The sequence below is a fragment of the Amblyomma americanum genome, chromosome 3, assembly GCF_052857255.1.
Source record: "Amblyomma americanum isolate KBUSLIRL-KWMA chromosome 3, ASM5285725v1, whole genome shotgun sequence".
In the NCBI taxonomy this organism is placed as follows: Eukaryota; Metazoa; Arthropoda; class Arachnida; order Ixodida; family Ixodidae; genus Amblyomma; species Amblyomma americanum.
This window is the reverse complement of record NC_135499.1, coordinates 89132100-89204188: the sequence shown is the minus strand read 5'-3', so window position 1 is coordinate 89204188 and position 72089 is coordinate 89132100. Positions and strand designations below refer to the sequence as shown.

At 47.2% G+C, this 72089-nt stretch overlaps 1 protein-coding gene across 1 annotated transcript; it reads right to left on the bottom strand.

Annotated features, from left to right (window-relative positions):
• Positions 1-31592: 31592 nt before the first annotated feature.
• On the bottom strand, positions 31593-32489 carry LOC144123886 (uncharacterized). The gene has a single exon (XM_077656606.1). It carries the CDS (start codon positions 32277-32279, stop codon positions 31593-31595), a length of 687 nt encoding a protein of 228 aa, XP_077512732.1. The 5' UTR covers positions 32280-32489.
• Between the last annotated feature and the right edge of the window lie 39600 nt (positions 32490-72089).

The window sequence follows — 72089 nt, the reverse complement described above, 5'->3', positions numbered from 1 at the left end:
GTCTCCCTCACTGGTTCCTCCTCTCTATTCACGCCTTTTTAGCGCATCGAACCTTCAGCGTGCGTGTCCACAGAAAGCCCTTTGGTAACCACTTGCAATAGAGTAGTGCCGCAGGGCTCCGTTCTCGCCCCCCCCCCCATTATTTAATGTGGCTTTAATTCCTCTTGTTTGAGCCCTAGAGTTCACACCTTCTATCCGCGTGCTTGTGTATGCCGATGATATAACCTTGTGGTGCTGTCATTCAGATGCGTCTATTCATCAGTCGGTCCTTCAACACGTGCTGGATGTATTGACATCTCGCCTCCCACCTCTGGGTCTAACACTCTCTCCTACTAAATCATGTTTCATTCGAATTGGAAATAAAGCCGCCTTACGGAAAGCTCCCCCTTTAAATTTTACGGTACATAATTCTCTGATTCCTCAGGTAGAAACTGTTCGTATTCTTGGCCTTCTCCTCCATACATCTGGGACTGGCACCCCGTGGCTGACAGCCACCCGTAAATCGGCTCACGCTACTCTAGGTCTGATTCGTCGCATAGCTATGCGCTCTGGTGGCGCACGTGCTCATACGGCCTGCCAGCTTGTGCGCTCTATCCTTCAGCCACGGATAGTATATCAGGCTCAATTTCAACGTCTCACCCGCAGACAGTGGGACTCCCTTGAAGCTATCAATCGTGAGGCTATGCGCGTCATAACATATCTGCCTCGTTTAACACCCATACCTGTGCTATAGGAGTTCGCCCAACTTAATACACTAAGTGAAATCATCGACCAACGGGCGGCAAATAGAGCTCGCAAACAGTCTCTCAAACTTCATCGTTTAAAGACACTTCCACCGTGGTCCTATTGCCAGCTCACTGACAATCGCCCCACTGTTTCCCCGTCGGTATCAGCAGCGTATCTGCCTGAAGGGTGCATATTATGCACGGATGCATCACATTCTGCAGAGAGGGGAATTACTGCTGTGTATAGTCCATCTCATCCGCATCTCAACTCTCGCGCGACGTATACTGCGGATACGTGCACTCCCCTGGCATTGGAAGTTGAAGCCATTTATAATGCCATTGCTTCCCTTCCGCTCGTTCCAACATTCAATACAATTCATATTTACACCGACTCCCGCGCCGCCCTTAAACAGCTTAAGGCTGTTCGACGAACGTTCCAGATTTCACAATCAATTCATGTGCTCTGCGTAAAGTATCCATGTCCTGTGCGCATACACTGGATTCGCGGCCATGCCCAGGATCCACATAACATTCAAGCGGATGCTAGGACTCATCTTCATACATTAGACGCTCTGCCACCTTCCCCTCTTCCCCCTGATCCGTTCCTGTCCCATGTTTCCGATTCCGAAGTTCTGCGCCAGCGAACACGCGCTCTATTCCTGCGTGTTCGCACCCTGTCCCCCGTAGTCTTACTCGGCAGGAGGAGGTATCCGTGCGCCGGATTCGGGCAGGGGCGGCTCTGACACCATCTGTCCGTCATCGGTGGCGTGCCAAAGATCTGCCAGCACCTGACAGGTGCCTTCACTGTAGCGCTGCACAGGACATTTGTGATGTGCGGCACTTGTTGTGGACGTGCCCAGCGACGGCTGCTATCAGAAAACGGCTCCTCAGCGAGGTGGGCCTGCGGTGGAGCCGCGAAAGTGACTACGTGAAGTGGACTATGGACAACCTTTTCATTAGAAACCTGCGCGACTACCTCAGCGCAACGGTTCTTCACTCCTTTTTTTTAACTTTCAATCACGTGATTTCTTCCACCCCCCCCCCCCCTCTTCCTTTTTCAACTTATGCCTCATGGCACACTTTTCGAGCAAAAAAAAAAGATCGGAGCCCCACTATTATTCGGTGTCCCAGATTCAATCGAGGACCTGAGATTATGCACAGACCCGGGGTTATTCGAAGCACCTGTATCAGAGAGGAACGACCGGCTTCTCTTGAGACTCATCTAAGTCATAGCCAGCTTTGTCAGTCAGCATGTTATACTGTATTACAAGTACTCTACGTTTAGACGCGTTTCTAGAATACAATGCAAACTTGAGCTTGTTAGTAGATATCTAATTCAAGTTTATTCGGTAATACCATGATAGGGTTGTACTGACACGATACTGCGCAGCTCCAGTCTTAAGACTCGGACAGACTGTGCGCCTACACACATAACAACGAAGTGTATTTGCATGGCGGAGACATGACATCAAGTTCCCAAAGAAACTCATGCTTCTGATCCCTGGCTAGAGAGCGCTCCATTGGGAATGTTTATGATACACAAACGATAATAAACGTATGTGGCGGCAGCGTGTGCTACAAACGCGACCAGTACACTTGGCGCGCGAATAAACCGAGTGCAGCACTGCCTAGCCGAGAAAAGGAAACACGAATGTGCACATAATGTGTTTCCTTCAAGAAATGCATGCAAGCATCAAATTCTACATGCATGCTGGGGACATGCACAGGCACATTTCTTCTGTGGTAGCCACATGCGCAGAGAACCATTTTCAGCACACTGTGCAGGCTATTCTGGCCATGGAAAGCACCTATGCAATTAGGTAACGTGCTTATTTCATTAATCAAATTATTGCACAGGAACTTCACGCGCGTGCTGCCGCCATGGTTTCCAAGTATCGCTTTTGTCTTTGGGCAGTGGCAACACTGAGACGTTGTTTGCGCATGCCATTTCAAAAATTTCTAAAAATTTGCGGTCTAGAATAGTAAAAAAAAATTCTTGAGAAACACGCTGTCACCTGCGGCAGATGTCGTGTGTAAATATTGTCCTCCTTATCTAAATAACTATATATTTTTACCAATTCTTGAAATTAGCCTAATCTGGCGGTTAGCGCGAATATGGAGTTGAAAAACACGGACAAGACTATGCCGCATCTGTGCTGACATTGAAGAAAATGTCATGGTTTTGAAACCCTTCAGCACACACAAAAAACGCACTTTTTCCCGCTTAAGATAAACTAAGTACATGGAGCACGATCGAAGTTCGGGGCGAGCGCAATGTCCACTGATAATGCCTAGCAGTGCCCACATCATCAAATTCAAATTGCCCGTAATGTTATACCACTTCACGAACATTCTCATGCTTCGGCACTAGCTGCCGTATGTCGAACGGCATCTGCAGAAACCAGTACTTTCCGAAGGGAGTGCTCATGATGCAAATACGCGAACTTTCTTCATCAAGGGAGATTTGCCGAAACCCTGACGCCCAATCGAGGGTGAAAGATATCTCCTTCCAGCCGCGGTAGAAAGTCTTCCAAAGAAGGTATATGGTAGTGTTCTTTTATAGCCGCCTTGTTTAAATCTGAAGGGTCGTAGCAAATGCGCACCTTTCCATTTTTCTTCACTACAACCATACACCAAGGGCACCTCTCTGTCACTTTTGTAACGACGCCGTCGTGTTCTATCTCATCTAATTTTGCTTTCACGGGCTCTTGCTGGGCAACAGCGATTCTTCTTGCTGATTTTACGGTGGCACATGATTCGGGCTTCAGCTGTAGGTCATAGGTGACACCCATAAGTTGTCCTAGGCCTTGAAAGAGTCTTAAAATTTTTTATGAAATCCTGAGAGTCTTCTGCGTCTGCCGCATTTGTGTGCTTTATGGGGCCCAATCGCTCTGCTGCATCTCCGCTAAACGTAACTGGCACATCTTGAAGAGCAACGAAGAACGTAGATTCTGTACTTTGCGTCTTGTTAGAGACGAGAAGGTTTATATCCGAGCGATTTTGCTCTGGCGCTGCTGGTACCTTTCGGAAGACCGTTTGTGACATGGCGCAACAGTTGGATCCGGTGTCCATCTCACATTTCACAGTGACGCCGGCGACATTTACCGTTGCTGACCAGTGCTCGTCGCTAGAGACTGCCTGAACTTCCAACGTTTGACGAGAATATTCGTTGTCGGCGATTTCTACTTGCCGTATGCGCCGTCCTTCTGGATGCGCTTTCGAGCGGGACGTGCAGCACACACTTGCAAAATGATTTCGGCTGTTACATTTGTTGCAATACCTCCCTAAACGGGACACCTTCTGGTTTTGTGCTGCTGCAAGCCACATTTTAAGCATGTGGTCGCCTTTGCTTTCGCCGCATCTATGCTTCTTTCTGACGCAAAAGACGGGGCGGTTGCTGCTTGGATTTGCTCGAACTTCTCTTTACACTGTCTTTTAGCATGACCAATTTGCACTGTTTTGGCATAGGATGGATTATCAGAGTTGAGTCTTTGCTGCAGCTCATTGCCTTTTATACCAAGAATTATTCGGCTTCGTAGAAGCCGAATCCTTAAGTTCTCCAAATTAGCATGGCCTCGCGAGACTCCTGAGCTCCGTGAGCCAATCGTTGAATGACTCGCCATCCCGCTGGTTCCTGGAACCAAACCGGAATTCGTTGAACGAGAGGTTTGTAACCTGTTTTCAATAGTCTTCAAACTTCAGGATTAAGCACTTGAAATCTTTTTTCTGCTCTTCTTTTTGAAACTTAAATGCACGGAATGCACGCCTTGCCTCTTCGCCGATAGCCATTAAAACAAAATAGCGTCCTGAACATCTTGGGGTTGTTCCTTAAGCTTCATCGCAGTTGCAAAAATTTTGAACTCGCATTTCCAGATAGTCCAGTTGTGGAAAGCGTCGCCTGTCGTGTCGAAATACTTTGGCGGAGGTAGCAGGGTCGAACTCGTCGTTGTGGCGGTGATCTGTAAGACCAGCTGACTCAAACCTCAGGGACACTCGCCGGTTCATTAACGTGACGACTTGGTTCACAGGCTAAAGCTGCCTGCACGGCAGAAATGAACTGCCGTTCCCACTTCTGACATCATGTGAACGGGACGAGCAGCAGGGAAGAAAAGACGTCTTATTCTGCAACGCAGTTGTGTGTAAGGACACGTGCGATAAGCAGTCAGGGCAGGATGCATGCGCAGTTCTTCGTTTTAGAAGCGCGGCATTTTGCTCTCTCACAATCACTAAATACAACACCGCTTTTTTATTTCAGAGAGACGTAGCAAAAATGTGCATGTGACGGCGCATGGTAGCAGCAGTTCGAAATTGCGAGGTCAGTGAGAGCACAGAATTGCAGGAGCATCCCGACATGAGCTGCTCGCCAAGAGCAGGTGCCCAGTGCTGTCCCTCATGGCAGACTGGCGTGGAAACAGCACGTCATCTAGTTTATGACGCAAATTGCTTGGTTCAGGCTGCAACACCAAAGCCTAGCTGTGGCGTTCAACGAGCCAGTATCGGTGCTAGTTAGACGAGGAGACCCTGAGGCGGACAAGCCATGTTGAAGTGGCGCCACAGCCAAGGTGTTGCCAGACAACTAAAATCTAGACGTATTGATATGAGCTATGTGCCAGGCATGGGTATCTAAAGCGACCACTAGATTGCAGCCGAAACGGTAAAACAATGCATGTGGCCTGCAGCATAACTGCATTGGTTCAGGCAGCAACGCCAGCTATAGCAGCGGTATGCCTCGAGCCTAAGAACTAATGTTTTGACAAGGTTGCAGAAGAGTATTGCCAGCTGAATCAAGATTAACTAGTCGTGACAAAGAGCAAATGACACCAATGGAAATGCTTGATACTTGGGCCACAAACTTAGTGCACAACTGCGTAACAATCAGCTGGTACCGTTGGTTATCATGAGCTTCCAGAGCTGACCAGAACATGCAAGACGAGGCCCAATTCCGCGCTCGAATGCTAAATCTATCATGGCATCACGCGGGTTCAGTGCCCTGCAAGCCTCCCGAAGCTCTGAGGCAGAAAGACGACTGGGCGAACTGAGCGTCAGCTTTGAGTGACACTTACTTCAGAAGCCCTTTTTTGACCAAGGAGGGAACCGCTAAACCTTAAGCCAAACAACCAATGCCCACTCCACACCTGGCTGGCTACCTCGGATGGCGATGCGCTTCATTTGTAATCTAGCCAGCTTTTGAAGCGACTGCAGAAGTTGGCATGCAAAAAATGAAAGGATCAAACACATGAGCGAGCATGTGGGAGTAGGGGAACCCCGACATCTAAGTGTTCCGACTCTGATTATGAAACGGCTGAGCATGATCCAAATTAGAGAGCGCACAAATGCGTGTTATTCACGTTAAATGATTTTCATCCATGTAACTCACTTTTGTCACTGTAAGTGTGCATGCGATACAGCTTGTTTGTCACTGGATTCAAAGGGAATTGTATTATCAAAACTGCTTACGAATCCATGGTATTGGTCATTTCCTTTTGCCAGTGAGGCGATTCCACATTTCGCGAGCTGAAGTGTTGTTCCGCAGCAGCGCAGCTCTATCACAATGTCCAGTATTTCAGCTTGTCCACCTGGTGGAAAGTATTGCCATCAGTGTTAAAAGAGCTTTGCCTTTTCATTATATGCTTATCTTGTCTATGTTTGAGCTGTTGGCTAGAGTAATGCTTACTGTTATAAAATCACAGAAAAGCGCTATGCATTTGCTGTGTCCCTTTTATTTCCTCTTACGAGGTGTTTCAGTCAATGTGAGAAAAGCTGGAATCTGAGCACACAGCATTCCTTGGTTGGGATGTGTTACGCTACAGTTGGATTTAGAAGCACGAGCCGTCCCTCTGAAGGCATCTTACAGATGGCTGTACCAAAACATTAAAGTAAACACAGTAATTGCGTTGAGGGGCCTCTGGAATGATCCAGTACCGCATATAAAGCATGTACAGTGCGCGCTCTCATGAGCACTGTTCCTGAGGGCCTCTTCATTGTGAGCGCATTTGGAGTCAAATCCCTTGGCGATGGCTACTGAGTACAGCATGCAGGGAATACGTGCGTTTGCGTATGGCTGAAAAACAAGTGAATGGGCCGTTTGTGCTACTTGGCTTGAGGCAGTGCTTGGACGCTGGTGGACCAGAGGCACCACCCACATGCGGACATTTCATATCTTAACTCCCGACTGGTGGATGTGGCGCCTGCATTTTTCTTGCAGTTCTATGTTTTTGTAATCTGTAATTTCTTCGGAAAATGCACTAAAGTCACTGACTAGCTAAAACATAAATTCCCAACAATTAGAGCATGCATGCGTGCATGCGGAAGCTCAGGGCATTGGCTGGCAACGGCCAGTTGAAGTTAAGGTACTGAAATCAACTCAAGTGGCTGGCGCCTTGAGTCCGCTAACAACCGAGTACTGCTTAAACCAAACAGTGCAAACAGCTTATCGTCTTGCTTTAAAGCCAGGTGCCAACACTCGCACGTGTTCCCAGCATGCTGTCACCAGCAGCCGTCTCCTATGGCTTCCATTTCAAACGCGCTCACAATGAAGGCGCCCTTGGGAACAATGCAACTGCGCAACTCAAAAGGCCAGAAAATGTCATCCCCCTATAGTGTGCACCAGCGCGTGACGCACATCCTCCGTCCAAAGAGCCGTAACCCTACAGGCATCGCTCGCTGCCGTTACTGTTCTTAGTACGACAGCTTGAAAATCAATCTGCATGAAGCATTTAGCCGGGCAACGCCGGCTTTTTAGCCTACTCTAAATGAACTGTGCATCCAGTTTTGATTTTATGTGGGAACGTATGCTGGATTTTCTTGATACAAAAACTGATTCTTCTTGATTTCTTTAATATCTAAAATCCTGAAATTCCTGAAAAAAACTCACATTTTTTTATTTTCATTACGTGATAAGTGATATATCATGGTCATGCTCGTGTATTTGAAGCTTTGATTCGCACTAGCCATCTGATTCTTTTGGTTAAAATGATAAACATTGGACTTCACTTACTTAATACCTATTTATTATTTATTTTACAGTAAGGGACGCCCACCGTGGCTAGCAGCCTCTTCCTCAAAACATTTTATTCACAATTCGAACTCGCTGTTTTGCAGATCATTTTAAAGTTTTTTGTGAAACACTGATGCATATTGTATCCAGGCAAACACAAACGGCCGTGAAACACCTTTTAAAAAGAATACATAAACTCGCTCATTGACTACGTTCTCTCGTCATGAACACTTGAGCTAAGAAATAAAAATCTACGCACAGCAGAGAACCCAGAACCCAGAGAACTCTTTCAGGCGTTACATAGCTAACACCGTGGCCTCAGCCAGTCAGCACCGTCGCTGCAGTGGGCCAGGAAGCTCTGCCACCCGGGGAATTCCTGCACGCGTCGGCGGTGGGCTCTGGAGAGAAGCGCCGACCTTCGAGCATGCAAAAAGTGACCAAAGGAGAGGGAAAGGCGCGAAGATGCTGAAATTCAACTTTGATTACTCAACACTCCGCTTCTGCAAGATGCATAAAAAAATATTTCATATACTACACTAGCGAAGCGGCGTCCGTTAACATCTCAGAATGCGGCACCTTTATAAAAAGCCTCGTCTTTAATAAATGTATGAAATAATAATAAAATGAAGGGCACACTTAAGCTCCGCTTTAAGGGTATCACGCGATAGCGTACTGGGTTCATTCCCATATATGGGTCATTCTCTACTTTACATTCATTGATCCGAGGGAGTTGTCATACCACTCCTGGCGCAGTGGTGCAGCGGTTAAGCAATGCCCAACTTCCCTGTGATGGCGTGTGCTCCCAGCGGTGGGCCTTGTGCTGCCCAGGTTGCTGTAACCGAGCGACCAATGATTAACTGTAACTTGCCACGGTTGGCAGGTTGCAGCTGCTAGATCATGTGACGGAAATGGCCAGCCTGCCTTCCAGGTTGCTCTTTGGGCACCACCGGATAGAGTCACCATCGCAATATTTCGCTCGCAACGCCTACGCCAGATTTTCTGTGCAACTGGGCGTTTAAGTTGTCGCCTTATAAAGTGAAGGATTATTTAATTTCAGAAGGCAATGAATTTTCAATACCTCTGTTACACGGAGAGTTTCAATGCCCATTGAGTCAATGGAGATCGAACTCAACAAGGAATGGTAAGGGCCACAAAGTGCTAAAGGAGAGGATTGATTGATTGTAGGTTTGCGAATGGCAAATCTCAATGTGCCTTAGAGCAGCCTTGCACGACTGAGCGTTGAAAAGTACATTGTATAGAAGATGATTGGAGTTCGCTCAGCGGCAATGTTAATGCTGCGTGTCTACGCTCTACCATCAATTTTTCGGACTCTGTAGAGACCGCGAAGTAGTCTGAAAAATCGGGCAGTCCGAAAAATCGAATTTCGCCGAAAATAAAGAAAGGCTGTCACCGTCTGAGAGACGTTGAAGTAACGAGAGTTAGCTGTTTGGTTCACTAGAATTAATATCAATGAGATTAAAGGAAGGTTTCGGCCGCCCGGCGTTCTCGGAAGTATCCGAGTATGTCTGATCGCCTGTACTTCTTGCCCAGATCTTCTTCGCCCACTGCGTAAGATGTCGATCCTTTGGAATCATCAATCTCCTTCTTCAAACACTCTGAGAGGAGCTCCCGAGTGAGACTGCTCATTGCGGATGGATGGGCCATAAGAGCCTCCCCTATGAAACAGGATGGATTGCCACTATGCTCCGCTACGCGTGCACGCACGCCGCCTAGCGGAGCGATCGACGCCTAGCGCTATCTATCAGAGAAATTACGATGCACTTCTACTCGTTGTCGAGTTACATCCCCTCAAGATACGTACCAAACGGAATTTGCTTCATTTGGGGAGTCCAGGTGGGCCTAGAATTCCGCTGGCGATGCGATATGGTAACGATTCGATTGGTATTTGCATGTATACAATGCATACCTTTTATTTTATTGTGGTTTTATTTCCATTCCACAACCCATATGGTTTTAGTTGCCTACCAAATTCGCTACACAACTCTCCCGGATGGGTGCCCCTTTTTGTCAGAGTATTTATTGCGGAACGAATGTATACATATCAAGCGTTTCCGTAACGGAACCGCCATTTTACTGGCCGCTATCTTATATTTGAAGAACTGAAACTATGCCACCATTTCGTCCTCTGACGTCATACTCACATAAATCCAACTCAATCCACCACACTGGACCGTGATATCATCTTTGGCACGCGGAAGGTGGTTGTTTCTACATTGCTTTTGTAGATGGCGCTACAAGTCGCAATGCCAGATGTGCTGTGTTCTCGTTGCTGCCACAGATGGCGCTTTGACCACAGGGTGGTAGCATCGGTCCCACGAAATCTCGAAACCTGATGAGTAGTTGCTGCCAAAGATGGCGCTGTGATCTCATGGTGGTAGGAGACCCAACGAAATCTCGAAACGTGATGAGTAGTTGCTGCTACAGATGGCGCTGTGATCTCAGGTTGGTAGCAGACACCAAAGTATTTCGAAACGTGATAAGAGCTAACGTTCTTAAAATTACTCCCACTTCTTCCCAATGTGCCTGATGATGCGGGCAGTAGTTACGCACAGTCATGAAGCTCCACATTACTAAATCTCACCGCCAGTAGTCTGTGTACACGAGGCGCGGCGACAGCTTTCCCTAGTTCGGCGTAGGATGCCTGTACTACCTTCGTCGTCGCGGACTAACGCATTGGCTGCGACCAAGTCTAGACGTAAAATAGAACCCTCCGTGGCGCAACTGCACTGCACCCGCAGTACGAAGTGTCCAGAGTGTCTAGAACGAAAAGAAGGCGAACTTAGAGAAACGATAAGCACCAACAAACGGCTGAAGCAAGCGCTCGGTCGGTGTTGGCTACAATAATTAGGCATAGCACCTAGAGCCTGAATGTTCATCGTTACTGGCGATATGCACTCTGCGGTAATTTGTGTATAATGGCATAGAGCTTGCCTTTCAATTAATTGGACTTGTTTGCGGTTTTACGGTGGAAAAGTTATTGTTGCGTGTTTTGCGAGGGTACGCTGAAGTCGTTATGCAATGCACCACAATTTTATTCTGCGCTCACCGTCTGCGTGAAGCCGAACGCCTTCCACGTTCTTTGCTGCTACCTCTTCCCGTAGTCGGAACAAAATGCTCGGAATAAACGAGTGCCGCGAACTGTAACTAGTGCTCATGTTTGTGTGGTGGACGATATCTAAGAACAGTCCGAAGTCGAAACCGCGCGGGCGCCACGTGCCGATTCGCGGACATTAACAGCCCCGCCTGCAACGGTTCCGTTTCACCGCGGAGGGGTACCGCGAAAAATTTCGCCACAGTAAGCCCCACGACGGCGAGACCGGTAGGCAGTCCGCTACGAGACTGTTTAGTTTTTTTATCGTTGGGTGGAAATGAGTGGTCTTGACAAAACTTTCGAGAAGGTTCGCGACATGATTGTCACCGAAGAATTTCTGAACAACTGCCATGCGAGGCTTGCGATATTCATTCGTGAACGGGAATGTAAGACAGTCGACGAGATCACAGTAGCTGCGGATAATTTTATGGAGGCTCAGCGGCAAACTAATTTGCTCATTTTCAAGGAGAAGGTGGAACCCAACAGCCGGACGTCGAGGGACAGTTCTCCGGGATCCAAGACACAGGTGCGATGCTTTCTGTGCGATAAGGCGGGAGACAAAGCTTCGGACTGCAGGATTCGGCCGAAACAACCGTACTGCATGGTCTGCCGCAAGCAAGGGCACGATGCACAGTCTTGCCTGCGCAAGAACCCAGGAGACCACGAGGTGTCAGCCTGTTATATGCATCTTTCCAGGCCCTTGGTTAAAGTTTGGCCTGATGTCGCCAGTGTGGATGTGGGTTACCGGCCAGCTGGATTCAGTGTCAGCATGCCTGTGCAGGCAGGCGAGCTGTTTGGGCAGCCGGTTTCTGTTTTGCGTGATGCCAGCACTAACAGTATCGTGGTGCGGAGGGACCTGGTTCCCGAAGCAGCTCTTACGGGAGATAGAGCTACTCTACTCCTGGCGGATGGCAGTAGCTTGAAGGTCCTAGAGGCGGAAGTCCTCATCTCGTCGCCATATTTCACGGGCAAATCCATCGCTCGGTGCCTGGAGACCCCACTGTACGACGTCATCATTGGGAACGTGCCAGGCTCTAAGGAGCCATTTTCCATCAACGGGACGGGGCCGCCAAGACATCTAACTATCCCTGAGGGGACGGGAGAGACTGAAGACTCTGCCATGCTGGGAACGGCGAAGGTTGCTCCGGCGCACAGGGATGAATCCCTCAATGCGTGAGAGGTGTCCAGTCCCACCTTCCGAAAGAAACAAGAGGAGGACACCACACTGGATGTGTGTCGGAGCAAAATTGCAAAGACTTATCCAAGCAGGAACAACACCGCCTATACGTTTCATTTCGAGGGCGGAATTTTGTTCCGTTCGTTCCAGTGTTGTCCAGGAAAAACAATAGAGCAGTCTGTGGTACCACAAAATTTGCGTAATCAAGTCCTAGCACTAGCGCATGAAAGTGCTCTCTCCGGTCATCAGGGCATCCGCAAGACCACTGAAAGGGTGCTCGGTGAGTTTTATTGGCCAGGAGTGCAGGCGGATATCAAGAGGTTCGTAAGGTCTTGCGACGCATGCCAGCGGACACTACCCAAAGGGAAGGTAGGGAGAGCCCCCCTGGGTCGTCTACCGCTCATTGATACACCATTTGAGCGAGTGGCTGTAGACCTGATTGGACCGTTGCACCCCACTTCATCCAAGGGAAACCGCTATATACTTACGTTGGTGGACTTTGTAACACGATATCTCGACGCGATACCTCTACCTGCGATCGACTCGGCCACGGTGGCAGAGGGTTTTCTGGAAATATTCTCACGGATTGGTTTTCCATGGGAGGTCCTCTGTGATCGAGCATCGAGCTTTTCGTCTTCGTTAATGAGGGAAGTTAATGGAATACTTGCAATCAGGCATCTGTCTTCCACACCATACCACCCTATGTGTAATGGCTTGGTGGAGCGATTCAACGGGACGTCAAAGAGCATGCTCCGCAAGTTGTCTCAAGGACAGCCCAAAGCTTGGAACCGTTACCTCGCGCCTCTGCTCTTTGCGTACCGGGAGACACTGCAGGCTAGCCTGGGCTTTTCCCCGTTTAAATTAATTTACGGCCGACAAGTTCGAGTACCTCTGACGATTCTCAAGGAGCTCTGGACCGCGGGCCAGCTAAGCGAGTCAGCGAGCACCACATATGGCTACGTGCTGGACTTGAGAGCGAGGCTAGAAGAGACGTTGCGACTTGCGCATGACAACATGGTGGAGGCACAGAAGTCGCAAAAACTATATTATGACAGGCGCACTACCCGCCGGCACCTTCGCGTTGGAGATCGCGCGCTGGTTTTTTTGCCTACGTCACAAAATATATTGCTAATGCATATGAAAGGCCGCTTTATTGTGACCGGCAGGAAGAACGATTTTGATTACTGGCTTGAGGTCGGCCACGCGAAAAAACTTTTTCATATCAATATGCTAAAAAAGTATGAAGAGCGTTAGCCGGTGACGCTCTCCAAGCGTCGTCATTCGTCGTCGTGGAAGAGGTTGAGTTGGAGCAACCTATACCTACCTTCGCTGCGAAGCCGGGTGTCGGCATTGAAGCCATCGAAAGGTCTAATGCGTTAGACAGTTCCCAGGCGGCCCAGCTGGACTCGCTGCTGGCTTCGTACGGTGACATTCTCGGAGGTTCCAGGACGGACCAACCTTCTTCAATGCCGCTTGGACCTGACGACAAAGGAACCTATCAATACTCTTCAGTACCCGCTACCGTTTGCCATGAGGGATGTGGTGGAAAAGGAAGTTAGTGACATGTTGGCGCTGGGGGTCATTGAAGGCTCCCACTCACCATACAATTCACCTTTGGTCCTTGTGAAGAAGCCGGATAACACATACCGCGCTTGTGTTGACTTCCGGCGTATCAACAATGTGCTCGTCGCCGACGCCGAACCCATCCCTAAGACGGACATTATGTTCGCGGAGGTTGGCACTAAGAACTACTTTTCGAAGCTGGACCTCACAAAGGGTTACTGGCAGGTTCCTATCGACGAAACATCTCGACCTATTACTGCCTTTGCGACTCAGTGAGGACACTACCAATTCCGGTGTATGCCTTTTGGGATCAAGGCCGCGTCTGCCATCTTCACTCGCCTTATGATATCACTCCTAGTAGGCCTTCCAGATGTAGTTCATTATATAGATGACGTCCTAGTCGCAACCGCTACTTGGGAGCAAAACTTGCGCACCTTGACAGAGTTGTCTCGGCGCATTCAAGCGGCTGGTCTTACAGTCAAGCCTCAGAAATGCGAGATTGGTGCGACCCGCGCTATTTTTCTGGGGCATACATTGGGTGATGGAGCTATCCAGCCGGTAGATGCTATCGTGGCAAAACTGCAACTTGCCGCGAGACCTGAAACAAAAAAGCAAGTTCGGTCCTTCTTCGGTTTGGCTGGCTACTACCGCAGTCCCATTCCCCACTATGGTGATCTCGCTCAGCCTTTAGTCGAGTTAACGCGGAAGACGGAAGGCAACCGCATACGGTGGACGCCAGAACGAGAACAGGCCTTTGACAGGCTTAAACAAGCCCTGACATCCAAATCAATTGTTAAGGCGCCTGACCTCGCAAAGGATTTCATTCTCCGCACGGACGCTTCTGGTACCGGTCTCGGGGCGGTCCTTCTGCAGGAGTACGACGGCACCCTTCATCCCGTATCTTATGCGAGCCGACACCTCCTTCCCCGAGAAACGCGCTACTCAGCTATAGAGCGAGAGTGTCTTGCGCTAGTTTGGGCGGTAGACAAGTTTCACAGCTTCCTTTATGGACGCATGTTCACTATTCAAACGGACCATCAGCCCTTGGCATACTTGGCTCGGGCCAAGCATTTAAACAGCCAGGTGTTGCGTTGGAGCTTTGTACTAGAAGAGTACACTTTTCATATTGAACATATCAAAGGGTCCGCGAATGTTGGTGCTTACTATTTGAGCCGGGCATGAATGACAGGAGTGTTCTCATCCTGTAACTCTGGTACATAATGGTCAACGTATTGATGTTTTGTGAGTGTGTTCCGGGGCTTCCCCTGTTGTGTTCTATTGTGCACCCTTATGTTTGGTTGACTGCCGTGTGTTCAGTTTTTTCTAGTCCGAACTGAGGTTGTGAGAACCGTAGGGGCAGTTCATCGTGCGTCTGTGGGGTGATGTGATGTGATGCGTGCTCAACAGTGATCAGTGTCGTCTCGTCGCGTCTTCAACTTCTGTCTTGTGTGCCGCTGCCCCATGTTGTAATTTTTTCCTATAGAAAAAACTCTGAAAAGGGGGCTTTTGTCAGAAGCTAGCGCCACACTGCGGCGGACGAAGACGCTCAAGGGGAAGGGAAAAAAAGGAGACGTAGCGAAGAGCGCGTGGAAGAGAGAACGGTTGGAACGCGGTCGGCGACGGACGTGTGGAAGATCTGCTGGTTCCCCGAGTTTCCAGACTTGGGCCTTAGCCGCAGACGTCCGGGCTACCAGACCTGGACAGCCGTCGTCGAGGGCCAGGCCCACCAGACCTAGGCACCGCGGTTCCCTTCCTGTGCGGCAGCTTCAGAACACGGGCCGCTTGGTCTTCTCCGCTGCTTCCCGGATTACCAGACCTGGGGCCGCCTTTCTATCAACCACGGCATTACCGGATTACCGGACCTGGGGGCTGCCTTTCTCTCCACCACGGCATGCCCGGACTACCTGACCCTGTCGTCCACCAGAGCGTCGACCTGAGGGCTTGATTGCGCCAACGCCCCGCCACACCTCCTCGCCCGACGCACCACCTTCACAGGGCACACTCAGGACGATGAACGTTCCGCCGAACGTTGAGTGAACGCTTCCTCTCTGTCCTTCTACCTTTCCTTTGTCTGTCGCGAGTGTTCTCTTTGTCAGCTTTCCTAATTATGTGTTTTTACCTCCTTTTCTTTCAGTTTCTAACAATACAGTTTCCTTTTTTCCCACGTGCCGCCTAGGTTTATTTCTTCGACCTTTTACGCTGAGATAATGTGAACCTGCAGGCCTCTTTCCCATCACACATGGGCAGTAGTGTAGGGCTCTGGATTACTTTAGAAACTTTGGCTTGTTTATGCGTCCAGACATTAGACACTACAACGACACCTTTCGGGCTTTGCCTCCGTCTAAACGCGGCCGCCCTGGCCAGGATTGAACCTGGGCCCTCCGACTCTGTAACCGAATTCGTTAACCACTGAGCTACTGTCCAAATAACAGCTGAACAGTTAGGACACCAGGGCGCTAGGAGATACGGGCTCCATCCTTCCTGTGATAGCTGCGTTTCGATCGAAGCGAAACGAAATATGTCCGTATACTCGGACTTTGACACTCGGAGTTTGACACTTAAAGCAAACTGCGTTAGCATGCCATCAATAGCTCTTTTCGAAAAAGACATTTTTTTCGCTGCTGTCAAATATGATTATTTACATCATACTGAGGCCCAGCATTTAACCTTCCCATTTAAATTCATTCCTAAGGCTCTAAGCTTCCACCACAGATACAAATTTTTCTGAATTTATTTTTTAGCTATGATACCATCAGATTTTGGCCAAGTTAATTGTAATCTCACACATGCCTTCTTAATTTTTACCTGTTTTTAGCGCTTCATAAGTTTTTCTTTCAATTTTGTTATCACAACAGCCGTGTTAGGCGATACCATTTGTTGTCTCCGCTTTTGCCACTTATTCTCGTGCTTTTCTTTGCGTATTTTTACTGCAAATTTACCTTACAGAAATTTGGAGTAGCATTCTTTAGAATCTTATTAGACAAAAGTTATTAAAATGTATTAAGATTGAATTCAAAGACTTAAATGTCTTCATACTTTGTAGTAACAACCTATCAAACTCTTCCGACAACCTCTTCCGACAACCTCTTTGGCCATCGTTATCCAGAAGACTCAAGTATGTAGAAAGACTTTATACGTCCGATCATTCACTTCTCAACAGGTTTTATATAGTTCCTATCGACCACTTACCGACACTGTCTACCAACACCCATCAACTGTCTGCCGACAATTGGCCACCGTTATCCAAATCTCTCAAGTATGAAGAAGGCCTTTATAAACCTATAATGAACTTATCAACGGTTGCAAAGTACGTTTTAATGAAACTATTTTATTTGTATCAACATTGTTTTATCACTTCAAACACATTTGGGAACACTAAATAATACACTGTTTAAAATAAAACATAACCAAATTCCAAATTATTACATTCAAAGCGCACAATCCCTAATCTACAGAAGCGTTGCAAGACCTGCATGACACATGAAAATATTGGGCGGTTAGCAATAGAACAGAATATTGCCTTCGGCACAGGAGCGCTTGCCCCCTTAATTCCTTCTTTGCACCAGTGATGACAAACAGAAATTGAATTGTGTAGCGATTTTAAATGCTTGGGGCAAAGCCCTCATGCACCTGCAGGAGTAAATTTTATAGTCAGTAGCATGTCCAGAGAGAATTTACTTTCTCAAATGGATGCAACATCTCACCATATATCATTAGGCTTTTTGAATTAGAGAAGCGTTTTTGTCGGCATAGCACTGTCAGTGGTGTAGTACATAAGAACACAGATAAGGTGTCCTAGCTAGTTAACATTTCACTTTTTAACTGTTACTGTCAGGCTGCTTATTTATTGAGATGCGTGTACCCCACAGTATTATCCACATCCGTTTTTAGAATTGTAAAAATGCGGTTACTTTCGGCATTCTGAGCCAACAAATATTCCCTACTCTTGCGACAAAATACATGCGCTTTTGAGAAGCTCGCAGTCAAGCAATCTCTACACAGCATGCAACTGGTCGAAATAGGTAAAATTATTTGTGGCACATTGACGAGGGTAAACGCCTCTTAAAATTCTTAAAAGTCATATTAATGTTACATATGGGGCCTACAATCCCGTCCATCATTAGACACCCGAGAGTAATAGCAAAAAGTCCACTTTTCAATATTAGTCAACCAGACTGCTAGTTAGCATATCTTAGCCGTACCCTGGTGTATTAAGCCAATGACAATCCAATGCCGAAAAGTGCACTGTTGTAACTCAGAAAGCCTTTTTTTGTAGTCTTAGGTGCCATACCCTTTATATATAGTGTGTCCCAGCTAACTTGAGCTAAGGGTTAAAATATCTATTATTAGAGACAGGCAAGTGAAACCAGTTGCATATTGATGACAGCCATCTTGCTCAAGACACGCAATTTTTTGTTTAGCAAATATTTAAAAGTTTATTCCATTTGAACCATTTAAATAAAACATATTGACTTTAGACAACCAATTAGATTTGAAAAGTTGTCGAGCACGTTCAGAAAATCCCATACCATAATTTACGATAACGAAACCCTCAAGTGTGTCTTTTTTTTCCCCAGTCCAAAGAAAGCCCCCGAAATACAAAAATAAACCACGTGACTAACGCTTTCGCGCGCCACGATCATGTTGTTCTCAAGCGTGGCTTGAGCAACCGAAATCACCGGCAGCCATGACTCGACGACCCCGCACTACCAGCGGGCCTATATGTTGGCGGTGGCAAATTGCGCCGTCACGTGTGCCAACTGGCTGACGCGGAGGAGAAACTACCGCCAACATATCGGGTAGCCGCTACTGTGGGGACGTCGACTCAAGGCTCCAGGCGATTTCGCTTGCTCAAACAACGCTTGAGAGCAGCATGATCGTGGCACGGGAATACGTTAGTCATGTGGTTTATTTTTGTATTTCGCGGACTTTTTTTTGGAGCTGGAAAAAATGGCACACGTGAGGGTTTCCTTCTCGTAAATAATATAATTGGTTTTTGTGAAGCCGCTCCACAACTATTCAAATCCAATTTGTTGTCCAAATCAATATTTATCTATTTATAGAATTGATCTTTACTAAAACAATCATTAGTTGCGAAAAAAATAGCCTGAGGTGCGCAAGATCGTTGTCACCAATATGCCACTGGTTTCACTCGCCTGTCTGGAGTAATTTATTTTTAATCCTTAGTTTATGTTAGCTTCGACACCAGGTGTATGTGTACACACAGAGAGAAAAGGGAAAGCAAATGAAGGGCTCGTTACACACATTAAAGATGACAACAGGCAGGAAAGTCGTGGAGGATAAGGAATGACTTTTATTATCTGTGGTTCTCATCAGTGGCGGAATAATAAAATTAGAAGAAAAAGAACCACATGCCGCAACTGCGATAAAAACCAACTATTACTCCGGTGCTTTACCAACTGAGCTACAGTGACAAAGAGTATGGTGGAGCTGCCATAAAAAAAACGTAAACCAATGAGCTCCTGCCTGTACCACTAAAGTATCACAGGCTTAACCCAATCGTAATATAAATGAAAAGGCCCGAAGGCAATGCTGTGCTTTTGCCACCCGAAGGTGGGAAAATAAAAAAATGGGGTAATGCTACTAAGCGACCCACAGCCGGGGGAGCGGGCCCGGGGAGACTCCCCTGATCTCCCCTGGGACGTAGCGGAGGGGGTGGGACATAGGTTGTGGGAATGGGACTGAGGGAAGGGTTATGGGTAATGTTATGGGAATGGGGACAGCGGGATATTGACCCTCATTTTATCATCGCTCGACTCCTGTCTGGCCAGGACAGGGAGGGCGTCGATGTTCTCCAATGGTGCGGCTCCACTCACGGGATGCCCGACCACCCAACGACGCAAGCTCCGACTCGGAGACAGGGAATCCTAACCCGGGGCAGCTGCCTCGGGCTCCTCCACGACTTTCAGGGGTCCGGTTCGGACTTGCATTACGCTCCCAGCTACTAACCGTCGAGTGTTTTTCGCGGCTTTTCAGACTCCGGAAGTATGTGTGGTGGATCCCAGGGACCCACCTGTGCTTCCAACCAACCAACCATGCACTTATTTCCTCCCCTGGCTTGTGAGCTACAGTGACAGCTGTCAAATCTGTTTTCATAGGTATTTATCTTCACGTGTGACACCTAACCTTGAGAGTGTTCACCAGTCCTATATATATGTATTGCCACACTGCGCACGTTCTGCCAGCGCCGCCATGCGGCCGAGTGGCATGGCTTGGTTCGTGAGGCAGGGAGGAAGACAGCGTTTCCGCTCGGATGCAGGCACGAGCTGATGCCCTACTGCGTTCTCTGGCAGCCTTCTAAGTGGCTCTTCATGTTCGCTTTGGAAAGCAAATATCCTGGTTTCTGCTCTGCTGGGAACGATCGGCTAAGTATCGGGCTGCTTCTAGTTTTGTGGATTTAAGCACGCGGTAACGCAGTAAGCCCGGGCTATTCTACCCAGTTTCCCTGCCAGGGGAGCTTTTCCTGGTCGGCTTCTCTACCCGCTGATCTCCAGCCTTTGGAAGCTTTTTTTTGGGCAGCGGCGTCGGCAATATCCCTGTTGCGCTGGTGCCTGGATGGGGATGCAATCAAGATGACAAACCCTAGAGCTGTCCGGGCTGCTCTCCAGTCAGCCACTACGCATTATGAGTCAATCTCAGAGGTATGCCAGTTTGGACGCCGAGGGATTCTGTGTAGATCGCCAGACCTTGCCTGTATAAAAGATTTATTAAACGCTTGAGGTTGAGGTTGAGGTGTTGAATGCTACAGGTGGGGTTAGCCTTGCTTTGTCTGCAGGCAACTGCTCCACCGCAGCGTCACCTCGATATTAACAATGCCGCATCTACCTCGCTAAGCGCACAGTCTCTTATAATAGCACACATTCTCTCCCGCAGTCACCATCTATTCACACAATCAATCCACACAGTTCACATCACAGTCCACTCCAGAAGTCACCATCTATGCACATATTCAGTCACAGTAGAACATAGACAATTGTAGTGCCACACCTCATACACACATTCACTCACAGTATAAAGTAGTCCACTCCGGAAGACACCATGTACGCACACATTCAATCACAGTATGCCATAGTCCGTTCCTGCTGTCACCATTTAAAAACAAGATCAGTGTTCTGCAGAAATGTTAAAAGAAGGCGTGCAGCCTCCCTTCTGCATGTCTGGTTTCCACTCGGGTAGACAATGTCCTGCCCTGCGCAGTGACGGGTTCCCGTCTTCTTGAAGGAAGCGAACATCACATGCCTTTCCGCGTTGTACTCTGGGCAGTACATAATATAATGTTCGATATCCCCGCACACACCGCATAAAGAGCAGAGCGGTGACGATGCTATGCCGGTCTTATGCATCCATGCAGTAGTGCGAGCAGAGGCCGTGCGAATTCGATGTAGAAGGGTCGCCTGAGATCTTCTCAGTCCCTTGGTCACACATGGCTTTTGGGACGCACTCCACAGGGGACTGAAGTGATCGAGCACCGTTTTCCTGCAAAGACTTTTTCCATCCTGAGGTACTTTTTTGATGGAATCCTTGAGAGAGCTTTATGGGCGAGACTGTCTGCCACCTCATTACCGTTGACTCCTATGTGAGAGGGCACTCACTGGAAATGTAGAGTAAAGCCTCTGCTGTGCAGATTCTGCACCAAGCGCAGAGAGCTTAGAGACAAGGCGTCAGTAGGGAATCCGCGCTCTAACCTCTGAAGGGCAGATTTTGAGTCAGTTAGGATGACAACAAGTTGAGCCGGACAAGACCCTAACTTCCGTAAAGCCGCCTCAATAGCAACACTTTCAGCCGTTGTGGATGATACGACAGCAGTACAGCGTACGGACCACTTACAGTCCAAAGAAAGAATGTAAACAGCCGCTGCGCTAGCTTGTTTGACCTTGTCAACAGAACCATCCGTGAAAATTTGAAGATGGCAGGCATACTCTGTTTCTAAGTATTCCAGTACAAGCGAACGCGTTGCTGCCAAAAGAGAGCTGCGCTTTGCGCTCACATTGGGAATTGTGACCTTACAGTCGAGGGTCGGAAAAGACCAGCGGGTTTCAACCGTTTCCTTTGCCTTCGGACGTTAATGCCTAAAGGACTAAGAGTATTTAGTGCCAAGTAAGCCTTCGACTCATATCTCTTGCAGAGCCGCTGGAGAAGGTATCGCCCAGCTACCGTCTCTCCTAAGCGGTCAAGATGCATTAATAGTCTCTGAGAAGCGATAAGGCTAAGAGGTTTCGATAGGGACTCATGAAGAACTGCCTTATTCGAAGCCGCCTGGGGAACTCCAATGGCTCTTCTTTGACCCTTTCTTTGGACAACTTCGAGACGCTCAAGTTGCGATGCCGAGGGGGAAATTAAAGGTAATTGATACATTATCCGGCTGACCACCAGCGCTTCATGAAGTTTGACCATTGAAGAAGGATGGTTTCCCCATTGCTCACGTGCAATTCTACGGATCACATTGTGACGAGAAGATATAGATGAAACAATCGCGTCTACAGCTTTTCGCCACTGTAGACGGTAGTCAATAATGACGCCCAGGAAACACGTGTGGTTGGATTGACGGATGCAAGAGTGACCGAGGTCTATCTTCATCCGCGCTTGACGTCTTCCTACACCTGGAAACAGAATAAAGCCGGATTTGTCCACTGACAGAGACAACCCCACTCCTTGAAGGTAAGCTTGTGCCGAAAGTATAGCCTATAGAGCTATAAGGGCTAATCGCTTGTGTTGGTAGCCAGTAATCCAAATACACATGTCGTCAGCATAAAGCGACATACGCACTTGCCTGCAACTTTTTTCAACGAATCGGGTAGGCCAGCCATTACGGCGTTAAAGAGCGTGGGGGAAAGAACACTTCCTTGAGGCACACCTCGTAATAGAACCCTTTCGGTGCTTAACGTACTCCCTAACCGTACACGAACCGCGCGATCAATTATAAACTTGTAAATGAATTTTAACATATGGCCCTGTATGCCCATGCCTTGCAAACTGTTTAGAATTAAGCTCTCAAGCACGCTGTCGTAAGCTTTCGCCACATCAAGAAAAATGACTAAGGTGGAAAGGCCGAAAGCTCTCTGGTGTTTAATGTGACTGATCAAGTCTAAGACGCTATCTTGGGCACTAAGACCTCGGCGGAATCCTGTCATACATGATGGCAGTGCCTTGCTGTCCTCAAGCCACCGTGATAAGCGTTCATTTACCAGCTTCTTCATCAACTCAGCCCCACAGGAGGTCAATGACACTGGGCGATACTAGGCAAGGTCTGTCATGTCTTTTCCAGGCTTCAGTACCGGAACTACATGTGCCAACTTCCATGACGGAGGAACATCGCCAGTCTCCCAAACTCGATTGATGAAGTTGAGGAGCTCCTTTCTGAGTTGCAAGGGCAGATTATTCAGCATTTGATTGGTGATGCCGTCGGGACCTGGTGAACACCGGCGCTGCAGGCCACTGAGCGCAGTCTGAAGCTCACGAAGCGTGAACGGGACGTCCATGATAGACCTGGAAGAAGCAAGTGGTGAATATATGTCTATTCCAGAATCAACGCGTACGAGTCCGTCTGCAAATTCCTCTGCCAAGCACGCTATAAGTTTTTCCTTGCGTATTGCATGACCTTCAAAAGGCTTTGAAGGGCGAGGTTCTCCAGCAAGGCTGCCAATAACTCGCCATATTCTCGTTATCGGTGAGAACACAGTAAACTAGCAAAGAATGAGGGCCACTGCGAGCTGTACAGCTTGTTCGTGTGCCGTCTAAAAGCAGAATTCAGCCTATTGAAGGTCGTCTTCAGTTGCCTGTCGTCCTTCTTCCGCACGAGTTGGCGCTCCGCCCTTCTCGCTGCGCAAAGGTTCCTGAGTTTTAAATCCGGGGCCGGAGAATGATCAGATAACTTGACTGCCGTAGTTGCTGCTAGCTTACTAGAAATTATTTTGTCAACAACATCACAAGAAACACGTTCTAGGTGCTTTCTGTACTTGTCCCAGTTGACCACGTTGCTAATTTTAGGACCATGCATACTAAAGTCGGCAGCAAACACAAAAATCGGATAGTGATCACTTCCCATGCGGTCAGGCGCTGTTGACCAACTCACGCGGACGTAAGGTGAATGCAGTGTCAGGTCTATAGCTGTCGCTGAGGCTGGAGGCCGGAGAAAAGTGGGGCTTCCATCACTGGCAACACACAGGTCCAAACTGTCAATAACCTCTACAAGTTTGCGTCCACGGGAATCCGTGTTCCTGTCACCCCAAACGGCATGATGGGCATTTAAATCACCGCAGATGATTCTAGGTGCTGGGCAGCGGTCGCAGAGCTGCTGTAGAAACAAATCTAATGCTACCTTCTTCCACGGAGACACGTACACGAATGCAATAGAAAGGGTTCGAGAGCCGAGCTGTATTCTCACAGCCGCTACCTCAATGTCATCCGTGCAAAGATCGGCAACGCTTAGAGAAACATGTGGAATTTCTCTTATGTAGAGCGCTGTACTTCCTGCAGGAAATGATTTTATGCTGCAGTTTTTATAGGTGACAAATCCAGTCAAACATCTCCCGCTTGGCAGGCCAGCTTCTGACAGGGCCAATACTGGAACACAATTCTCTTTCAAGAATAGCTTGAGTTCCGCTAACCGACTTAAAATCCCAGCGCAGTTACACTGCAATATAAACGGCACTTTTCGGTGCATATCAGATCCACGAGGTTTAGCCCCATCTATTTTAGTTCGCAAGGAAGTTTGCTGCGAATGTGGAAATTAGGGACTCAAAAGAAAGCACCAGCTGTAGGAAGTTCTTCAGGTTACCAGGCGCCATCGCTGGAACATGTGAACACAGGGCCCCAAACAAAACATGAAGAAGGTCAGACATACCTTGATTTTTGAGCTCCTAATTTTGCGCAACGCACTCACTTACAACATCGATAAAAGATGCCGTTGGGGACTAACTCTTGGCCGCAGTAGCTGTTTTTTTTTGTCACTAGTGCATATGAGGGTGCCCATTGCCGTGGAGTTTGGCTGTGATTCGGCCGCTCAGGAAATGGACACTTTTTGCTGGAGGTCAAACAGTCGACTCGCGCGCACTGGGACTTGGCGTCTTGCTGGACTCAGGTCTCTTAGGGACATTGTTGGGCAACGCAATAACATCAGACTCCAATACTGGGAACTCGTCTAATTCTGGGACAGGCGTCTCAGTCGGTGGGGTTTTTGGACCAGCAATAAAGGACATCCGACGGTGCAGAGCGCTCACACGGAAGGGGCAGCCTACGAAACTCGCTGGATAATCGCTACCGCAATTGGCGCAAACAAAATCTGCCCTGCAGGTTTTAAAGTTGTGGTCGCCTCCGCACCGCTTACAGCGTCGATCCTTTGTGCAAACTTTGGCCACGTGCCAAAATTGTTTGCATCTAAAACACCGTGGAGGAGCTTCAGTGAAATCTGCAACTGCGTGTTTTGTGAATCCCAGATCAATTTTTTCGGGGCGCTCTGAGTTGAGTGCGAGTGTCAACACGATAGAGTTGGTAGGTTTCGCAGCCCATTCTTTTCCTGGAGACTCCACATGACGCACAAGTCGTTTCACGTGCAGTACACCTTGTGGTTTCAGATAATCAAGTAGGTCGCGTTCTGAATACCACTTTGGTACACCCTTAATAACGCAGGTGTTCTTCATGTAAGAATGGGGCAACCGCACGTTAACTTGATGCCAAAAATCTGAGAGCTCTGCAGGAGCTTTTCAACCTGCTCTTCCGCCGAGATAACCAGCTGAAGAGCCCCGTGCATGGTGAACCGACTTCGAATCGGAGCTGATCCCAGCAGTGATTGAATGGCCACGAAAAGAAAGATGGGATTATTCTCTCTAAAATCAACCCCCTTTTCTGTGGGCTCAACCACTACCGGGATCCCTACCGTTTGTTGCTTGCGATGACTCGCCAACTTGAAGCCCTCGTTGTCCACGTTAGCCATATCGGCCACTGACTCGTCACCGTCCACGATCGTTGACTCGGCCCGACTAAGCGATGAGGTCTCGCTGGACGGGTGGTCGAGTCCATATTCTGGTCGCTCCACAGCCTGGGAAGCCATGGCCGCCTCTTCCGAGCCAGCCTCCTTTGAATGGTGTGGTCCCTTTAGGCTTACCGGCGCCGGAGCAGCCGTACTCTTCCCGTAGGGACAGTACCGCTTTGAAGATGCTGCCGTCCTCGAATATTCAAATAAAACTAGGTAAATTAGGAAAAATTAGCTAAATAAACAGAGCTTAGGTGACAGGCGATTAAACACCGTCTTCGTCTTCCTTATTAAACGCCTCATCCTATGCCTCGCTTCGGGTAAGTTCTTTTATCCCTTCCCATCTGGCTTGCACGAAAGGCATTGTTCGAGGCGTGGACTCTTATCAGTCTCCAGCCGACTCTTGAGCTTCTGTCCGCTGCAGGTGTCGTTGCTGTGCACCGCTGTAGCCGGGATGTAAACAACATGCGGGTTCCTACCGAACCTGTGATTGTCACCTTTGCCGGCACTTCCTGCCCCTCTGAAATCGAGGCATGGCCTCTAGTATATCGGATAGACCCTTTATTGTCTAGGCCTTTGCAGTGCATCAACTGCTGGCACTATGGCCATGGCGCCGGCGGCTGAAAATCCAACTTGCCATTTTGCAATTGTGGGGATGGTCATGCAACGAGTACCTGCCCTGAGCAGAACATGTGTTGCCTTTGCGGCGGAGCCCACTTTGCAAACAACTCAAACTGTCCCTCCCGAGTGCAGGAAATTCAAATTCTAGAGATAATTGTCAGAAAACGCTGTTCGCGTCGTGACGCGATTACAGAGGTAAAAGAACGTGCCCACGGTTATGCAGGTGTGACCACTCGTCGAGGAGTCGTGTTAGACTCGACGCTGTCCCAGGCAATTGCGGCTGCTGTGGAGGCTTCAATGTCAAATATGGTAGAAAAGATTGTCGCAAGCGTATCGAAGTGCCTTAAAAACGTTCTAGCGACTCAGCTTACACATGCCCTGCAGGCCGGTTTGTCCCCTCTCTCGACAGCAATTCGCTCTCCTCTCACCCGATCTACAATTCCTGAAGCATCTCAGCCCAAAGAACGAACTACTGCCCCTTCCGCGGTGTTATGTTGGTATCATCTATGATTCTGAGGTGATGACGCCTGATGCGTGGGTTCTCAAGCGCAGCGGGCCCCCATGTCTCATTCGTCTTCCACTCCGCGTACCCGGCCAAAATCAAATAAGCAACAGCTTGGTACCAAGCCCAAGGATACCAACTTAGGGCAGGCAGTTGCTGCTTCTAGGCTTTCGCAACCATAGCGTCGATGCGAGTTCCTGAGTGGACCTGTCGCTCTATTCTTTCAGCTTCCACAACTTTACTCTGTGTTTCTACCCAGCTTAATCCGGATGTCATAATTCTGCTGAAAACCTGGCTTTTAACCAACAAACATTTTCATTTTACAAAATAACGTTCATTTCGCTTAGATCGCCACTCAAGAAGAGGGGGTTTACTAACTTTAATCTTTTCAAAATTTTGCCTCGGGGCTAAGGTGTCTTTTCAACAAATCTCTCTTGACTGTGAGATTTTCGCTTTAGACTTTGTACTTCCTGGGTGCTCTCCATTTTCCATAGCAAACTGTTATTTCCCCTCTGGAGTTCACGATAATAGACCTCTGGACTTGTTACTCGCTAACTGTAAAAACCCAGTTCACGTGGCTGGCGACTTCAACTCTCACCGTGTGTCGTGGGGTTTTAAGACTAACCTATGCGGCAAGCGTCTTTGGGACTGGGATTATGAGCACAGCCTTATGTGCTTAAATTCAGAATCGGTCACTTACCTTCGCGCACAGAATCAATCTGTTTAAGATCTTACGTTCACTTGTCCAGGCATTGGCGTAACGGATTGGTCGACGGTTGATTGCAGCACCTCAAGTGACCATATACGTATTCATTTTGATATCGTATGTCGTGTAACTCCTGCGTCTTCTCAGTTGAAGCCACATATAATTTATGACAGATTTCAGACGGCGTTGTGCTCTGCCCTTGCGTCAGTGTCTAACATCGCCGAGGCACACCAGGGAAGAAGCGTGTGTCTGGCTATAGAAGAATGCCGTAAAAAGTCGTTGCTTGTGGTGCGGCCAACAAAAGGTAATTCTTCTACCTGGTGGAATGCGGACTGTACAAAAGAATACAGGCGGAGTAAGTCAGCATAGAAAAAGCTTCTTCATAATCAATGCCAGAATAACTGGAGCGAATATAAATTTATTGCAGCCACCTTTACACGCACAGTTTCTCATGCGAAGGAAAAATATGACTCAGAGCATTTCGATTTATCTTTCAAAGTCGGGCAACCGACGTGCACTATACCGCTTTCTACGGTCTAGAAAAGTGCTCACGTCCTCTAGTAATTTACATTCGTTAGTTATGTCACCTAAACGAGCTATTCAGGCGGTTGAAATAATTGTTACGGGCCTGCAAAAGGGGTTTTGTCTCTGCTCCCTTTCGTCGTTTGCGTCAGTGGCGCCAAATAATAATGCCTCAGAAGTTAATCTATCGGAGCTTTCCAAAGTTGTACAGAGATTACCAGCTGCTGCTCCAGGTCCTGATGGTGTCACTACAAATATGCTCAAGATTCTCTTTGAAGACTCTCCCGACTCCTTATAGCACCTAAAAAACTACTCTATCAAACACGTTTGGATGCCTCCTGAGTGGAAGCGGGCCGAGGTAATCCCTTGACCTAAGTATCGGGGTGAAGGCTATGAATTGGATAATATTAGGCCAATTTCTTTAACATCAAACGAGGTAAAATAATAGAAATGGTGTTACTAATTCGGATGTCAGCCTTCGTGGACCGCAGAAAAAAACTCAGCTCGTGTCAACTCGGATTCCGGCCACGGTGTTTGATCTGGAATGTACATGCTGATCTTAAGAGCAGAATTCTCCTTCCTCGTCGTCAACGCCTGCTCGCGGCTTTGGTTACGCTTGATCTCGCTGAAGCTTACGAGAGTGTAGAACACTCCATGCTAATACACAGCCTACAGTCTCTTCGTTTCGAATTATATAGTTACTTGGATATATGCACTTCTTTACAAAAGGGAATTCCTTTGCCATAATGGTCCATAATTGTCCATAATGGTGTTCTTTCCGAGAGGTACAAACAAAAGAGAGGTGTTCCTCAAGAAGGTGTTCTTTCTCCTTTGCTCTTTAATATTTTGTTGAGCTCAATTCCTCTCCATCGCCATGTACGCACTTCGGTTTATACGGACGACATTGCGTTTTTTGCGGCTGCGCCGGATATACATTACCTGTGTGGTCTATTACAGTCATATTTTAGTACACTTGAGCACTGGTTGAGCAGCTTACACCTGAAGTTAAATGTTAGAAAGTGCGCCATCCTTGTTTTCCCTCCACAGATTCCTGTAGTGGTCTCTCTCTCTTGCCAGTTCCAACCAATACAACAGGTTCAATCTCTAAAATACCTAGGGGTCATTTATGACGATAAACTCACCTGGCGACCCCACATTGACCATGTAGGGGTGGAAGGAGAACGTGCTGTGGCATGTTACGTAGATTATGTAGTCACCGGTACGGCATGCGGAGATACGCTATTAATGATTTGCAAAATGTATGTCAGGCCAATTTTAGAATTCGGATCTCTCTTGTTTTCAGGCTCGGCTACATACAAACTTCGTCCTCTCGTCCTTTTGGAGAGGGAAGCACTTCGGATGTGCCTCGTCGTCCCAAAATGTGTGGTTACCAATGTGCTGTACTTTGAACGAAGCCCGCATTTCCCCTCTCTTATCTCGGCTTCAATTTCTAACTGTGCAGACTTAACTCAGAATCTATGAATCTCATTTCTACCGTTCGCAAAGTATTTTCTGTTTCCAGCCGACCCCCTTTTTTAGTGCCCTCTGGTCTCGCTTGTGCAAACAGGTAGTGTTTGTGCAAAGATTACTTGAGCCTTTATGTGTAAAAATTTATCACTTCCTTCTTGCGCTATGCAGAGGACCCGATGTCCACATTCTTTTCGACAACATTTTTCCCCAAAATGTAAAACATTTGCCACCCTGTATTCCAAAAGGACTACCAAAATATCATCTAAGGACCGTACCTACAAATATTGCAATAGCAACCGACGCATCGCCATGCAATGAAAAGACAGGAGTGGGAATATTCTGTTCGCATTTAAAATAGTCCTTACTAACTGCACCTCAGATTTCACCCCTATAATTCAAGCACAGTTTCTGGCAGTAGTACTTGCTCTACGCAAGCTAGACCCCTCTATTTCCGCAGTGGCAGTACTTACCGTTTCTTTATCTTTGTGTTCGTCCCTCGCCGCGCCAGCGCCTCCTCTATTTTTAAAAATGCCTGCCGATTGTGGTCGATCCGACCGTCCAAGACCATCTCCTATCCTCTTTTCCTTCTCTCCCCCGTCGGCTAGCCTTGGCGCCTGACGACGGAAAACGGACGAAGACAGTTTTTGAAACGTTGCCTCTTCGTGAGGCAGCGCTCTGCATCCCTCAGTAATCAGGCTGCCTGTCAGGTAGGCGACTGGTCTCGAGGAGCGCGCGCCGCCGCCGCTACTCGAGCCCGGCCGTGTCAGGAATTGACGCTTCATCGAGCGCGCCGTGCGTGGCGCTGCTCATCGTGGAGCCACTGCAGGCGCTGGTTTTAAAAGGGGCCACAGAGAGTGGGGTACAGCAGTGTTAGCTACAACAGATTGTGGCGACTTGTTCGAATCGTGTATCTATTCTAGCTACAGTGCTGAAACATTCTGGAAGAAGTACTGAAACTTCTTGGAGGAAATGTGAAATCACAGGGAAAAGGTAGTTAGTAATAGGTTTGCTATATTGGTTTGTGGTTCAATCATGTTTAGTAACGAATATGAGAGAAGGCATTTTTCTAAACTAGCAAGTATCAACAGTTTCAAGCCGTCGCTATAGTTTTCCCAGGTTAAGCTGTCATCGGTTCGACGACATTGTTTTTCTCTGTTCGTGACATCTGTCCGCAACAATTGTTTTAAGAATCGAAACGCGCATTCTATTCTGAAATGCATCTCGCCGCAAGTGATGCCAAAGCACTTCCTGGCTGCCAGGTTACCGGCTTTATCCTCAGTTTTATAATTATGCGATGGTGAGATTTATTTCTCGCAGTATTCTGCTTAGTAGCGATTGCGTGTTCAACCCACGACCGTTGTGGCCTCATTTTGGTAAACAGTGAATGGAAAAACGCTCGTGTATTGACACTTAAGCACACGTTAATCTGGAGGCCTGCATTATGACACGCCTAATCAACCTATTATCGCCTAAAATGTTTGAATAAGGTTGTACACATGTAGTAAAGGCGTGCGTGCCATGGTGCTTCGGCAAATACAACACGCTGCTTCCACGACAACACGACGCGCTACAGAAATTTTAACAGAGAAGGGCATTCATGGCCAGCTCCTCGCACTTTGTGTGATACTGTGCGAATTGTGAGTATTGTTGCTGTAAAAACATACGCGCGTCGTTGCTAAAAAGTCGCTTAGAAATTTTCACGAGAAATAAGATAACATGCAGCAGTAGTGGATGTTTCGTGCTTGAAAGACGCAGTGCTTTCCGAAAAGATGTTTTTGCGTTGATAATTTGAGCTCGTGTGCAGCGTATGCAGTGGCTCAGGTTTTCGCGTCCGTTGAGGTCAGTGCACTCTTCGGCCATGTAACAAAGCTCCTTAAGCATCAAAACAGAGGTTTGCTCTGTATTCAAGAGTTTTTTTTTTTATTCAGATACCCTAAAGGCCCTTATGGGCATTACATAGGGGGGGGGGGGGTTAACAACAGGATATTTCAAATACAATTAGGGGGGAGGGGGCAAGGCAATATAGAACATCGCGGTAAGGATCACCGAAAACAACAAGAAAATATAAAAATTAAAAAGGAGAGAGAATTGCATACATGATGAAAAAAAAGAACAACAACAACACTCCGTACAAAGCATGTAGATACACTTACAATGCGTCAAAGGCATAAAATTCTGCTTTTACCCAACATGCGTAAAACTGCGTTACAAAATACTTACAAATGAGTAATGATCACGTATAGAAGCAATTTCTTTTGGCAGCTTATTCCAGTGATGAATAGCTAGAAAGAGCGGTGATTGTCGCAGGAGATTCGTACGCGCAAACATGGGACGCACTTTGTAGGGATGGTCGAGGCGAGGGAAAATTTTTTGTAGGGGTTTGATATGGGATGCTGTAAAGGATGACTGGGCATGATACAATCTGTGGAAGTGGCAAAGTAGTGCTAACAGTCGTCGTGTTTCTAGAGACGGTAATTGGAGCGACTTTTCGATAGCCGTGATGCTGGATGTTCTGGAGTATGTTTTAGTGATGAAGCGTTCTGCTTTATTTTGTAAAGATTCCAGCTTGTTTATTAGGTAAGTCTGATTTGGATTCCATATTATGGAAGCGTATTCAATCTTTGAGCGAACTAGAGCTTTGTAAGCTAATAATTTAGTTGACTGATTTGCTAAATATAAATTTCGCCTAATGAAACCAAGTGTTTTATTTGCTTTCGAAATTATTTCATCAATGTGATCATTCCATGTAAGGTTAGAAGTTAAATGGACTCCCAAATATTTTAATGTATACACATTCTCTATGCATATGCTGTTCATAAAATATGAACTTAAGTGAACGTTACTGGCTCTGGTAAATGTCATAGTTTTTGTTTTAGAAACATTAATTTCCATTTGCCATTGCTCGCACCAAAGTGAAATTTTGTTTAGGTCGGCCTGTAAAATATTAGCGTCTTCAGAGGTAATAATTTGTCTGTAAAGCACGCAGTCATCTGCAAACAATCGAACTGTTGAGGTCAGGTTGTTACTGATGTCATTAATGTAAATTAAGAATAAGATTGGGCCAAGTACGGATCCCTGGGGAACGCCAGATTTAACTTGTGCTAAAGCGGAAGAGTGATCATTTACGGAAACAAATTGGTAGCGATCGGTTAACAAACTTGAGATCCAATTAACAATTTTTTCATGTATGTTAAGCCGGCTAAGTTTCGTCATTAAGCGAGAATGGGGAACTTTATCGAATGCTTCCTTGAAGTCAATAAATATGGCATCGATTATGGAATCGTGAACAGCTTGATGAAGATCAGTTATAAGTTCAAAAAGCTGTGTTTCACAAGAGCGTCCTTTCTGAAATCCATGTTGATTGTTAGAAAAGAAGTTATGTTCAGATAAATATTTCATAACTGCGGAAGATATGATATGCTCAAGTAATTTACATGGAATACTAGTTAAGGATATAGGTCTATAGTTTGAGGGCACTGCTCGGTCACCTGATTTGTAAATGGGAGTGATACAACCGACCTTCCAGTCATCTGGTACGATTCCTGTATCTATTGATTGCTGAAAAAGGGTGGCCAATACGGGAGATAATATAGGTTTAGTCATTTTAGGCATCTTTGTGCAGATGCCGTCTGGACCTGGCGCTGAGTTATTAGAAAGTCGATGGATGGCCGATTCTATTCCCTCTGGTGTAATTATGAGATCATTCATATATGAGTTAATTGAAGGAAACGTAAGGTCAGGTGGAATTGGATTTTCGTTTGTGAATACAGAGCTGAAAAACGAGTTTAATTCAGTCGCAGCTTCAGATGGTGAGAGTAGCACCCCGTTATTAACGATTGGTATAGTAGATTGAGAAGAGTGTTTAGGGTTAATTAGATAGTTCAGTTCAGTTAGTTCAGTTCTTCACCGTTGCCGCTTCCAAACAGCCGGCTGAATTCCTTGCAGAAAGATCATGTAGATTTGTGGGTCTTCCCCTGAAGCACTGCTAGATCAAGACTCACAATGATAAACGCACTGAACTTCCTACCACGTGGAAGTCTTGGTTACTTTCACCACAAACCAGCTATGAATGATGTGCCCTTTCGGGTATCTCCTCTTCTTCCTGCGCTAATAAATAAAATTTCTCGTCGGGTGTAAAAAACATATTGGCGACTTATGAAGGCAAAGGTGGGGGAGCTTCGGAAAAACCAGCGCCTCCTCTATTTTTAGAAATAGAGGGCGCGCTGGAAAAACAGTTAAGGGGTGCGTACGTAGGAAACTCACTTTCGGCGACTCACTGTACGGACGTTCTGCTCGGTGCTGACGGCAACAAACGGCTGAGAAAGCGATACAAAAATGAAAAAGCGCTGGTAGAAGAAGAGGCAAATAAAACAAAAATCATGTCCGCTTCAACAAGTGGACAGACGCAGTCATCGTAACATCGATGAGTGAGCGTGGCCAAAGCGAATTTTCAAACCGACCGGTTCAGTAACTGCTCAGGATAAGATACGTGTTCCCGTCTTCAGCTTCAAAGCTTGGAATCTAGCTTTTACCTCGTATTCCTTGCTTCTTTTCCTAAGGTGATACAGTGCAGTCTGCGGGATTCCATTTTTTGGTGCACGATGCGTTACTGCTGTGTGCCATCGTGCAGGTCGAGGACAGACAGCATCGATGCTAATGTCTCGTTTCACGAGATTCCCAGTGACGATGTGCTGCGTTCGCAATAGCTGAAAGTGATCGGACGCAAGGACTGGCCACCCAACTACCCGCCGTCTCGCTCCATCGTCTGCAGCAAGCACTTTGTGCCTGAGGAGTTCAGAGAGGGCTGCAAGAGGCGCACACTGAAAAAAGGGTCGGTTCCGAGTATTCTCACCTCAAGTGCCCTACAAATGCAAGCAGCGAGCTCGACTGGAAGCTGCAGTTATATTCCGGCCAAACGTCTGTCAGAGGCGGCACACGAACTCGACGAGGACGGCGTATCAGTCAGAAAGCCTCGCAAGGAAGAGCTCCAAACCACTTGTGATGAACTCTCTGTTGATGCTGCGGGAGGCACGTTTGGTGGTCCTGTTCCTTACATCACCGGTGACGATATGGATGTAACCAGCTCTGTCGCCCCTTCAGTACCATCCTTGCACAACATCTCACAGGATTTTACGTCGACGGCTGAAGGAGTATCTACAGAGCCAGGAACACTCAACGCTGTGACTGTAGTTACACCTTGCGCAGAAATGACCATTTCGGCAGATGTATCTCGGCAACACAACCATGCACCCCCGAGCCCGTTGGTCGTGGGATCACCTTCTGTGAACACGCTTTTGAAACCTACCACTTGTCTCATCCCTGCAACCTACCCGCAAGCGATGTGTACTGCAACAAACACGCTTTCACTGCCTGGCTGTGGTCGGAGGGACGCCAAAAGAGTGTCCGTGCGCCGAAACGTAACACCGTTACTGAAAACAAGTTACAGCTGTCAGATGGACCCCATCAAAACAAGTTTCAGAATCGTGGTGGAAGGCAGGAAATGGAAACGTAAAGGAAGAGCCCTTCTACAAAAGATAAACACCCTTACGCAACGATGGTACGTTGCAAGAAAGAGGTGCGCAAGTTGAAAGAAGATTCTGGAGTGAGCGCATTGTTGAGAATTGTAGAAGCTTCCATGAAAAACGATCTGCAAGCGTCATTTATGCACGATCAAGTGAATAACTACGGACGAAAACGGCTGTCATGGTCGGAAGCGACAATCAGATATTCGACCATCCTCCGCAGCCTCTCTGCAAAGGCATACGAATACCTGCTGTCAGAATGCCTGCTTCGTTTGCCTTGCCGGAGCATTTTACAAAAGTACCTTGGATTCACAGCCGGACAAGTCGGTTTCAGTACTGTCGTAAGCTGCAGGCTGGAGGCAGAATTGCTGACCCTAACTGCTTCTCAGGCAAGAGCATGCAGCTTAATAGTTGATGAAATGCGAATCAAGGAACAGCTGCTGTATCATAAGCAGCGTGACGCTTTTTTAGGAGAAGTCGACATGAGCCCAGAATTACAGCACTTGGTGGGCACCGAAAATGATGAACTTGCCAACAGTTTGCTATGTTTTTTGCTCTGTGGTCTTAGCCCACGCTTCATGATTCTTGTCGCCTATTTCTTCACGAAAGTTAGCACCGGAGTCCAGCTTGCTGAGACCATGACGTACGTCTTCAAGAAAACTGAAGAAATTGGTTTTGAGATCGTGCGCTTGGTGCAGACAACCATAAAAGCAATGTCGCTGCAGTGGGAATCCTCTGCAAATGAGCTGCCACGGCCATTGCTCCACACCCTTTGGTTGAGTCCAGGCGAATTTTCCTTGGATTCGACCAGAGCCACATCATAAAGAATGTAAGGTCGCAGTTCCTGGCAAAGGATATGGGGGGGCAACAAACAGGTTACAGCGACACCGCTGAAGAAGCTCTACAAAATGTAGCGAGGCTCAACAGTGAAGCCGGTGAGGTTCCTCACGCGTCGCCACTTGTATCCGTCCAACATAGAGAAGATGAGCGTAAAGACTGCTGTACAGAATTTTTCCCCTTCGGTTATAGCAGCCCTGGAATACATGAAAAGTCAGGCCGGACACACATGCGATGCGGAGTTCATGTTAGTGGGCCCAATTGTCGAATTCATGCTGTTAATGCGCTGGTGGTTCGTCCTCGTGGATGTTCGTAATACAACGCAACACATTCACAAGAACGACCAGGACAGCCGACCGTTCACCGACGCCGAGGACCCGAGACTAGAATGGCTCGAGTACGAGTTCATTTCTTGCCTGTTGAGGTTGAAAGAAGAAAGCAGCCAAGAGAGCTACCGCAGCAATGAGACACCACTCACTCTTGCTCACCACCAAATCGAACGAGGAGTGCATACGTTTTTACTGAAGGACAAGGGCTTCAACTTTGTGCTCACTCGAAAGTTTTCCAGTGATCCAATTGAGGCATTATTCTGATTTTTGCGAAGGTCCGCCGGTTGCAACGACAATATGGATGTGGCCAGTGTAATATCAGGACTGGAAAAGATGCTAAAAACAGGCATCGTGTCTTCCTCGATGTCAAGCAATGTGAACTGCTCTACATCATTCTGTAGTGTCACTGCCATTTCTGCTAAAGTAACCCCCAATAGTTGTTCAACAAAAGCTTGTTTCCCCACTGCCGCCGAGGAAAAACTATTGAAACTGTGCATATCTTCAAGTCATCGCCTTCCGGATTCAGAGTTAGCCAGCATCTCGATGATTGGCGGATACATTGTTCGAGTTATAACAGAAAACTGGAGCTGCGAACGCTGCATTCAACTTGTACAAAAGCCAGTCGGAGACTCGCCGATCGACTGCCTCATCAAATACCATGATCGTGGAGGGCTGAAATACCCTTCAAAAGAACGTGTTTCTGTGTTGATGCGCTTAAGGCCTTTGTGGACGTTGTGCGGCAACACAGAAAGGCCATTACCAAGCCACTCAGAATGAGCGTCGAACACGCCGTTAAAGTTTTGATGAAGGCTCCTGTGCTGGTGTGTGACAACGAAGGCCTTGCTCACAGAAGAATGTTTTTTGAGCTTTTGTGCACGAAGTTTATTAGGCTCCTCCTTAGCAACCATGCCCTTGATATTACGGACCAGAAGTCTGTCGCCAAATTATACGCGAAAAAGCCACTCTCACGCAAAGTGCTCAAACTGTGACTATATGTGATGATGAGGGTGCATGGATGTTGGTAAAGGTGGCATCACTTTTATTGCTGAGTCCGGCCAGCCATATATAAGAGCTAGATGACAGAGCTAGCCCAGTACAGAGAGATAGCTGCGGCTCCATCCGGATGTTAGGTGAGTTTTGTTTCGTTCGCTATTGCGATTCGCTCGCGTACGAGGTGCTTCGTCCTGCTCCCGTGTACGAAAGTGGTTTTCCTACACTGAAAATTTTGTTTGACTGTAAAGGAAAGTTAATAGACAGGAATTTTGTAAGTGTAAATGACTGTAGATGCAAAGAGTTGTAATTTATATAGCATCAGACACATGCAAAGTCTTGTATGTGTTATTACTGCATGTAGTTGTAAATATATGTAAATAAACGTACGTAAACACCACCTTCTTTTATACATACTATGCCGTGAATTCTTCAGCTCCACATAGATAAGCTTAAAATCTCCCAGACTTCACGCAAAACTGAAAGCAGCAGACGTAAGGCACATAATTAAATGGTGCCATTTTACTGCTGCTAGGATGAAACAGTTTGTCAGCTTCGCAGACCACATAATTTACCCGCACAAAACAATTTTCTTTAACAATGCGGCCACGAAACGAAGTAAAGTAACAGCTTGCAACGATTTATTCGTCTGCAAGGAACAGCAAATATTCAGGGGGGGAGGGGGGGGGCACTTTGTTGACCGGAAGTGCGGTGAGGCGAAAACCTTTTGCGCGGTGTTCATGCTTGTGTCACTGATGTGTGGTGGAGATGTTGATTAAAGAGTGCGCTATTGTTTATGAAATTTCTAATATCTTTACTTGAATGTAACGTAATCAGGTGGGTGAATGTCTGCTTCTAGGTCATATTTCGAGGTGGGGGCAAATTTTGAAGTGGCCTAGGCCAAATTTGGAGGTCACTATCGTGTTCATCGTTGTGAAATTTCGGGGGTGGGGAGGTCAAATTTGGAGGTCACCATCGTATTGGCCGTAGTGACATTAGGTTGGACATAGATTTGGTCCAAATCGGCCCTGTAGTTGCCTATAGTTGCTTTCGTATTTATAAGTGGCGCAAACACTCCAAGCAGCGCCTCAAATATGCCAGCCGCAATCGTCAAGTGATCAGCGGCGCGAACGCCTCAGCCCGCCTCTGCGAACAGCGAGCAAAACTCCAGCCGCTGGCGCTGGAAGAAGCGTCGCGCCGCGGATGAAACGAGAGCTACACAAGAAGGGGTACGAAGCCAGAATCTGACAGACGCATGGGGTAGGAGAGGGGCAGAGCGACAACCAGAATGCCAACAGCGCGCGCCTGTACGTAAGCATGACGCAAGCAGTCCAACCATCTGGGTAGCGCAGCAGCGCGGCAACTAACTGAAGTGAGGCGTACCGAAGGCTCCCATTGCGAAGCGGGCTATTGGGCTGGAATTGTAAATTAGAAGAGGCGCTGGCCGCACATACTGACGGTCCCATTTTAAACACATTATAGTCCCTGCTTCCTCCCCACTTGAGTATTGTTCATTTAGTATGAATTCCCGGTAACAGCAGTGTGACAGTTAATGAGATTGCTGATAATCTCGCAAAGGCATCCATCCCTAAGCAGCCCCATGTTGCATATCATCCCGGTTACAGCATATTTTTCAGCATCTAGGTTTCGGCGACGTGCGTTTTTAAGCACGCAAGACAGAGCACTTAACATCACCGAATTAACAGCAACTCCGATATTCTTGGAAGAGGCAAGTTTGTCGATCTCGGCAGCTTGAAGTATCTCTGACGCGGCTGCGCTGCCGTATCCCTCCTGCAAATTTCTATCTACGATGGTCGGGATTGGCGCTCTGTCCCCTTTGTGCATTTTCCGTGAGCTTGAATCTATTGAGCATTTTTGGCTCTGTTGTCGCGATACACCTCTTTGAGAAGAAGGTTGCTGGAGGAGCGCTTGTGGCCCTTCCGCTTTAGTTTAAGCAGCCCGCTCTTGCTCTCATTTGGTGCCACCACATTTGGGTTCAGCCACAGATCTGTTTGCACCGCTGTTCAAAATTTTCTGTTAGAATTTCACCGACTGCCATGCTAAGTGTTACAAAGTTTTCTTTTATATCAATTATTACACTTTGACTCAATAACTTTGTTTCCCTCCCTTTCTTTATTATTATTATTACTAATTTTCAAAACAAAACTTAATCATTTTCTGTTCGTGAGGAAGAATCCTCCGGGGTTGCGTTCTCGCGTGCTTTTCTTTTTTGTTACCTGAGTACAGGTGAATAGCCAACCCATTCTTGGCCGATCCCTCAGTGTGGGTATGTGCCATCTTTTGATGGGCTAACAACAACAACACTTGGCAGTCAGGTCAGTCATCTTGTTCACCGCCAACCTTTGCCGTCTATTCCTAATGGCTGGCGCTGCGAAGAAGCTCCAGCCCTGGAGGCTCTCGTTAAGCGCTGCGGGGTAGCGGTTGTTGTACTAGTTTGCTCAATTTCTCCTTCGTCTTGTCTGTGCCAGCTTGCTCCTGTTCTAGGGTGATCGGGCGCGGGACGAAGGCATAATGTCTACTACTTCTCCTGGCCAGGGTTTTTCCCCTTGGTCAGCATCTCTTCCGCAAGGCCAGCTCCCAACTGATCTCTTTTCCCGCAGTGGCGTTTCCAGCGTTCCGGTCACAATAGTGCCTTCCGATGGAGGCGCGATCCGACTGAGCAACCCGGCGGCAGTACAGGCAGCTCTTCAATCCACATCGAAACACTTCATGCGCTTTAATTATGTCCGGCAGTTCGGCAGGGGTGGTATATTGCGCAGGTCACCTGATAAGGACTGTATAGAAGACCTAATGAAGTGTACGTCCTTCGCCAACCACCCGGTGAGCGCATTCATTCCGCCTCATCTAGCGTGTTCCAAGGAGGTCAACTCTCGATTGAGCCCTATGTAAACGTTTGAGAACCACTTGGCTGCAGCGGTGATTGCTGTCCATCGGTGCAGCAGAATGGTCGACCGAGTAAAAATTCCTGCGGAGTCCGTCATTGCCACATTTGCAGGAATGTTGTGCCCGTGAGAAATAAAGGTGTGGCCATTGGTATTTCGAGTAGATGCTTTTAACTCTCGGCCCCTTCAGTGTCAAATCTGGTGGAGTTTTGGCCACAGCGGCAAAGCCTGCAAATTGGCCTCACGCTGCTGTGCATGAGGAGAAGGTCATGGAAGAGAGGAATGTTTCGAAGAGCAAAAGAAATGTTGGTTGTGTAGTGGTGGTTCGCCTGCTGATTCGCCTGACTGTCCTGCACGAACACAAGAAGCTGAGGTGCTCGAGCTTTGGACAAACGCAGATGCAAGCGGAGAGAAGCTTTTCCCGCAGTAAAGGAGAGAACCTCAGGCTACTCTAGTGTGCCGCCAAATGGCCACCCATAATGGATGCCATTGTCCCAGGCTATCACATCGGCAGTTGAGAACTCTGTGACAATGCAATGGATCGCATTATGGAAACCGTATCCACGTGCAGTTCGCAGGTCATAGCTACCCAGATGACCAATCTGCTGCAGGTTCCCACCGCTCCGCTCTTGCCTTCTTTTGCTTTGGAATGTACTCCTCCTTCTGTGGTCATCGATTGCGCTTCACAGGGCAAAAACAATATGAGCAACAAAAGACTTCTGCAGTCTCTCTTTCGAACAGCGTTATGGACGCATCCTCTAAGGACAGTATGGATATGGAGTCAGATATCTGCTCTTAGAAAAGAAGTGGGTCTCCTTTGAATATTGCAGGTCCATCTTGCCCCCAGTCGAAGACGAAAAAAAATAACTCGAGTAAAAATTCTAAGACCAATATTCTATAAAACGCAGTCGCGGCTGCGGCACTCACGCCAAGACAGGGTTCTTAAGTGTACTGCAGTGTGATTTCCGTTCCATATTCTCGGCTTCAACAGAATTAAATCGTCTATGCAATCAGCTTCTACCGGGTTTAATTGCATTACAGGAAGCATGGCTGAATACAAATTTCAATTATCTCAAAAATTACCGTCCGTTCCGGCTTGACCGGTCATCACGTGTTGAGGGTTGTTAGTGCCAATCTCTACAAAGTTTTGTCACAGGGTATGCATTTCTTTCCAATATGCGGACAATGAATGTGAAATCCTTGCGGTTGACCTCAGTGTCCCAGGTTGACAGCCATTTTCGGTAGCTAAGCAGATTTCTCGTCAGGTGTGCATGGCACTTGGCCACTTGACTCACTCATATCTAGTAGCCGTTCTCGTTTTATTACTTGGTTACTTAATTTCGTACCGTGTTACGTGGGGGTTTAAAACAGACAGCTTTGGTTCTAGATTATTTGAATGGGTTTCTGTCAACAACTTCATCTGCAACAATTCCGGATTGCCTACGTTTGGAGTAAATGCCGCTTTGCCTCAGTTAACTTGTTCCTCCCCAGGAGTGTGTTACGTTTGGGCGCCGTCTTGGGTGCCACATTCTCTGGTGCGGGCTGTGCACGCAGAAGGCACCCGTGCGAAATTGCACAATTCACAAATTTTCACTACAGATTATCATGCTAAATACCACGAATGTGTCATGCCAATTGCATTACTTTTGCTCATCATCATCATCATCATCATCATAATCATTATCATCATCATCATCAGGCTGACTGCGCTCACTGCAGTGCAAATGCTGACCCCCTGACCCCCGCAAGCTTCATAATCTCAGCCACCCACCTAACTTTCTGCCACGCCCTGCTACGTTTTCCTGCTCTTGTAATCTACTCCGTTACCCTTCAGGACCAGCGGCTTTCATGCCATCGAATTACATGCACTTCCCCAGCCCATTTCTTCCTCTCGATTTCGAGTAGGGTGTCATTACCCCGCGTTTGTTCTCTCACCGACTCCTGCCCGCTTTCGGTTTCTTAATGGTACACCTATAATTTTTCTTTTCAAGGTCGGCTTTATTGTCCTTACGTTACGCTGAACCATTTTCGCTAATCTCCACGCTTCTGTACCACAGGTGTGTACCGGTAAGATACGGCTGTTGCATATTTTACTCCTAAAGGATAATGGTAAACTGCCGTTAATGATCTGAGAGAGCCTGTCATACACCCTTCCACTTTCTTATAGTTATTTCCCCCTCATGATCCGGATCAGCGGTCAGTATACCTGCCTTAAGTAGACACATCAACTTAAGGCTGGTAGCGACCTCGCTACAAATTGTAAACTGCTGTTCTCCTGCTAGACAGTTGCAGATTGCTTGGATTTTCTGCGTGTTAATTTATAGACCCACCGTTCTGCTCTGCCTGTCTAACACATTGACCATGATTTCCAGTTCATTTCCTGAGTGACTTAGAAAGGCAAAATCATCAGCGAGTCGAATACTGCGTAGGTAATTTTGATTAACTCTTATCCTCAACTATTCCCAATTCAGGCCTTGGAATACCTCCTGTAAACAGGCGGCGAATAGCATTAACGAGGTTGTGTCTTCCTGTCTGACACCCTTACTTATTGGAATTTTATTCCGGACTCTTCTACACCTTGATTACGCAATCTCGGCATGACTGCTGAGGTTTCGACTGAGTCAAACGCTTTCTCGCAATCAATGTAAGCTCTATATAGGTTTTGGCTATATTCTGCGCCTTTTTTATCACCTGACTGACAGCGTGAATTTTGGTCAGTTCTCGAGTATAATTTACGAAAGCCTGCCTGATGATTTCGTTGATTGCAGTCTACCCTTGTCTTTACTGTATTACTGATTGATTTAGCAGATACCTTCCAGGCAGCGGACAGTAAGCTGATCGTTCTTTAATTTCTCAAGTCCTTCACGTCTCCTTTCTTATGAATTATTATAATTTTCGCGTTCCTCAAAGATTCATGTACCCTCGATGTCATAATGCATTGCATATGCAGGGTGGCTAGTTTTTCAAGCACAATCTCCCCTGCGTCCTTCAACAGGTATGCTGTTACTTGATCCTCACCGGCTGTTTTCCCCTTTACGTTGCTCGTAAGGCTTTCTTTCTTCCTGTTTCGTTACTGCCGGGATGGCCTATTCGTTTGCGCTACTCTCTCTCTCTCTCTTTCTCTAATTAACTCCTTAGGGATTGAGGAGAATGAACAGCGGGATTTTTTTATTCTTCGCACTTAAAGCTATCTTATAACGCAAAACAGGTTCCTGAAATCTCATCAACCTTTGTTTATTAGATTCGAAGTTACTGCTTCTTATCTCACTTTCGTTCCATAAAGCGTTGACCTGATTTGACTAACCAAAGAATTTTTTATGTACTATATTTTTCAGTTGCTTTTATCTTATCATTTTTTCTGTGCGCTTTATTCCTTATTCTTTTTTCTAATGATGCGCCACCCGTTCTTGACAACCACTGTTTGCATTTTTGCGACGTTACTAGTGTACGTAATTTGCATGTTGCCTGCTGGTCTGCAGGGTAGGGGCCGAGGGGCATGTCAATCCACAATTTCTGGCTTTTGTCTCCCGACCCTCAACATGTTTACATGGAAAATAAATTGAATTCAAATGAATAGTGCACTCGGTCCTGTACATAGCACAAGTAGCTACTTTGGTTCGTTCCGCGGCATATGTTCTGTTAAAATATTCGTGATCTTTGACCAGGGTGATATAAGACTTCTTGCAGGCCCTCACTACTATTTTCTGGCTATACTGGCACCGCAGTTCATTCCCAAATTTGAGCACGAAGTTTTCTGCTTTGTCAAAGAAGCATCAGAGACAAATGAGCCAGAGTGTCTGCAAACGGCCGGTTGCTGCATAAGGAGACGCAAGTAATGAGTAGCTCTTCTTACGAAATCCATATTCCTGCCCTTAGCGAAAACTAATATGTTTGGAATATTCTTCGGTATATTTAAATAAATATTAAACATATTTTATATTCATGAATAAACTAAAAATATGCCGGAAATAGGCTCCTGAAGTTTTATGCTTTGTATTCGAAATATATTCTAAACATTGGCCAAAAATACGTCACTTAAAGCATGCTTCGAGCACGTTGTAATTACGTGAAACAATATGAATGTGGTTTTAGCATCTTGTTAATGTATTAAAAGTATAGTTTCGTAAATTTTTAATGTAATTCATTCAAAGCATACGTCACTTAAAGCGTGTTTCGAGCACATTTCAAACACATGAAGAAATAGGAATGTGGTTTTAGCATCTTGTCACTATATTAAAAATGTGCCTTCGCAAACGGGAAATTAGATCATGTGAAGTATACGTCACTTATAACATGTTTCGACGACGTTTCAAAGAAGTGAAAAATTATGGATGCGGTTTTAGCATGTTATCAATGTATTAAATGTGTACTTTAGTTTATATGAAATTAATTCGTCTAAAGTATACGTCGTTGAAGCATGTTTTGGGCATGTTTCAAATGCGTTAAAAAATAAGTATGCTGTTTTAGCACCTTGTCAATGTATTAAAAGTGTACTTTTGTAATTATGAAAATAATTCTCAAGTATACCTCAATTTTAAGAAGCGGGCGGTCCTTTTATACATATTTGAAGCACAATCGTGTTTCGGGAAACGGCCTTTTCATGTTGGCAATGTACTGAAAGTGTACTTTCGCAAATACGACACTAATTCGTCCAAAGTATACTGCAATTCTAACGAATGAGCTGTGCGCGTAAACGTATCTGCAGCAAACTTCAAGCTGCCGTTGAACAGTTAGTGCTCGAAATCGCGTTTCGGGAAATGACCTGTTTGGAATGCATTTTAAGTGCACGTTCGTAAATACGAAATAATTGGTGCATAGTACACTGCAATTGTGACAAATGGGTAGTCCGCGTCAGCATATTTGCAGCACACTTCAAGCTGCCATTGAAAAACCTAGTGCTTGAAATCACGGTTCCGCAAACAGTGAAAACTCTTCATTTTCAGTCGTCCATTCGTTTATGTTAAGTTCTAGCAGAATGGCGGTCACCACTTTTTTGAATTACGTGTGGACAGCGTGATAGCATCATACCTGCAATGGCGCCATGCTCGCCTCCGGGCCCAAATATTCCAGCGAAAAGGACCCCGACTGGCAAGGCCGACCGGATCCCATAGACCCCCATGCATTTGTTGGTTGACAGTTCGACTCCTGAGCAATGTCAGACGCAAGATGCGACTACAAATTCGGTTGTAGATACACGCAGATTCGAACGCGACCCTTCCGAAGCTTGTGCGACAATTTGGGGGCCCGCAGTCCTTGCGCCAAATCACTTCACCGGGCAATATACTGTGTTTCCTCTCGGGTGGTATATATAAGCCAAGCCAGGTATCATGTTTGTCGGAGTACTGACGTCACTTTCCGTCGGCATTTCCTGCGTGACGGCATTTTACCGGTCAGGTCCCGTCACGTGGCCTTGCATTGGCATAGACGTCTTGATGACATCGCGTTTTTTCTGGGATTGTCTCTCACCTTATGCTTATTCAGTTATGTCGTTATTTATTTATTTATTTTTCAAATACCCTCAGGGCCCGAAGGCATTAAAGAGGGGAGTGGGACAGACATACAAAACAAAAAAACAGATAAAAACAAATAGAAGAAATGACAACGCGGCGAAAAATGAACAAATCAAAACACAAAAATTAGGCAAAAGGCAAAAGAAAAAATATAACAAATATTAAAAAAGGAAAGCATTTCCGCCATACAGAATTAAGACAGAGCAAACGAACGCAAAATAAAACTGGCTAAATTCTACAGATAGAGATTACATAGGGCAGTCTTAGAAGAACTTGGGTTATTTGTGTCGACAATGTGCCTGGGAAGGTGGTTCCATCTGTCTGAAGTGTTGGGGACAAAAGAAGAAAAAGCGTGTTTAGTATAGCATGACGGAACACCTACTTTGCGAAGATGATCAATGCGGCCTGAATCATGTGTAGCGGTAGTTAGAAGCCAACTCTTAAGGACAGGATTGCAGTAATAGATCTTATGAAATAGGCATAAGAGAGAAATTTTTCTGCGGAGTGAATGCAGTGGCAATGATATGGTAGGTTTCGTAACGGCAACACGGGAGTTGCGGTGAAAATTGAGAAGTATAAAACGTGGCTCACGGTTTTGAACAGATTCGATTTCTGATGCTAATAATGATGACAGGTCAGGGTCCCAGACACATGCTGCATATTCCAATTTAGGCCGAACACGTGTTTTGTAAAGGATGAAGTTTATTGAAGTAGAAGAAAGGGAGAAGTTTCTGCGCAGGTACCCCAACATGTGGTTAGCATTGTCAGTAATAAATTCCAAATGCAGATTCCAAGAAAGATTAGAAGTTATGTGCACACCAAGGTACTTATACTAAGACAAAGTTTCATGAGGGGTATTATTGAGGTCGTAAGTGTCTATTCTAGTGTTACGTCGAGAAACACGCATAAGTTTACACTTATTGATGTTAAGTTCCATCTGCATAATTTACACCATTCCGATAATTGGTTAATATCAGATCGAAGGACAGAAGTGTCGGTGTCACTGTTAATTTCCCGGTAAATAACAGGATCGTCGGCAAAAAGACATGCAGAAGAAGTAATGTTGTTAGGTAACTCATTATTATAAATGAGAAAAAGTAGAGGCCCTTGGACAGAACCCAGGGGAACGCCTGAGCCCCCTGGAGAGGAACGAGAGTTGGATTTTTTAGCAGTCACGTATTGAGAACGATTAGTGAGGAAGGACTGACGCCACGTAAGGATGTTAGGGTCGAGATTGAGACTATTTAATTTAAAAAATAGTAATTGGTGAGAAACTTTGTCAAAGGCTTTGGAGAAATCGAGGAATACACAGTCAGCTATGGAACCCCGGTGAAGAATGGATCAAGATCCTGTGTAAAGCATAGAAGCTGCGTCTCGCATGAGAATGATTTATGAAACCCGTGTTGGCAATGACTGAAAAAAGAATTTGACTAACGAAAATTAGCAAGGTGAGAGCAGATGACATGTTTCATGATCTTACAAGGAATGCTAAGAAGTAAAATAGGCCGATAATATTTAGGAGAATGTTTGACCCCAGCCTTGTGCAGGGAAACCACCTTGCCCACCTTCCAGTCGCTAGGAACGCAGCCAGACTCAAGAGATTGATGAAATTGTTCAGCAAGAAGAATGGCACTATACTCTTTGGCATTTTTCAAAAGTTTCGAGTTGATGTTATCCACTCCGCATGATGATGAAATCTTCAGCTGTACAAATATTTTTTCGATGCCAACAGAATCCATTATAATGGGGTTCAGAATAAAGAAGTCGAAGGGTGGGTAATGAGAGATTGCGGTAATTTATTCATTAGCAAAAGAAGCTTTAAACACATCATTAAGAACACCAGCACACATTTCACTGGGAATTTCTTGACCGTCTAAAGTTTTAAGATTAATTGCGGATGGATCAGTTTCTTTAACCATGTTCCAAAATTGTTTGGTATTATTCAATAGCATCGACGGAAGAGTATGACTAAATTAGTTAGTTATATTGATTTTAATCGCGCAAAAGCAACTAAGGCTATGATGCGCCAAACACACGGTTTAAGCTTTAGTTGAAGGTTTCGCTTTTTAGATCTAAAGTTTGTTTAAAACATTGGATTCTCTGAGAAACTTAAAAATGCTTGAAAAATCAACCAGTGCTTGATCACCCAAAAGTAACATGGGGTTTTATTGGGATGTATTCATTGTAGAATGTTGTGCAATATTTTGTCTTCAGTTGTTCCAGTTTGGTGCATGCAATTAAAATATGGTTTACCGTGAGTTCATCGCCACACATTTCGCAGAGAGGTTTGTCTTTTTTGTCAGTAAGAAGTTGTGTGTAAGGTGCGTGTGTCCAATGCGTAGTCCACACAAAATAACTTCTGTAAAACGTTCCTGATGTTTACATGATCTCCAATCTCCCAAAACGGGCTTTATAGAATGTAGTTTGTTTTTTGCCTGTCCCATGCAACCTGCCACTTATTCCTGAGTTTACTGTGCAGTAATTTATAAAAATCCCTCTGAGGTATGTTAACTTGTTTTATATGACCAATTCGAGCTTGTGCTGCGCAAGCATCTGCTCTCTCATTACCTAAAATTCTAACATGGCTAGGGACCCAGCAGAATATAATGTTATGTTTTTGCTTTGTGATTTTAACTATGTTATGTATGATTTTTCTTATCATCGGTTCAGCAGCATTTGTAGAGTGCAGCGCTTTGAGCACACTCAGTGAGTCGATGTAAATGATGCTATTTTTTATGTTTTGTTTTAGTATTTTTCTACAGCTACAAAGATGGCATGACACTCCGCAGTAAATACCAATGCATACTGTGGCAATCGTATAATTTTTTCGTTTTTCCTAGAATTACTGCACTTCCGACATAACTTTCTATTTTTGAGCCATCAGTGTAAAATTCAGTGTAGGTGTCATATTTTTCTTGTAGTGCAAAGAACTCTTGCAGTATATGCTCGTGTGGCATTTCCTCTTTGTTTACGTGTATCAGTATGAAGTCACACACTGAAGGGAGGCTGTACGATGGTGGCAGATATTCATGTCTTTGTGCTATATTTGGTAGGGCGTCCAGCACTGCTAACTCTTCGCATTTAGCTTCAAAGCGCATTATTAGTGGCGTGATAAAATGTGGTTTATTATTGAATATTCTTCGTGATGAGTACTTGGTAACAATGGGATAGCAGAGATGATTAGGAAGAGAACGGGTTTTTAGGATGTACGTGCATGTAAGTGTGACTCTTCTATCCTCTAGTGTGGGCTCATTAGCTTCCATTTAAAGACAATTTACCGGGCATGTTCTATATGCTCCAGTTGATAGGCGCACACCAAGATTATGAACAGCGTCCAGTCGTTTCAAGTGGGATGCTCTTGCTGAACCATATACTGTGCACCCGTAGTCCAGGTTGGAGCGCACCAAAGAGCGATATATTTGTAATAGGCATGCTCTATCGGACCCCCACTGTTTTCGCGAGAGTACCTTTAATACATTGAGGGCTTTGGATGCTTTCTTTTTAAGGGTGTTAATGTGTAGTAGAAATGTTTCTTACCAAAAGTGACGACTAAAAATTTATGTTCTTGATTGATTGGCAGTGTGGTTTGATTCAAGCACAGGTTGGGATCGACCTGTAGGCCTCGCCGTAATGAAAACAGAACAGCTACTGTCTTCTGAGGAGAGAGCTTGAATCCATTTTTCTCTGCCCAAGCAGAAAGTTTATTTAGTGTGATTTGTATTTGTCTCTCGCAGGACAGTATGCTGGAAGAAGTGTATTCTATCTGTACGTAATCTACATAAACTGAATACATTACGAACTTTGGTATTACTTTGGCTAAAGAATTCATTTTTACTATGAAGAGTGTCGTACTTAAAATGCATCCCTGGGGCACGCCATTCTCTTGGGTGAATGTCATTGACAGAGTTGCTCCTAGACGGACTCTGAATGTGCGGTTAGTCAGGAAGTCGTTCAAGCAGTTCAGCATCCTGCCGCGGATCCCTAGCTCTGCTAGGTAATGGAGGATGCCGAACTTCCACGTGGTATCATAGGCCTTTTCTAAATCAAATAAGACTCCGATACAGTGCTGTTTGTGGATGAACGCCTCTCGGATGGTGTTTTCTAGGCGGACAAGGTGATAAATGGTAGACCATGCTTTCTTTCATCCACATTGATGTACATCTAAGAGTCGACGAGATTCAAGTGTGAAGGTCAGTCTAATGTTTATTATGGTTTCTAAAGATTTTGCAATGCAGCTGGTGAGGGCTATCGGTCTGTAATTGTTAGGACTTGGTGGTTTTCCGGGTTTCAGAAAAGGTACTATTATTGCTTTCTTCCACTCAGCTATAATATCATTTGTCAATATTTTGTTAAAGAATTTGAACAATGCCTGCACGGCAGCCTCGGAGAGATGGGCTAGCATAGTGTAATGCACATTATCGGGGCCTGGTGCTGTCTTTCTACCAGAAGATCATAAGCTATTCAATTCCTGGAGTGTAATGGGTTGTTTCTGTTGGCGCAGTGCCGAACTCTCTTCGAAGGCTGAGATTTTTTATGTGCTCAACTCTCGCAGAACGCACTCATTTAAACTTCACTTAACTCGCAACACTCGTTGCGACGTCTCAGTTTACTCATGAACCACCTTTGCAGGCTGATTGTGTTCGAAACTGGTTTGCCCCGGAGGGCGCAGCGGGGTTTCTGGAGCCTCTTCCAAGCGTACACCCCTGAGGAAGCCGGGCGCTGGGCCGGGGGACGCTTGTACCCATTTTTACCGGTGGGTTGCCGGCGGTGGGTTTCGAACCAACCACCTTCCGCAGCTTAGCGCGGACGCCCAAGCCCCTCGGCCCAACTAAATCAAGGCACTTAATGCCTTGATTACAATGTTTTATTACATGATTTATTTATTCGAGCTAGAATGTTTTATGTACTATATATCTTGATCTCGGAGCACTTCTGTAGCGCACGTGTGAACACGTCAGTTTTCTTTCTTTCTGCGCTGTTTATCTCAAGATGTCTACATTGTAGCGTTTTCACGTTTCACCACGCCCTATCTTGTAATGGTCACCTGGGCCTCGTCAAGCTGCCTCGAGCAGCTTTTAGCCCAGGTGCTCCAACCAGTGAATATCTGGTGAATAAAAACGATTTGATTTGATTTTATTTGATTGTAGTCCTCGTGCATACCTGCTCCAAATGGAAGTTTTTGTTTTTCTGCTATTGCGTTGTACTTCTGGAACGTGTTTGTGTAATTGGACGAACTGGAAACCAGCAAAATGCTCACCTAGTATGTTGGCCTGCTCTTCTAATAATTTTTCGGTCCCGGGTGTAGTCAATAGACGAAGTGTGAAAGGGGTATGGTCACTACTGAATCTACGAACCTTTTCCCACATTTTTTCTTGAGGTTATTGAGCTGTTTATTGAGGACTCATATTTCTGCCACGAGGATTTCTCGGCATTTCTTCGAAGAATCGCGCTCTGACCTTGGCCCTCTTAAAGGCAATCAAGTCCTCCGCTGTGGGATACCGACGCAGAGAGCCCTAAGCTTTATTTTGCTGTTTTTTGCCAATGTGCATTCTTGTGTCCACCATACTTTGTTTTTTGTGTACGAGTTTTGTTGTTTGTGGTATGTCTAGTGTAGCGGCCGATATTATGCATGTAGTAAACTTTTCATTAATTTATTCTATGCGGAGGTCTTGATCAATTTTTTTTTTAGTGTGGCACTTACTGTAAAAAGTGACCAGTCGGCCAGGTGAAGTTTCCAGCGCCGTGGTCTTGTGGGGATGACTGGAGTAGACGATGAGAGGCTGATGATGGTATGTGATCACTTCCCAGAGGGTCATTTAAAACATCCCATTAATAAAAGTTAAAAAGCGATGGTGATGTGAAAGCTAAATCGAGAAAGCTCATTTTTGCCGATCTTGGGCACCAATATGTGGCTTTTCCCGTATTTAAATTACAGATATTATTTGAGAGGGTAAAATATTCGATTATTTGACCATTTGAGTCACATCATTCGCTTCCCCAAAAAGGAGAGTGACCGTTAAAATCCCCAAATACCAGATATGGCTCTGGAAGTTCATCTATCTGTTCTTGTAGGTCATGGACTTTTAAAGTAAAGTGTGGAGGAATGTACACGGAACAGATTGTTAGTGTTTTGTAGCTGACAATGTTGACTGCTACAGCCTGAAGTTTTATTTTGGGCTTGATTTCTTGAGCAGGGACGAAACCTTGGACAACAATCGCCACGCCTCCTGAGAGTCGATTAGCCTGCTCTCGATCACGTCTAAAAATTTATAATGCTTTAGGATATACACATGTTGTGGACCAAGTTTTGTCACCTGAAGACATAAAACGGTGGGTAACAGTGACCCTAAATTATGTGTTATGTCACTGGAATTCCGCATAAGTCTCTGCAATTCCATTGAATTAAAAAAGCCATGTTTATGTTTTTGAGAGGAAATGAAGCGGGGTTTACTTATTTGGTAGGCCCGTTATGAGGGGCCTGTCTTTTTTCCACTCAAGAGAGCTGTTCCGCCTCTGTAATGGAGGCGGATTGGGTGTTGTATCCATCACCTCAACTAAGGTGCTGGAGGATCGCGGAGGGGCCGCGGGTGTGTTAGTTTCAGGCCTCTCCCGACGGGGGGAGGTCCTGCGGGATGTCGACCCATGGACCGGCGCTCCCTGTTTTGAGGGTGGCAGTGCAGCCTTCGCTGTCCCTGCATGGGGCGTGGATGGCCCTGCCATAGGCTCTGTGAATACAGCCTCGGCAGGTTCCGTAGTGCTGTGTGGTGCTACGCCCCCGCGCACCACATGATCGAAGTTGGGTTTTGCTGTGAAAGAGAATGTGTTCTTAAGCGCAAAACGCTTCCTTGCTTCTTTGAAAGAAATGTTTTCTCTTGCCTTTATGGTAATTATATCTTTTTCTTTTTTCCAGGATGGTTATGCCCTAGAGTACGCAGCATGGTCTCCTTCGCCGCATGGTCTCTTTTGTTAGATAGCGTTTTTAGACAGACAGACAGGCGGACAGACAGACAGACAGACAGACAGACAGACAGACAGACAGACAGACAGACAGACAGACAGACAGACAGACAGACAGACAGACAGACAGACAGACAGACAGACAGACAGACAGACAGACAGACAGACAGACGGAAGGATAGACGGACGGATGGACAGACAGACGGATATACGGAAGGATGGACGGACGGATGGACAGACGGAGAGACGTACGGACAGATAGATAGACAGACAGATGATAGACAGACAGACAGATAGATAAACACAGATAGACGGTCGGATAGACGGAAGGACAGACAGACAGACAGATAGATAAACACAACGACGGCAGGACAGACAGACAGACAGACAGACAGACAGACAGACAGACAGACAGACAGACAGACAGACAGACAGACAGACAGACAGACAGACAGACAGACAGACAGACAGACAGACAGACAGACAGACAGACACACACACAGACGGTTGGTTGGTTGGTTGGTTGGTTGGTTGGTTGGTTGGTTGGTTGGTTGGTTGGTTGGTTGGTTGGTTGGTTGGTTGGTTGGTTGGTTGGTTGGATGGATGGATGGATGGATGGATGGATGGATGGATGGATGGATGGATGGATGGATGGATGGATGGATGGATGGATGGATGGATGGATGGATGGATGGATGGATGGATGGATGGATGGATGGATGGATGGATGGATGGATGGATAAATATTGAGGAGGACGGAAAGGCAGAGATGTTAACCAGAAAGGGGTTCCGGTTGGTTTTTTTAGTGAAGATTTAATCCAGGCCGAACTTTTGTTAATTATTACGTTTCGCAGCTGCACATAAGAATTTGTCAGGGACGCAATTTTGTGCTTAAAAAAGTTGCAGTTCATTTCGATTGGACGGTCGTGAAAAGAGGGTAAGTATACAATGATAAAAGCAGCGAGTTCACAATTTATGGCCACAAAATTTGCATTTTTGTGGACACGGATGTATTTAGAATTGCTATTTTGACGTGGTGACACAACGATAAAAAAAATGAAGCATACAGCGATCACTTAAGCACGGCAAAAAGCTACTCAGGCGACGTGGTAAGAACAAGGTATAACAGGATGGACAATGAAGATGTAACACAGGTAGGCTGAGTAACAAGCAGGGGGAGAGTAAAGTCTTCTCATAAGCGCAAAAAAACTATCACATTCCGTAGAAAAAGGGTCGGCATAAGAACGTACATTGGACCAAATAATATTTGGAATGTTGAAGTCACCTAACAAAAGAATTGGAACGTTTGGAAAACGAGTAGTAATCGCGCAAAGAGCATCATGAAGTTCTTCAACGAAAGTGGCACTGTACGAGGGAGGGCGAAAGCAAACGCCAAAAATAAGTTTTCTCACGCGTGTGCGCCGTTCAACCCAAAGAAGTTCTAATCAAAACACCACCACCACTTCTATCGGCCCTATCGTACCGATATATGGTAAAATGCTTATGGCAATGAAAGATTTCAGAGCTATCAACTTTCGCTGAAAACCATGTTTCGGTAAGGCGAACGATGTCAGCATCACATGCGTCGATAGTCGCACAAAACACATCACGTTTATGGAAGACACTTCTAAAATTAGTGTACAGAAACGATAATGAGCGATTGGAGAGTGAATGGGTGCCCACTACCCCTCACGCATCGTTAACCTGCAGGCGATTCGGATGAAAGGCTTGCAATACTACGAACTTCAAAAACGCTGTCATTAAGCTGGTCGTAACAGTAACACCTACCGTTCATGTAAAGCTTGTTATAGCGCAGTTTGAATTTAGACCTTTGAGCGATACAATTCAACGCGTTTTTCCCGCGCCAGCCGAGTCATGAGAGAGTAATCCTCTGTTAGACTAATGTCATTATCTTTCAGTTGAGACCTTGAGAAGAAAATTTTGGTCTTGTTTTAAAAGATGAGAACTTCGCAATAACTGGCCTGCTTTTGTCTTCAGAAAAAGCTCCAAGTCTATGAGCCCGTTCAATCGATAGTTCCGACGGTCTCAAATTCAAGGCAGATAGAAGTACATGTACATTCACAAGTTTTTCTTCTGTCTCATCCCAGGACTCAGAATTGGCGCCAGGAAGGCCATAAAACAGAAGATTATCCCGGCGCTGCCTATCTTCGACCTCCGCCTGATTAGCCCTCAATTTCGAATTTTCATTACCTAGGCTATCAGCAAAACTTCGTAGTCGTTGACACTCCTTCTGAAAAGATTCACTGGCTGCAGTTTCGCCTTCGACCACAGTTAGCCTACTATCAATATCTGATAACTGATTCTGAATTGCTTCCTGACTTCTCTTTATTTCATTCACAGTACTGATTAAGTGGACTAGGTCTTTCTCCATTTTGGCGGTTCGAATATTCATATGCTGTAGCGACCCAAACAATCACTTAGCTGCTTCTGCTGTGCATCCTCTTCAGCTCCTGCTTCTTGGGAACGGTTATTGTACCGCGGTCCTGAGTTTTCTTCCACATCACCGTACAGCAGAAGCACCTCTTTTACAACAACAACGCACTCACATAGCAAAGACAAAAGTATTCCCGGGCGTGGGAACAGCAACAAGCAGGCATTTTCCGATTTACTTGCGTAAAGACAAGAGTCATGAGTGACCTGGGCAAAGAAATGGACGACATTGAAGAGCTGCAGCACGTAGCTGCTCCCACGCCCACTGAACAGTTCCGGAGCACGCCAGCAGTCCTTATCGATGACGAGTGTTGATGACATAGTCGATCCGGATGCCTTGATCCACCCAGAAGCGGAGGAGCAAGGTTGCCAGTTGTGGTGAAAGCTTCACCGTGAAAGCTGACGAAACGTGTTGGCGAGTCGCTGCATTCCCGTGCTTACGTAGTATACAGAGCGCCAAGCTGTAGACATGAAGTAACCTGGGCAAAGAAACGGACGAAATTGAAGAGCCGCATCACGCAGCTGCTGCCACGCCCACTTCTGCTGTTGACAACATTGACCAGTACCGTCGTGTGAATGCGACTAGTACACCTTTTTAAGCCGATGTATTATACTTTTAATGTATTAAATGTATACTTTTTGTGCAACTTTAATGTAATGTAACATTTAATGTTTATTTTTAGTATATTTTAATGTATTAATTGTATATTCCTAGCAAACCTTTAATGTTTTATTTGTATATTTTTTAGTGTATTTTAATGTATTAATTATATACCTGTGTATAATTTATTTAATGTATTTATTCTATTTTTAGTATATTTTGAATGTGAAATAAATATACTAAGGAAACAGAAAAATTATTTTTGACGCATTTGTATGAATGTTCCAACTATTACTCCTGGCATACTTAGAACACATTCGCATTGCCATTTAAGCATAGGGACAAAAATGCAAAATAATTATGAAAAGAATGTAATGTGTTCCAGATGCTTTTTTAGCGCAGGCATTTTTCTCTAAGGGTGAGCATGCTCCTCTCTAGCATTTTGGTACATATCCCAGGTGTTCACATTCGGTAAGTTGAATTTTCATGTCAATAGCAGCCACTACCACTTTTTACTCTGACGCCAATCAAATGGCAGCTGAAAGCTTGATCCATAAGTGAGTCATCTACCAAGCCACTGCTGTAAAGAAAGAGTTTCGGCTGCCAAAAGTGCCGCTTTCTCGTGTGGTGTAGGCGCCTACCGCTTTTCATAACATGTTTCCTCAATGCTGTCATAGTTCCTGATCATAGTGACTACACTGCTGCCCTTATATTTCAATAAAAACACGTAACCGAAACAAAACAAACAGAAATACAATTTCTCCTCCTTCGTTTCATTTAATTTCTTTCTTTGAGCCTAGCAGACACTTCCTAAGCCGGTTTTATCGAATGTTTTCTGTAGGCCGAAATTCCTTCCGACAGAGCCTTACAAGAATGTGTTAACTAGTAAAAAAAATGCCAGACAAGACTAAATGGTCACTAAGTGTTGAAATCACACCGGGAAACGACCGTGCATCATGTGCCTAAATGCGTTTGTTTACCGAGCTGAAGTACTTTCCTCAGTAGGTGTCAAATGCCCGACAGTACCCGCTTGCACTGAGCCACTTCAAGTTCTTTTGACTAAACCTTTATTACAACCAACCAAACACGCATAAACGTGATGTTCACGATCGGTAGCGACAAGTAAAACACGCTCTACGGCCTCGCTGAGCTGAGAAAAGTGGTTTCTTTTTAAAAAATAATTTCAAGGAAGCGTAACATCTATGACCTGGATTCGATAGGAGCCATTGTGCGCACAGGAAGACCCAGCGTACCACGGAGGAAGGAAAACACAGGAGAGGCCCTTCCTATCCAAGCTGCACGCCACAAAGAATGTCGGAAGTCACGTGCTTTCGCAAGGACTACTGGGAGTATTTGGCCACCAGCGCAGCAAATAGTAACGCTGGGCACAGCGGCGTTGACTGCTGCATTGTTTGCTGTGCATGCGCAAGTGCGCTGAGACGGCAGCCATGTAGGGGAGGAGGGGCGTAGGGTGGAGCCGGCATCCAAAAATTATAACGTGGCTGCCTCTCCTTGGCTATTTCCTTCCTGCATGCAGCGTGTTGTCAAAAGTACAGCAGCATATACTTTATTATAGCACAAAAGAAGTGAAATATGTTTACTTTTGCCTTTCGCGCTGCTGTATACTTAACATTAGCTTAAGCACGTAAACGCGGCTGGAAGAGAATTATAAGCAACCGACTACGGATGCAGTTGGTGCCAAAAAACTATGCTGAACTTTCTCCGTGGAGAGATTACATACCGAAGATAGGAAACGCACATTCATAGCTCAAGGGCATCGGCGTACCTCTGGTGACAAAAGCATGACCCATATGAAAAAAAAACATTCATTGTTTAGCTTTGAAAGCCTTAAAAGTTAACTGTACTTTAAAAACTACAATTTTTCCAGATGGATTAACGTTCTCACTGCATTGCCTACTGTAGAGATTTGTGCAGAACTCTCCGGCTACTTTAACTATCTTTTCCATATTGCTATAATCACATGGCCCGCTTGTCTCTTAACGCATACACCTGGTTTTTACCTACGACTAGTTTCCTTTTCATCGCTTTAGGCTACCTCTGTTCTTTACTGCATGCTCGACTATCTCGATGTTAAACTTCCTTCTGTTGGCTATCTTCAGCCTATTTATTAACTTTGATAGTCCTGCCAGCCCTATTATGTCTTTAGAGTTAGACGTCTTCATGCTTTGGCGGTCCTTAATCAGATATTTCACCTTGTGAGATTACTTGTCGGGATCCTGTACAAACAACCTACCGCCTATTTCGACGGCGCACTCCATAATGACAGCTGTCATACTGTCACGAAGTAGTGACTGCACTCCGGAGAGACTCAATTTAAAGCTGATAGCGAACTTTCGAGAAAAAGCGCGCAAAGTTACTAGCACATTCCGGAACAATAGAATCAGACTGCCTGGCTACGATCAATCAAGATAAATCTAGTCGCGTCTTGTGTTGAAAACACAGCGATAAAGTGGTGTGGCGGCAGATTTGAAAAAAGAACAAACGCTGCAAAGATTCGCAGCATTAAACCCCTCTCAAAGTAGCATCGACCCGATTAATTAAAACAAATAATGCGACTAGCAACAGGTAAAACGGATCGTGCGAAAATCAACACAGAATGTGGACATGCAACGTCCTTTAGGGCGCATAATAGGACTTCAGACGGACGACATAAAACACTTCTGGTCTTACGCGGCGTCGCTGGGTTGCAGTCATTGCGTCAGGGATGACTTCATAATCCAGTTCACCTAGCCTACGAAGAACCTTGTAAGGCCCGAAATGGCGGCGCAAAAGCATTTCACTCAATCCACGGCGGCGAATGAGCGTCCAAACCCAGACTTGGTTTCCTGGCTATTCCGCTTTGCGTCTTCGTAGGTTTCAGCATCTGGCGTCGGTCCGCTGCTGGTCTTTCATCCGTAATCGGACAAGCCTTCGAGCTACTTCTGCGCGTTGAAAGTAGGCGGTGACGTCGACGTTCTCCTCGGTAACATTGGGCAGCATGGCGACTGGACGAGCCTAAAAGGCGCCATCTGGGTGATCTCCTGCGCTGCGGTGTTGTAGGCGACGACGACAGAAGGCAGGATGGCGTCCCAGGTCTTCTGTTCGGCATCGACATAGAAGGCGATCATATCGGCGATGGCGTTGCTCAGGCGCTCGGTAAGCCCGTTGGTCTGCATATGGTATGCAGTTGTCCTCCAGTGGCTGGTTTGGCTGTAACTCAGGATGGCTTGCGTTAGTTCCGCCGTGAATACTGTTCCTCTGTCCGCCATGAGCACATCGGGGGCGCCGCGTCACAGAAGAATGCACCCCACGAAAAATTTGGCGAGGTCTGCTGCTGTTCCGTTCGGTAGGGCTTTGCCTCGGCGTAGCCGATTAGGTAGTCGGTCGCTTTATTCACAGGCGTTGACTTTGGGAAAGGACCAAGCATGTCCATGACAATCTGCTGAAAAGGCCTTGTGGCGGGTTCAAGAGGACTCAAAAATCCTGCTGCTCAGGTGGGAGGGGTCTTTCGTGGCTGACAATCTCAGCAGGTTTGCACATAATGTGCGACATTGGCAGGCAGTCGGGGCCAGTAATACTTGTCTTTCATGCGGCGGAAGGTGCGAGTAAATACGAGATGTCCACTTGTTGGCTCGTCGTGTGAAGTCGGCAGAACTTCTTAGCGGAAACAAGCAGGTACAACAAGGGGGTAGGCTGTTTTGCTCGCTGCGAATTTCTTCTTCATGGTGACATCTTTCTGTACACAAAAGAAAGTCCTCACTTGAATGAGGCAGGGGGTGAAGAAACTTTGCCTTCCAAGTACTCGATGAGGTGTTTGAGGTCGGTGTCCGAGCGTTGCTGCGGGGCAAAAGAGCTGGAGCCGATGGGTCCCAGGAAGGCGTCCTGATTATCGTCCGTTGACGGCGCATTACAGAGGCTCGTTAGAGGCAATCGGCGTCAGAGTGTTTGCGTCCGTACTTGTAAACGACGGTGACGTCAAACTTCTGGAGGCGCAGACCCCATCGAGCGAGGCGGCCAGAGGGGTCCTTCATATGGACAAGCCAACACAGCGCATGGTGTTCGCTGACTACCTTGAACGGTCGTCCTTACATGTAGGGGAGGGATTTCGGCGTGTCCCAGATGATGGCGAGGCACTCCTCAGTCGTCAATTAGTTAGCCTCGGCCTTGGAACGGGGACGGCTAGTGTTTGCGATGACTTTCTCCGGCCCGTCATTTCTTTGAACGAGGACGGCGCCTGGGCCCACGCTGCTTGCGTCGGTATGGACTTCAGTAACGGCGGTTTCATCAAAATGCGCGAGGATTGGTGGGGACTGTAAGCGACGCTGAAATTCTTTCAAGGCTTCTGCTTGCGGGGCTTCCCATTTAAATGGCGCCTCTGCCTTCATCAGTTTTGTCAGGGGGTCGGCGATGCGCGAAAAAGTTTTCACAAATCGTCGGTTATATGCGCACAGTCCTAGGAATCTGCGCACTGCTTTCTTATTGGCCGGTGGTAGAAACTGTTCTGTAGCAGCTGTTTTCTGCGGCTCTGAGCGTACTCCTTCCTTGCTAACGATGTGACCTAGAAACAGCTGCTCTTCATAGGCAAAGTGGCACTTCTCTTCTTTCAAGGTTAGGCCAGACGACTTGATGGCGTGTAGTACTGTTCTAAATCTTTTTAGGTGCTCTTCAAATCTCGAGGCGAAGCCAGCGACATCATTTAAATATATGAGAAAAAATTGTCACTTCAAGCCTGCCAGTATTGTATCCATTAATAGCTTACACGTCGCTGGTGCGGAACAGAGACCAAATGGCATCACCATGAACTGGAAGAGCCCATATGGAGTGATGGATGCCGTCTTCTCGCAATCTCTTTCATTGATCTCATTTTGCCAGAATCCGTTTTTGAGGTCCATCAATGACAAATACTTGGCGGTACAGAGCCGGCCCAGTGTGTCGTCGATGCGGGGGAGGGGGTAGATGTTCTTCATTGCTATGTTGTTCAGGCGACGGTCATCAACGCAGAATCGAAGTGCGCCGTCTTTCTCGCTAGAACAACCGGTGGCGCCCATGGGCTGTTTGATGGATGGATAACGTCGTCGTGAAGCATTTTTTCCACTTGGTCCCGGATGGCTTGTCGTTCTCGCGGCGACACACGGTAGGGGCTTTGACGGAGAGGTCGGGCGTGCTGGTAAGATATAATGCGATGCTTGGCAATCAGCGTTTGTCGGATCTTCGGTGATGACAAAACCCACTCGGTGTAGCTTCACAGCAGATTGAGGATCTGGGCTTGTCTGTTCCGGGGCAGGGCTGGGTTGATGTCGAAAGTGGGCGAGTTCTCTTGGTCAGGCGAATCTTCTGCGGAGGGGTCGGATATTGCGGAGGAGTCTCGTACGTCGGATATTTCATCGAAGAAAGCAATCGTCGTTCATCTCTTAATGTGCCGGTATTATTCGCTGAAGTTCTTCAGCAGTACATCGGCCTGGCCATTGCGGGAATGTATGATGCCTCTTGCGATGCTGATTCCTCGGTCTAGAAGCACCTGCATGTTCCCCTCGATGACTGCTTCAGCGATAATGGATTTCATGGTCCCTATGATCATGATAAGGCTTGAACGAGGTGGACGCTCACTTCTTCCTCCTGGACACTCAGGTCAACGTGATTTTCAAGAGTTCTCATCGAACGGATGGCCTCGTCCGTAGAAAGCGTGATCAGCTTGGATCGCAGGTCGATGTTAGCTTGATGCTTATTAAGGAAATATATGCCCAAGATCACCTCGCGGGAGCATTCCGGTAGCACAACAAAGGACGCAGGATAGGTATTTCCTTTGACAGTCACTCGCGCTGTGCATCGCACTGATGGCGTAAGGAGGGGGCCCCCTGCGGTGCGAATTTTTGGGCCGTCCCAAGCAGTCGTGACTTTCGTCAGCTGCGTAATGAATGTTCCAGTCATCACCGTGTTATCGGCTCCTGTGTCGACTAGAGCGGTAACTTTCCGGCAGTCGATATTCACTTCTAAGTCCTATGTCCTGGCTCTTGCATAGCAATTGGGCCTCGGCGTCAGGTCACGGCTTCGTTGCGCATGCGAATCGCGAGTGGGGCGTGTCGTCGTAGCTTTTCTGGGTGCCGGCGTGGTTTTGAATGTGGGTCGCGTCGTGGTCAGGGCTGTCACTTTGAGCGGCATCGGTACAGCAAGTGTAGCTTCATGCGGCATAGCGGGTGCAACGTCTTCATGGGGGTCAGTGGAGGATCTTCGGCGTTTCGCTCGTGAGCAACCTCCCCTCCAGAGATTGCTGTCTTTATTATGCGTTGCATATTGCAATCACTCAGTTCAGCCCTTGGGCGCGGCCGGGCTGCCACCAAACTACGTGACGTTACGTCACGACAGCCGGAGGAAAAGCTTGGCTCCAACTCGCGCGGTCGCGCGCGGCCGCAGCCACCACCTAACTCCCGCTCCTCCCGCTAGGGGCGCTGCGCCGGCGCGTGACGTCACGGAGGAAAAGCTGGGCCCCAAATCTCTAATACAGGTTCCTACTCTCGAGCAGTGGGAGGCCGTGTTGGTCAGCTCAGACTTGGGAGTTCAAACCCGGGTCATTGAATGGGCTACCCAGGTCGCTGTCAGCCGTGGACTGATAGCCACCTAGCGCGGATCGTCTGCATTCTGCCTTTTCTGACGAATTAAATGTTTTCCAATCAAATCCAACTAGCGCGGTCGCGCGCGGCCGCAGCCAGCACCTGATTCCCACTCCTCCCGCTAGGGGCGCTGCGCCGGCTAGGTGGCTTGAGCCACCGCCCGATGTAAAGGGTTCAGCCGTATCCATCCATCCATCCATCCACGTCACGGAGGAAAAGCTGGGCCCCAACTGGCGCGGTCGCGCGCGGCCGCAGCCACCACCTGACTCCCGCTCCTCCCGCTACGGGCGCTCCGGTATGATTGACGTCACGGCATATGTACAAAAGAGCTGCGCTCCTTCGCCGGGACAGTCTTATACCCCTGTCTCACAGGCATTTCGAGGGCCCTCGAACCGATAGTCTATCGACTCAAAGGCGATCGAGCGCTGCTACACGGGCAGTTTCAATGGCGATCGAGTCAATAGCCTATCGAGTCAACGGAGCAGCACGGAACTCCATCGAGATATGCAACGCAATCTTGGCCTAACCAAGCTAAGCCTGGCCATTTATTCCCCAGTGGGGGCTGGGAGACCTTCCTAGTACCGCGGCTGCGTAGCTGCAGCGTGGTAACGCAAAGCGCGACGTTGATGGCGTTGGTGAGTGCGAAAGGCGGTTCGGTGTGTACTCGTCCCGAGGCAGGTACTCGTCGATTTCCTGCGGGCCTTGGCCGAAGCGTGGTCGTGGGGCGTCAACGGCAAATCCTCGAAGACCGATACGTCGGAACTGGCAGTGACGAAAATATGGCCGGCCTCACCACAATGGAAGCACAACGGCCGGCTGTCGGAAGTACTCCAGGCATCGCATTTCCTGGGGCTTGAGCGTCGCTCATAGGCTGGGCGGGCGGGAGCAGAGAGGCGGCGTTCAGGAACGAGTGGTTCATGTCGGAGAGGACGTAGGGGTTGTCGTTGGGGCTGAGGAGTCCTAACTGCAGCGGCGTAGGTCATGGCCTGGGGTTCTGTGGCCTTCGGGGTGCCAAGTGCCTGTTGCACTTCCCGTACCACATTCATCAGAGTCGCTGCTTGTGGCTGTGGCGAGGATGGCACTAATCGGCGTAGCTCCTCTCGGACGACTTCGCGGATAACTTCACACAAGCTGTCGCTGGTGGTGGCCGTCGTGTTCGAACGGATTGCACAGGCATAGGAAGGGCGATTGTACTGCCGAGGTCGGACGTCCAGAGTGTTCTTAATCGTCAGGCTTCCTGAATGTATTCCTTGACTGTTTTTGGCGGCTGGCGGGCGAGGCTGCCAAAGAGTTGTTTTTTTGCGCCACGCATTAAAAACTGAACTTTCTTTTCCTCGGTCATCTCGGGGTCGGCGCAACGAAATACGCCCTTCATCTTTTCGACGTAACTACGCATGGGCTCATTCGGAAGCTGGAACCTGGACTCGAGGAGTCGTTCGGCTCCTTCTTTCCTCACGACACGGGTGAATACCTTCAATAGTTCCCTCTTGAATAGCTCCCATGGCGTTAGGGACGACTCGTGGTATTTGTACCACGTGCGTCGGAGCCATCCAATGAGAAAAATACGTGTCCAATTTTTGCTGCATCTTCCCACTTGTTAAATGATGCCACGCGCTCAAATTGGTCCAACCATTCTTCGGGGTCTTCGCCTAGGGATACATTGAAAGTGGGCGGCACCCGCATCTGCTGCAGTATGATCAGGGTCGACATCTTTGCAAAGTAGTGGTGCTCGTAGCGGCGTCTTTTCGCTGTCTGGTACGGTCCGGCAGGTCCCGAACTCAAGCTCCTCTCCCTGGAGACGTCGGCTGGCTCGCTGAGCTGCTGGCTCGTCCTCAGGTGCGAAGGGCACAGGGCTGACGTCACGACTTGAAGGGGGCGTCCGGAACATGGAAGGCTACCCAGCACCTCCACCGGATGTCAGGAAGTGGTGGCTGCACTCCGGAGAGCAGAACTACTCGAAAATGGTGTGTAAACAAAACTTTTTTTTTTGCCTGACTTGCGCCCATAATGAACTGATTCACTGGGCAGCGGCGTAGCAACAAGCGTACTCAGCGGTGGCCGAACAGAATGCCCTCCAATGTCGGTTGTGCTCAATTTAAAGCTGAAAGCGAACTTTCTAGATAAAGCGTTCAAAGTTATTAGAACGTTCTGGAACAACGTAGGATCCGCTCTTCCTGGATGCGGCCAATCGAGGTAAATCTTGTCGCGTAAAAAGGCGATAAAGCGGCGTGGCCGCAGTTTTGAAAAAGGAACAAACAGTGAAAGGATTCGCGGCAATATTATGATTCATTGTTTGAACATCAAGATCGTATTCCTCAGGTAAAGAAAAATATCTTTTCTGGGATGAAATCTTGAATTCCTCTGCTTATCCCTCATGCCGCCAACAGGTTAATGGGATTCGGCTTCACTAGTTTCTTCCGTTCCCTCTTCAAATCTAAGTGAATTCGAGACCTTACCATTCTGTGTTCGCTACAACGCACCTTTTGGAGGACCTCCTCATCCTGTACGGTGCCAAGGTGAGCGCACAAAATGCAGTTATTTTATTTTTACTCTCATCATTGGTGCTCTTCAATAATAATAATAATAATTGGTTTTGGGGGAAAAAAATGGCGCAGTATCTGTCTCATATATCGTTGGACACCTGAACCGCGCCGTAAGGGAAGGGATAAAGGAGGGAGTGAAAGAAGAAAGGAAGAAGAGGTGCCGAGTGGAGAGCTCCGGAATAATTTCGACCACCTGGGGATCTTTAACGTGCACTGACATCGCACAGCACACGGGCGCCTTAGCGTTTTTCCTCCATAAAAAGGCAGCCGCCGCGGTCGGGTTCGAACCCGGGAACTCCGGATCAGTAGTCGAGCGCCCTAACCACTGAGCCACCGCGGCTTTGCGCTCTTCAATTTCCACTTCCTGTGTTTTAGTTTGCAGAAGGTATTTATGATCCGTAATTTATTTCTATCGGCGAACTCTGGAAATAACTCTGTCCTGCTACCTATGTACTTATTAACAACAGAGTGAAAACTGCGTCCGTGGCACATGCGCTTATCTTCGGGGTGCGCTAAAGCGCGCAATCCCGTGCGTGCTGATTTCGAGAATCGCCTTGCTCCGCCGACAGAACAGTCCTGGGGCTCTCTGCACCTCCAGCTTCGACAGGCCGTGTAAGGTGGTATTGGCCAGGCTGAGAACTGAAAGCAATTATCTGGCACCCCTGTCTGCTATGTCGCAGGGTGCTCCCAGACGGTTGAACAGGTCATAAACCGCTTGCTTTAGGTCGTCACCCGGAAACATACAATGACCAAGAGACGTGTGTTGGGTACGCCACATTTAGACTGAGTTGGAGCGAAACGTAGTATAATGATGGTATTCAAATAAACTGGATATGTAGGATATCAGTACAGCAAGTAATATGATGATTCCCTCCCTCTGAGGACTGCTGGTGTATCATTATCTGGTATTCAGATATGCCAGAAGCAACTTATTAGTGCCTTATTTATCTCTTGCAGGCGAAGGTTGTGCTATGCGTTTCTTCTGCTCCGGCGCTGCCTACTAATTTCCCATCGGCGCTTCTTCTTCGAAGGCACGAGAATTAGACCGAATTCTCGTCGTTTACTGTGCGATGCTGCGCCCCGTGCCTAAACAAACTATTCCTTGCCGTTAAAGTTAACCCCAGGATGACGTCTGTAGTGCTGTGGTAGGCATTCTAGAGTATAGTTACATGTCCCATAGCCGAGTAAACGATCCCGTAACTGTGATTTCGTCTAGAATATGATGGTATCGGCACCGTTGAGTTCATCATCATTGTGTTCATCACGTATGTGACTTGTTCGGATTATATAACACAGTGGATCACAAAAATATATAATTATACAGTGTTTCGATGGTTCCAACTTTAAATTTCACCCGTTGATATTATTACGTGACGGCCATCCGAGGGATGAGACGGGTTTACTGATGGCAATGAGATTTAATGGCGGACGGCCTGGTGCGAGCACTCCTGCCTGCGCCATTTGCACAATTCATCGTCTTGTATTCCTCCACACTACTCGGGGCCGTTAGGGGATCGTTCCGATTACGAACGAGAAGATCGGCACTGAAGAAAAAATGCTGTAGATGACGATGGGGTTGGAAAATGGCTGAATATAGAAGGAGGTGAAGGGCTTGCCGCCAAGGTTGATGAGACAATCGGCGAATGAGTTCCGGTCCACGAAGCATCCGGGCCTCAGAGTGCCAAGAGCCGTCTGCCGAGGTCCTTGCACGCACCGAACGGCCGGGGCATGAGGCTGGTTTCCTCACGTGTGGGCAGCATCACGGGTCGGTCGGGTCACTCTGGTCACGGCAACGTCGTCAGTTCGTCGTGTCTTGTGGTATGGTCGAGTGACAGGGCTTTGGTGGGCAGCGGGGTCGGTTCGGGTCTGGAGGGCTGGGACACAGCCCGGTGATGCAGGCCAAGAACTCACGGCCGACTACCACGGCTGACGCATGCGCCGAAGCTCCAGGACCAGGATCGGGAAGAAGCCCGCACCTCACACCAAATGTTACATGAAGTCCAGCCGAAGGATGAGATAGGTAGAATGATGTTAATTAAAATAAATGGTGGACGGCCCGGCGCGAGCACCACTGCAAAATTCGTCGCCCTCTACTCGGTCACATTATTGCCTCGAATCTTTGCAGATTTTGTTTGCTCATTCTTCTAAGCTGCCGCCACGCAGATTTATCGCTTTGTTTGCGACGCAAGACGCGACAAGATTTACCTCGATTGGCCGCATCCAGGAAGAGCGTATCCTACGTTGTTCCAGAACGTTCTAGTAACTTCGTACGTTTTATCTTGAAAGTTCGCTATCAGCTTTAAATTGAACACAACCGACATCGGAGGGCATTCTGTTCGACCACCGCTGAGCACGCTTGTTGCTACGCCGCTGCCCAGTGAATCAGCCCATTGTGGGCGCAAGTCAGGCCAAAAAAAAAGAGAGTTTTATTTAGACATCACTTTCGCAGCCTTTCTGCTCTCGGGAATGCAGTCACCACTGCGTGACATATGGTGGAGGTGCTGGGAGCCTTCCATGCTTCGGACGCCCCCTTCAAGTCGTGACACCAGCCCACGGCGCTTCGCACCGGAGGACGAGCCAGCAGTTAACCGAGCGAGCAGACGTCTTCAGGGAGAGGCCAGAATTCGAGACCCTGCCGGACCGCACCCGACAACAAAAAGGCGCTGCAACCAGCACCACAACCTCACCAAAGATGTCGACGCCGATCATATTGAAACAACCGCGTTTGCCGCCAACTTTCACTAAATCCCTAGGCGAAGACCCCAAAGAATGGTTGGACCAATTTTAGCGCGTAGCATCATTGAACAAGTGGAATGAAGCGGCAAAAATTGGACACATAGGTTTCTCACTGGAAGGCTCAGTACGTACGTTGTACGAAAACCAAGAGTCGTCTCTAACGACATGGGAGCTATTCAAGACGGAACTTTTGAAGGTATTCACCAGTGTCGCGAGGAAAGCATGGAACGACTCCTCGAGTCCAGTATCCAGCTTCGGAACAAGCCCGTCCGCTGTTAACGTTGAAGAGAAGAAGCGCCTCTATCACCGCGCCGACCCTGAGAATACCGAAGAAAAGAACGTTCAAACGTGCAGTTTTTAATGTGCGGCGTAAAGAGACAACTCTTTGGCAGCCTCATCCACCAGCCGCCAAAACAGTCGACGAATTCATGCAAGAAGCCTGCACGATCGAGAAGACCCGCGACATACGGGCTGGGCGGTACAACCGCCCTTCCTCTGTCTATGCAATCCATCCAAACGCGACTCGCATGCGCGGCGAGGCCGTGACCGGAAGACGAGAGCGACATGCAATGCAAGAGCCAGGAAGTCCGACTTAGAAGTGACTATTGACGGTCGGAAAGTTACCGCTCTAGTCGACACAGGAGCCGAATACTCGGTGATGACTGGAACATTCAATGCGCAGCTGAGGAAAGACGACCGCTTTGGACGCCCACAAATTCGCACCGCAGGGGGCCCCTCATTACGCCAACAGGGCTATGCACAGCGCCAGTGACTGTCAAAGGACATACCTATTCTGTGACCTTCCTTGCGCTACTGCAATGTTAACGTGAAGTGATCTTGAGCATGGAATTCCTTAATGAGCATCAGGCGATCATCGAACTGCGATACAAGCAGATCACGCTTTCGATAGACGAGGCCATCCCTTCGATGAGAACTCTGGAGAATCACGTTGCCCTGAGTGTCCAGGAGGAAGAAGTGAGCATCCCGCTTCGTTCAAGCGTTATCGTTACCGTAGGGACCATGAAATCCGTTAACGCTGAAGTAGTCATCGAGGGGAACATGCATTTGATTCTAGACCGAGGAATCAGCATCGCAAGAGGCATCGCACATTTCCGCAATGGCCAGGGCGACGTGCTGCCGACTAACTTCAGCGAAGATTACCGGCACATTATGAGATGAACGGCGATTGCTTTCTTCGCCGAAATATCCGACGTACGAGACTCGTTCGTCTTCCCTGACCCATCCGCAGAAGATTCGCCTGACCAAGAGAACTCGCCCATACTCGACATTAAACCAGCCGTGCTCCAGAACAGACAAGAGCAGATCCGCAAGATACTTCGAAGTTACAGCGAGTGTTTTTCGTCATCGCCGAAGGTTCGACGAACGCCAATTGCAAAGCATCGCATTACAACCTACCAGCACGCCCGACCTCTCCGTCAAAGCCCCTACCGTGTGTCGCCGCGAGCACGACGTGTGTCGCCGCGGGAACATGCTTCGCGACGACGTCATCCACCCATCAAATAGCCCAAGTAATGGATGGATACAGTGCTGGAAGGCCTGAAGTGGCAATCTTTCTGGTATATTTTTACGATGTCGTTGTCTTCGCCTTGAGCTTGGAAGAGCACCTCAAAAGATTTGGAACAGTACTAGACGCCATCAAGTCGTCTGGCCTAACCTTGAAAGCTGAGAATTTCCAATCTGCCTATGAAGAGCTGCTGTTTTTGGGCCACATCATTAGCAAGCAGTTCATCCAGACTCGCAGAAAACGGCTGCTATTGAACAGTTTCCACCGCCAGCCGATAAGAAAGCAGTGCGCAGGCTCCTCGGACTGTGCGCATATTACCGAATATTTCTGAAAAACTTTTCCCGCATCGCCTACGAGCCCCTGAACCACCTGACGAAGGCAGACGTGCCTTTTAAATGAGAAGCCCCGCAAGCAGAAGCCTTCAAAGAACTTCAGCATCGTTTACAGTCTCCGCCGATCCACGCGCAAATTGATAAAACCGCCTACACTAAAGTTAATACCGACGCAAGCAGCGGGGGCCTTGGCGCCGTCCTAGTTAAAAAAAAGCGACGAGCTGGAGAAAGTCATCGCATACGCAAGCCGTCCCCTTTCCAAGGCCAAGATTAATTATTCGACAACTGAGAAGGAGTGTCTTCCCACCATCTAGGCTACGTCGAAATTCTGCCCCTCCCTGCACGGACGGCCATTCAAGGTGCTAAGCGATCACCACGCGCTGTGCTTGCTTGCCAATTTCAAGGACCCATCTGGCCGCCTCGCTCGATGGCGTCTGTGCCTTCAGGAGTTTGGCGTCACCGTCGTTTACAAGTCCGGACGTGAGCACTCTGACGCCGATTGCCCCTCACGAGCCCGTCAAGATGCACCACCGCCGGACGCCGATGAGGACGCCTTCCTTGGACTTATCAACTCCAGCTCTTTTGCACAGCTGGAACGCTCGAACCCCGACCTAAAAGGCCCGAACCAGTACTTGGAAGACAAACTTTCTTCACCAATGTCTTCATTCAAGTGTGGATTTCCTTCTGTGTACACAATGATCTCCTCATGAAGAACTTAGCAGAGAGAAAAGCAGGCTGCCTCCTTGTTGTACGTGCTTGCCTCCGCGAAGAAGCTTTGCAGGCTTCACACAATGAGCCGACAGCGGGACATATCGGGTTTACTCGCACCCTGCGCCGCATTCAAGACAATATTACTTGCCCCGACTGTTTCCCCATGTCTCCCATTATGTGGAAACTTGCCTAGATTGTCAGCGGCGGGAGACCGCTCCCCCCGACCAGCAGGAGTTCTGAACCCCATTGACCCCCCCTCAAGGCGCTTTCAGCAGATCGGCATGAACTTGCTTGGCCCTTCCCCGAAGTCAAACCTGGAAATAAGTGAATCATCATAGCGACCGACTACCTGACCCGCTACGCTGAGGCAAAAGCCCTACCGAGCTGCACAGCAGCAGAAGTTGCCAAATTTTTCGTAGAGTGTACTCTTCTGCGACAGGGCAGACCTGGTGTGCTCATCACGGACAGATGAATAGCATTCACGGCGGAACTAACGCAAGCCATCCTGCGTTAGAGCCAAACCAGCCACCGGTGGACAACTGCATACCATCTGCAGACCAACGGGCTCACCAAACGCCTCAACGCCCCAATCCCAGATATGCTCGCCATATCTTTAAAATGCCGAACATAAGACCTGGAACGTCTTCCCGCCTGACGTCGTCTTTGCTAACAACACCGAAGTGCAGGAGACCACCCAGATGATGCCTTTTAGGATAGTCGTTCGCAGGGAGGCCCACACCACGCCAGGCGCCATGCTGACCAACTTTACGGAAGACGACAACGTCGACGTCACCACCTACCTTATACGCGCAGAAGTAGCTCGATGACTTTCCCGATTACGGATCAAAGACCAGCAGCGGACCGACGCCCGTACAAGGTTCTTCGTCGGCTAGGTGAACTGGATTATGCAGTCATCCCTGACGCAATGACTGCATCCCGGTGACGCCGCGTACGACCAGAAGTTGTCCATGTCGTCCGTCTAAAACCTATTATGCGCGCTAAAGGACACTGTGTTTCCACACTCTGTGTTTCTTTTCGCACGGTTCGTTTTATTTGTTGTAATTCGCCTTACTTGTTTTAAAGCATCTAGTCGATGCTTCTTTGAGAGGGAAGTAAAGCCGCGAATCTTTTCAGTGTTCATTCGTCAAAGCTGCCGCCACGCGGCTTTAACGCCTTGTTTGCGATGCAAAAAGCGACCAGATTTATCTCGATTGATCTCATCCAGGAGAGCGAATTCTACGTTGTTCCAGAACGTTCCGGCAACTTTTCACTCTTTATCTAGAAACTTCGCTATCATCTTTAAATTGACCAGGGCCGATAGCCGCGGGCACTCTGTTCCACGACCGCCGAGCACACTTGTTGCTACGCCGCGGCCGAGTGATTCAGTCCATTGTGGGCGCAAGTCAGCGCAAATAAATAAGTTTGTTTAGACACCATTTTCGCAGCTTTTCTGCTCTCCGGACTAGTCACCACTTCCTGAGAATATTAGTTTATGGGTCTGTTAACTTGAGTATAATTTTTTTCCGTCTGCCTTTAGCACTGCTCCTCAGCAAATGACATGTCGAGGCCGACCATTTTAAATGTTTTATTATGCATGCCCTTTTCGCAACATATGAGGCTTTCTGTTTCCAATCTTGCACTTCATCTTTTGGGTCTTTCTAGCTACAGGTGGCTTTATCGTCAGTGGTGATGGTGTATTTTTTGCCCTCTATACATTCAATATCTCTGCCTACTACACAGTGGCCTAGACCAAGTATTATTGTGGAAATTCCAGCTAATCATGAGGCACTTTCTGCATGGGTGAATTTTCGTTTGTGCGCAATTAAAAAAAATGCTGCTGACATTTTTGTTAAAAACGTGTGTAAGGTGCATTCTCTGCTTTTGTTTATGATACTGCAAATATTTAACAGATCTAACCATTCAGTTTTCACTGGTGAATGCACGCGGACCGTGATGTTTCTGAGGAACAAAATTCATCCAATATACATAAAAATGCGTAATACGATTAGCTTTCGCCTGTAATAAATAAGTTGTTTAATAAACATTGAAATCACAACCTTAGCACAATAACTATTTCATGTAGATCGGCGTGTCGCTTTCAGAAATTAACTCAAAATCTCTCATTTTCTGTATTTCTTCGATATGCG

Bases quoted from the DNA above. Each gene is read 5' to 3' on its own strand.
- LOC144123886 (XM_077656606.1), bottom strand. From the start codon at position 32,279: ATGGAAATTAATGTTTCTAAAACAAAAACTATGACATTTACCAGAGCC.